The 60,505-nt window shown below is 53.5% G+C and overlaps 4 non-coding genes across 4 annotated transcripts; all 4 read right to left on the bottom strand.

The window, feature by feature from the left end:
- Positions 1–17,939: 17,939 nt before the first annotated feature.
- TRNAQ-CUG (transfer RNA glutamine (anticodon CUG)) lies at positions 17,940–18,011 on the bottom strand. The gene has a single exon. It is a non-coding gene; the product is annotated as a tRNA-Gln (tRNA).
- Positions 18,012–22,652: 4,641 nt separating this feature from the next.
- TRNAS-AGA (transfer RNA serine (anticodon AGA)) lies at positions 22,653–22,734 on the bottom strand. Its single transcript has one exon. It is a non-coding gene; the product is annotated as a tRNA-Ser (tRNA).
- An 18,591-nt stretch (positions 22,735–41,325) lies between these two features.
- Positions 41,326–41,397, bottom strand: TRNAQ-CUG (transfer RNA glutamine (anticodon CUG)). Its single transcript has one exon. It is a non-coding gene; the product is annotated as a tRNA-Gln (tRNA).
- Positions 41,398–46,039: 4,642 nt separating this feature from the next.
- TRNAS-AGA (transfer RNA serine (anticodon AGA)) lies at positions 46,040–46,121 on the bottom strand. Its single transcript has one exon. It is a non-coding gene; the product is annotated as a tRNA-Ser (tRNA).
- Between the last annotated feature and the right edge of the window lie 14,384 nt (positions 46,122–60,505).

Raw genomic sequence — 60,505 nt, 5'->3', positions numbered from 1 at the left:
GCTTCTGTCCTCTGCCAGGGGTTCCTCAGGGCAGGCAGTGAAAAGTCACTGCTTCCTGACCATACATGCAAGACGTGCTGAGTACACTGGCAGAAGAAACGAGATCAGCTCTTGAATGCTTTCAGTGGTGGGACTCCAGGCTGACCCCAAGAGGGATCACAGGGCCATGGTGACAAGGTTAGGGACTCACGCTCTGTATCTGTGAGGATTTTTGCTCTTACTTTTGCCTGCTTACTTATTTTTAGTACTTCGGTAACAGTTCAGGGAGATGTATCCACAACTGGCAGTAAGATGGGCACAGAACACAGTGCTCTTGCTTGCAGAGCGGGTGGCTACCTGAAGGAGGAGGAGGAAGACAAACCAGCACGAGTCTCCAGCTATGCTGCACAAAGTCTTTAATGAGAAGGAACAAATGCAGTGGCACAGAACAGAGACCAAGAAAGACGGCGACAGGGTACAGGGAGGCACAGAGAACGGCCCATTACCCTAGGAGGACAATCTCCACTCAAAGCACTGGCCTTTCCCCATTCTGCTGTACCTGGTGGCAATCCCAGCCCACCGAGAGCAGCCCCTAACTCCAGCACCCTCCCCCCGTCAGCAGGAGGTTCAGCAAAGCAGAAGAGAACGAGCCCTTTCTCGAGGAGCTCAGAGCAAAGCAGAGCCAGGGGAGGCACGGCGAGGCCTGCCGTGCAGCGAGGAGCAGCGGGCACAGGTCCCTCCTGTCGGGTGGGATGAGGACACCCATGCCGTCTGCAAGCCGGAGCTACGCTCCTGCTGCTGCAGAGTCCTCATCTTCCCTCCCGCTCCACAGGGGATGATCCGGCAGGTTCAGCAGTTCAGACCGCAGCGGGGGGGAGGCAGACAGAGCCCAGACCCCCCCAGACCCAGGGAGCCTCCAGAAGAGATGGGGACCCCCCCGGCGCTGAGGGAGCTCCCAACAGCAGCTGACAGAGAGGATCCCACGGCTGTGCTCTGAGGGAAAGAGGTGAGGATGGGGCCCGGCAGGGTCACCACCACCGGCGAGGCCTCGATGAAGACATTCGAGTCAGCGCAGCGGGCGACACAGGGCTCACTGCAGCTGCTTGCAAGTGGGGTTGGGCCACAGGAGCCGCAGGGGCGTGGGGGACAGGGCCTGAAGCAAGACATCTCTCGGAGAGGGAGGCAAAGCTGAAACACAGAGCAGAGGGGAAAAAGGAACCCCGTTATCAGCCAGTCTATCATTTCTGCAGCTCTCTCTGCAGGTACACCTTCCTGCCCTCCATCTCCCTTTCTAGCTCCATGTCCAGAAAGGGCCTCCAGATGAGCTTGCCAGCACACACAGGGCGTGACAGCTCACTTCCAAGGTTACATTTGAAGGCCTGGGAGCACCGATGTGCCTTACTGGTTGCTGATTCCACCAGGACCTCCTCCTGCATTTCCTGGTGCAGTAGCATGAGTGAAGGTGGATGCGGTTATCCCAGCACAAACAGGCTGGAGTGAACAGGCGTCTCAGAAATCCCCTCTGAAAAACACACACTGTGCCTACAGTTCCCACGGCCCTCATCGTGCCTTCCAAGCTGCACAGCACAGGAAGGCTGTCCCACTTGTGGGAAAGGACCAGCACAGTGGGTTTCAAGCCCCTGTGGAAAGAGTGATCACAGCCCACCCCCAGCGCAAGCACTGCTGCATTGAAGAAGGCACTGGATGCACTTGGCCATTTGGTTAGAGTCCATCTGCTAAAGGCGCAAATTCTGTTGGGCACACCTCCCTGCATCTGTGCCCCATTGATCCCCTTCTGCTCTTCCCACCTATCCCCGGCCACCACCATCGAAAGGGAAAGAGGTGAGAGCCTTTAAGAATTCCATTCCATGGCCAAACTGGGCAGCTCAAGTATTGACCTGAGTAGCCACCATGACAGCAGTTCAGCCCATAGAGAGAGAGATGGAGCAGTCTCAGGCTTACCTTGTTCCTCAAGGAAAGGGAGGCGAGAGAGGAGGATGCAGAGCCTGGAGCTGCGCAGGCTTTTATGGGGTGTCCCAGAGCCCTGCGGTGCCACACACATTCCTTGCTCATGAAGCATCTGAACTCCTCGTAGCTCTCGCTTGCTGAGGCTCAGTGGTGACTAAGCCCTTCCCTCTTTCATCTGACATGTTGTACTTGCGCTTCATACAACTGAACTTCGAAGTGATGAATGTGTGCCCCAGCCTTCTAATGCCAATTAATTCCAAGGTATCAGGGTTGTGTGCAGGGTTGCGTAATATGGAATCCCAGAATCCCAGAATGCCAGAACGGTAGGGGTTGGAAGGGACCTCTGGAGATCACCTAGTCCACCCCCCCCTGCTAAAGTACTTTCGCCTGGAGGACATTGCACACGACTGCATCTGAGTGAGTTTGAATATCTCGAGGGAAGGAGACTCCACAGCCTCCCTGGGCAGCCTGTTCCAGTGCTCTGCCACCCTCAGAGCAAAGAAGTTCTTCCTCATGTTCAGGCAGAACTTCCTGTGGTCCAGTTTGTGCCCGTTGTCCCTTGTCCTGTCACTGGGCACCACTGGAAAAAGCCTGGCCCTATCCTCTCGACACCCACACTTTAGATATTTTTAAGTGCTGATAAGGTCCCCTCTCAGTCTTCTCTTCTCCAGGCTGAACAGCCGCACGTCTCACAGAAGAGATACTCCAGTCCCCTCATCATCTTAGCAGCCTGTTGCTGGACCCTGTCCAGTTGTTCCCTGGCCCTCCTTAACCTGGGGACCCGGAACAGGACACAGTACTCCAGATGTGGCCTCATTAGGGCAGAGTCGAGGGGAAGGAGAACCTCTCTCGACCTGCTCACCACTCTTCTTAGTGCAGCCCAGGCTACCACAAGGGCACATTGCTGGCTCCTGATTAACTTGCTGTCCACCAGAACTCCCAGGTCCTTCTCCAGCACCTTGACCTGTACTGGTGCATGGGGTTATTCCTCCCCAGGTGCAGGACCCTGCACTTGCCCTTATTGAACCTCACTAGGTTCCTCTCTGCCCAGCTCTCCAGCCTGTCCTGATCTCGCTGAATGGCAGCACAGCCTTTGGGTGTTATCAGCCACTCCTCCCACTTCAGTATCGTCAGCAAACTTGCTGAGGGTACACCCTGTCCCTTCATCCCGGTCGTTGATGAATATATTGAATAAGACTGGACCCAGTACAGATTGCCTTTCTCACAGTGCCTTCTTGAAGGTGAATACGGCCACCAGTCACAGAGAACTTCAGCTGCGAGGGACACTTCAAATCGACTCTCAGGAGCTTTTAGTGCAGACACTCTGGATGAACTTGAGAGACATTTCTCCCCACGGGCCATCCTAGACACACAGAAAGCTGTAGGTACGTTCAGGCAGAAGGCCGGGACTGCAGTATCCCACACGGGAGAAGGGACGCACGTCTCCAGGCAAAAGTCAACATCAAGGGAAGACCACGGTGTGCTGCAGGGAAGAATCCTGAGGGCAGGAGTGATGGCCATGAGGACCTTGCTCTGGTTAGTCAGTCTCTACCGCGGCCTGTTTTTGTGATCAAAGAGATTCCTGTGTTCTGATGGCTGCTAGGTTGGGCAATGACTTGGAAGGCAGCTATGGCATGAGATTCCACAGAAGTACCGGTTGTTTTGGGAACAGTGTTAAAATGTGTGGAAATGATCTTGAGGAAAGCAGCACTTTGGGAGGAGTGAGCCTAAGAGCTCTGTTATCCCTGGCACGCCTGAGGCCAGGGCAGAGTATTCAGGGAAGTCCACAGCAGGGTGACTCCTGTTTGCCTGGAGTTCAGGGTTTTTCCCAACTCTTCCACATCACGATGACTCCCAGGTGTTCTGGGAGACTGATCCGATGGCCCTTTGTAGTCTGAAATGTGTGGAATGGGCCACCTCAGCCCTGACCCAGGAAAAAGAGCCGTGAGGTTTTGGCTCCCTGCCCTCTGCCTCTCCTCAAAAGCAGCCCATCCAGGCCTCTGGCCTCGGGGGATGCCCTTGCTGATGAAAACAGCTCCATTTGGGTGTGGGTCTCTTTCAGGGAAGAACACAGGCCTCTCTTTGACCGCAAAACCAGTCCGTGCTAGAGCCTGATGAGCATAAACAAGGTCTTCACGGCCCTCACTCCTGACCCGCAAGGGGCTTCCCTGTAGCCCACAAGGGTCTTTCTTTGCCGTTGAGCTTTGGCTAATCCCTGGAGAGGTGCATCTCTTCTTCCATGTGGGATTGTGCAGTCTTGACCTTCTGCCTGAACTTACCCACAGTCTTTTCTGTGTCTACGTTGACCCATTGGAGAAGAGTCTCTCAGGGTTAGCCTTAATGCCTGCACTTAGAGCACTTGAGAGCTGACTTGAGGTGGACTTCATGGCTCAATTTCACCATGGCTTGTGGCCATGCTCAAAATGAAGAGGGCAATGTGACAAAGACAATACATGTGACGCAAACCCCCTTCAGATCTCCCTGCACACTACCTGAGACTTTGGAGATAATTGGCCCCATGAACCTGGGACATAGAAACATTGTTTTGATTTTAGGAAGCACCACGCTCACAGGCTCTGATCCTGATCCTGATCCTCAACTATTCACACACCTGCTCGCAAATGGGTGCAGTGAACTGCAAGCAGTCCAGGAAACTACTGGAAACCATTGAGGACAGCTCCTAGTATAGGGGAGGGAGAGCCCAACCAGAGGAGAGGCACTGCTGGACTTTTTTTTTACTAGGGCGGGAGAACTTACCAGAGAGGTGAAGGCCTGTGGTAGCCTGGGCTGCAGCAATCATGCCCTGATGGAATTCTCAATCTTGAGGGGTGCAGGATGCGTAAAAATTAAAGGCAGGACCCTAAACCTCAGGAAGGTAAACCTGTGGCTGTTCAGGGTGCTAGTGCATGGGATCCCTTGGGAAACTGCCCTCAGAGATAAAGGAGCGAACTAGAGCTGGGAGACATTGAAAGACTTTTTTTCTTTTCCATTTCTTTTTAGGGCTGTGGAAAATAACAAGAAGGGTTTCTTCAGGTATGTAGGACAGCAAAAGAAAAGAAAAGCAACTGCATTCCCCCAATGAGCGAAATGGGAGACCTTGCTACAACCAACATGGAGAAAGCAGAGGTACTCCATAAATTTTTTGCCTCAAACCTCACTGGCAAGCGCGCTAGCCGTGCTGCCCAATCCACAGAATCCAAAGGCAGGCCCTGGAAGAATGAAGTACCACGCACCATAGGAGAAGATCAGGTCTGAGACCATCTAAGGAATCTGAATGTGCACAGGTCCATGGACCTGATGAGATGCATCCGCAGGACCTGAGGGAACTGGCAGAAGAAGTTGCTAAGCCACTATGCATCAAATTAGAAAAGTTGTGGCAACTGGTGAAATTCCCGGGGACCGGAAGAGGGCAAAAATACCCCCCATGTTTGAAAAGTGAGAAAAGGAAGACCAGGGGAACCACAGGTCCAATCAGTCTCAACTCTGTGCGCAGCAAGGTCACGGAGCAGAACCTTCTGGAAACTATGCTAAGGCACAGGGAAAACCACGAGGTGAATGTTAACAGCCAACATAGGGTGAATTGTGCCTGGCAAACTTAGTGGCCTCCTACAACACAGTTTTGACAGGTGGACCGCTTGGTGAATGAGGAGTTGGCTGGATGTTCATACTGAAAGAGTTGTGGTTAACAGCTCAATGTTCATGCGGGCGACTGTGATGAGTAGCATTCCTTGGGGTCTGTATTGGGACCAGTATTATTTGACCTCTTTGTTGGGGACTTGGGGAGTGGGATTGAGTGCACGCTCATCAATTTGGCAGGTGACACCAAGGTGAGTGGTGCGGCTGACACGCTGGAGGGAAGGGATGCAATCCAGGGGGATCTTGACAGGCTGGAGGGGTGGGCCCTTGCCAACCTGATGAAGTTCAACAAGGCCAAGCACAAGGTCCTGCACCTGAGTCGGGGCAATCCCAAGCACAGATACAGGCTGGGCGATGAGTGGCTTGAGAGCAGCCCTATATAGAAGGACTTGGGAGTTCTGTTGGATGAAGAACTGACTATGAGCCTGCAATGTGCTCTCACAGCCCAGAAAGCAATCGCATCCTGGGCTGCATCAAAAGCGGCACGACAGCAGGTCAAGGGAGGTGATTCTCATCTAGTCTGATCTTGTGAGAGCCCACCTGGAGTACTGTGTTCAGCTCTTGAGTCCCAGCATAAGAATGACGAGGACCTGCTTGAGTGTGTCTAGAGGAGGGTGATTAGCAGTTTGTGCCTTCACAACTACCTGAGGAGCAGAGAGGCCAGACCATGGTCGATGCCTGGGAGCAGGGGCTGTGAGGTCAGTTCTATCAGAGCAGCTGATAGTTCAGCACTTGGCTCATGCTGTTGGTAAGAAGTAAGGTGCCAGCTGCAGGCACAATGCTGCTATAAGTTGTTTTGAGGAGCTCTCAGCAATCACCATTCATGCAGATTCATCCACACAGTCTTTTCCAACCAAAGATGGGATGGGACAACCAAAATTTGAAACTGACGCAGCTTGTCCTGACTGTTCATCGCCAGCTTTACTAGAGCCTTGGCTTTAAGACAAGCTACTGCCTGGGGATGCTGTTGGCTTTGCCCTGCACAAGAGTTGGTGCCAGGCATGCAGTCGGCTCCTTCGTACGGCGTGTGGCCTGATCACTACATTAGGGGAAGGGAGGGATGGGCCTTTGAGCAACCTGACCTAGTGGAAGGTGTCCATGCCCGTGACAGGGACGTGGGAACTGCATGATCTTTAAGGTCACTTCCAAACAAAACCATTCTGCGATTCAATATATGATCCTGGCTGGTAAAAAGTAGAACAAATACTTTTGGCTGAAAGAGGCAAGGGCTTCATTACTGGCGAGGCCTCGGCAAATGACAATTACTAGGTGTTCACATGCTTCATGATCAATGAATATTTGTGGCTTCGTGGTGCTCTGGGACACCCCATAAAAGCCTGCGCAGCTCCAGGCTCTGCATCCTCCTCTCTCGCCTCCCTTTCCTTGAGGAACCAGGTAAGCCTGAGACTGCACCATCTCTCTCTCTATGGGCTGAACTGCTGTCATGGTGGCTACTCAGGTCAATACTTGAGCTGCCCAGTTTGGCCATGGAATGGAATTCTTAAAGGCTCTCACCTCTTTCCCTTTCGATGGTGGTGGCCGGGGATAGGTGGGAAGAGCAGAAGGGGATCAATGGGGCACAGATGCAGGGAGGTGCGCCCAACAGAATTTGCGCCTTTAGCAGATGGACTCTAACCAAATGGCCAAGTGCATCCAGTGCCTTCTTCAATGCAGCAGTGCTTGCGCTGGGGGTGGGCTGTGATCACTCTTTCCACAGGGGCTTGAAACCCACTGTGCTGGTCCTTTCCCACAAGTGGGACAGCCTTCCTGTGCTGTGCAGCTTGGAAGGCACGATGAGGGCCGTGGGAGCTGTAGGCACAGTGTGTGTTTTTCAGAGGGGATTTCTGAGACGCCTGTTCACTCCAGCCTGTTTGTGCTGGGATAACCGCATCCACCTTCACTCATGCTACTGCACCAGGAAATGCAGGAGGAGGTCCTGGTGGAATCAGCAACCAGTAAGGCACATCGGTGCTCCCAGGCCTTCAAATGTAACCTTGGAAGTGAGCTGTCACGCCCTGTGTGTGCTGGCAAGCTCATCTGGAGGCCCTTTCTGGACATGGAGCTAGAAAGGGAGATGGAGGGCAGGAAGGTGTACCTGCAGAGAGAGCTGCAGAAATGATAGACTGGCTGATAACGGGGTTCCTTTTTCCCCTCTGCTCTGTGTTTCAGCTTTGCCTCCTTCTCCGAGAGATGTCTTGCTTCAGGCCCTGTCCCCCACGCCCCTGCGGCTCCTGTGGCCCAACCCCACTTGCAAGCAGCTGCAGTGAGCCCTGTGTCGCCCGCTGCGCTGACTCGAATGTCTTCATCGAGGCCTCGCCGGTGGTGGTGACCCTGCCGGGCCCCATCCTCACCTCTTTCCCTCAGAGCACAGCCGTGGGATCCTCTCTGTCAGCTGCTGTTGGGAGCTCCCTCAGCGCCGGGGGGGTCCCCATCTCTTCTGGAGGCTCCCTGGGTCTGGGGGGGTCTGGGCTCTGTCTGCCTCCCCCCCGCTGCGGTCTGAACTGCTGAACCTGCCGGATCATCCCCTGTGGAGCGGGAGGGAAGATGAGGACTCTGCAGCAGCAGGAGCGTAGCTCCGGCTTGCAGACGGCATGGGTGTCCTCATCCCACCCGGCAGGAGGGACCTGTGCCCGCTGCTCCTCGCTGCACGGCAGGCCTCGCCGTGCCTCCCCTGGCTCTGCTTTGCTCTGAGCTCCTCGAGAAAGGGCTCGTTCTCTTCTGCTTTGCTGAACCTCCTGCTGACGGGGGGAGGGTGCTGGAGTTAGGGGCTGCTCTCGGTGGGCTGGGATTGCCACCACGTACAGCAGAATGGGGAAAGGCCAGTGCTTTGAGTGGAGATTGTCCTCCTAGGGTAATGGGCCGTTCTCTGTGCCTCCCTGTACCCTGTCGCCGTCTTTCTTGGTCTCTGTTCTGTGCCACTGCATTTGTTCCTTCTCATTAAAGACTTTGTGCAGCATAGCTGGAGACTCGTGCTGGTTTGTCTTCCTCCTCCTCCTTCAGGTAGCCACCCGCTCTGCAAGCAAGAGCACTGTGTTCTGTGCCCATCTTACTGCCAGTTGTGGATACATCTCCCTGAACTGTTACCGAAGTACTAAAAATAAGTAAGCAGGCAAAAGTAAGAGCGAAAACTTCACAGATACAGAGCGTGAGTCTCTAACCTTGTCACCATGGCCCTGTGATCCCTCTTGGGGTCAGCCTGGAGTCCCACCACTGAAAGCATTCAAGAGCTGATCTCGTTTCTTCTGCCAGTGTACTCAGCACGTCTTGCATGTATGGTCAGGAAGCAGTGACTTTTCACTGCCTGCCCTGAGGAACCCCTGGCAGAGGACAGAAGCAGGCTTATGAACGGGGCTGAGATGACAACACGGCCTGAGGCGGCAGGAAAAAATGGACACATGTGCTCAGCTGCATTGTGCAGGGTGCCTTCAGAAACTGGCAAGGACAAGTTGCCTTTCTGGGCCTGAATCTCAGCCAGAGTCCTGGCATTTGGAGGTCAGGTTTCTGCCTCCTTTCCTTTTGGTGGTGCAGCTTGCTGCTCACAGGTGTTTTGGAGGCAAAAAGCGCCTAAGCTGCTCAGCAGTAAAGCAAGGCCTCCTGCATGCAAGCATGCAGCCAAGCACAAAGGAATATCCAGTGCTGCTGTTTAGTCTCCCGGACGAGGCTTTTCCTCTGCTCAACGCTACACCACCAAAACCTCTCCGCAGTCATTGCTCCTCCTGATGCATGTACTTTGGGGCAGGTGCACGGCTTCCCCTGACTGAATGCTGTTGCTTCTGCTTTCTCTCTTGGACTAATCTGTTCCCAGCAGCCAGTGGAAAGCCTTCTGCTTTCCTCTTCAGAAGACCTTGATGTCTGCATGCTACGTGCCCTTACAGGAACTCCCCCAGTGTCATCATGTGGCTGATTCCCACTTCTGCACAGCTAGGGGCTCTGCCAGCCCTGCCAAAGGGACACTGAGGTGCTTAAGGACTTGGCTCATCTGTCATACAAGGACAGGCTGGGCGAGCTGGGCTTGGTTAGCCTGGGGAAGGGAAGACTGAGGTGGCACCTTATCGGCGTCTCCCAACATGTCAGGTAGGAAGGCGGAGAGGTGGGATAAAGAAGTGAGAGCCATCCTCTTGCCAGTGGTGCTCAGCGGGAGGGCAAGAAACAATGGAAATAACAGAAATGTCACCCACAGTAACCACGCGTTACTGCGGGGGGGGTGTCAAAGACCAGTGTCCCAATTGGTCAGACCTGAATGTTACCACAGACCTTTCAGCTAACGTCTCAGTCCTCTCAAGAGTTGTTCACAAACTTCACTAACATGAAGGCAAGGTAGGGTTAGGGTGGGCACTGCAATAGGGAACTCAGCATGTGCAATCATGATCCCCCTCTTCGTAACTCCACCTACTTGTTACACTGCTGATGACAGAGTGGAGTCTGTAGATACTGTGGCAACACCAACCCCACATACAACCCCACTGCCCAGATCAGCTTTTGACTGTCAGCACAACGAAGAACGTTGCTTTCTTCTTTAAGCAACGTAATGAGAGACTTGAGTGGCTTCCCCCACTTCTAGTAGAGTGTCTAGTTGAGAGAGGCTCCTTGTGTTTCCCTTGGCCCACAGGCCATAAGATGCAAGAGCTATGAGGGTGTTTTACTCCTTAGTTACCAGGAACGTTGTTACATCCTGTTCCAGTAAACTTCAGGATGCCTCTGCGTTGCTGGAGCCTGGACGTGTAGGTCAACACCTCCAGGGTGACTTCGGATCAGACAGGCCTTTGAGCCATCACATCAAGAACAGGCCTCCTCCCACCGCACACTCAAATTGCACACCTGGCATCAATGTGTCCCTTGACGGCCACCCAGGCATTATTGCTCTCCATTTGTTCCCTGCCACAGCAGCATGCTTTTCCTACCTGTTGCAGGTAGCAGCAAGAGCAGTTCCAGGAGAAAAATGCCTCTCTCCTGGCTCCTGTACCAACACTGCAGTGAGAAGCCCAGTGTAAAATCCTCCAACAGGCAGAGCAAACTAGTCTCATTTGGTCTCAAGGGTGCAGGGAGGCGAGGGGACTGGCTTGGAACCCAGGGCAAAGCTTGGCTTTTTGTGAGCAGGAGAAGCCTGCCTGCAGAAGATGCAAGGCACCCACCCTGGAGCCAGGCTGAAGTTATGTTTGTCTGCATTGCCCAGGAACCGAAGCCGTGTCAGCTGCTTGCAAGGCAGTTGTGCTCACCACTACACTGCCAATGCACCTGTGGGCAGTGCTGCCTCCCGCTCCTCCAGAGAGGAGCCTGCACTGCTCCATGTCTCTGCACACCTGTGGCCGTGCCTCTCCCGCACCCTCAGACCCTTCTCTCTGTCACTATAACCTTCTTTCTCCTTTGCTGCCTTAGGAGACCTCAGGAGCCAGCACTCCCAAAGCGACCCTCAGCAAGGCAGACGGGTGGGTGTGGAGGAGCAGGCAGTCCTGGTCTGTTTGCTGCCACACCCATTAGTAGGTACAGCCAGGAGCAAGGCTGAGCGTGTATTCCTAGTTGGCACAGTATTGGTTTTATCGTGGCTAGGTGTTGGTAGTGGAGAAGAGAGAGGTTGCTGTAGGGTGGCCTCTCTGAGAAGAGGTAAGAGACTGTCCTGAGCTGGACACAGTTCTGTCTGCCTCTACAACACTGAGCCGTCAGGCAAGTTTGTGACTTGGGGAGCAGCCGTGCTGGAGTTCCAGGATAAGTTGCTCTTTCCATACCAGAGCAATATCTTTAAATTGAAATTGGCCTCTTCCAGAAGTTCTCCTTGTCTGAGTGCTTCTGTGAGCTGGAGGCAGGAAGATGGCATGGGTATCTGCACAGGAGCTCCCTGCTGCCTGACTACCTGATGGGGCAGAAGCCAGAAGATCACTTGGGTGTTTACCTCTCACTTCTTATTTGGGGTAAAAATTCTCCCTCTACTACTGACTACAATTGCCACAAGTGATTAATGATGTGGAGGTGACAGATTGCTGCTGAGGGATTTGCTGTGGGAAATAGGGGTATGACCCACTTGGGGCCAGCTAGCATGGAGATTCACCAAAGCAATCATCATCCACCAAAACCAGTAGCTACACAAAGCCGATTTTAGCCAAGGAACAGAGAATGTGTCACAAAAATTTGCAACTGGCCCGTGCTGAGCAAGGAGAGAGGCTAGGATGCAGAGTATAGAATTACAATAGTAAATATGTATCCATGTGCATGAGATGTCCCAGCAAAATCAGTGGCACTTTAAACACAGCTTTACATGGGATGCTTACACCCTTCAAACATTCAGGTACAACAAACATGACTGACTAGTTGCGAAGACCCACATTACTCACAAGATGCAACAAGGCTAATGCCAGCTGTCCTATTGGCAAAAGAAGTGAAAGAAGGCACAGTGCAGCCTTGGAAGAACTGCCAAGAGACAGTGACTTCTCCAAAAGTGACAGTATTCAGAAGTCAATGGAACGAGGCCTGGAGCCTGCTCAGGTAACTGGGAAGTTTGGTTGGCTCAGAGCAGGAGGTCAGTCCAGAGGACCTCCAGAAGTCCCTTCCAACCTGCGTTATTCTGTGGTGCACTGAGTCTCATAGGCCCTTGCACAGACAACAAAAGACAAATGCTATGGAAGGCAGCAGGAGCATAGCATTGAAGAGAAACACCAGTTAATCTAAAAGTAGTGCTAAAATGTGTGGAAACAGCCTGGAGGAAAGCAGGATTTTTCAAAGGAATAAGCCTAAGAGCTCTGTTATCCCTGGCATGCCTGAGGCCAGGGCAGAGTGTCCACTGAAGTCCACAGCAGGGTGACTCCTGTTTGCCTGGAGTTCAGGGTTTTTCCCAACTCTTCCACATCACGATGACTCCCAGGTGCTCTGGGAGACTGATCCGATGGCCCTTTGTAGCCTGAAATGCATGGAATGGGCCACTTCAGTCCCGAGACAGGAAAAAGAGCCATGAGCTTCTGGCTCCCTGCCCTGCACCTCGCCACAAAAGCAAGCCACCCAGGCCTTTGACCTCTGGGATGTCCTGCTGATCAAAATAGGTCAATTTGGGTGTGGGTTTCTTTCAGAGAAGAACACAGGCATCTCTGATCATCCTGCTGTACCTGGATTTGCCCTTTTCCAAGAGGTTCTCCACTTCCCAAGCTGAAACCAGACCTCTAGTTGAAGAAGCATGAGGGCCTGTTCACATCGTCAAGAGACATGGCAATGGAGATCCCACGGGTATGTCACTTGAAAGAGACTTTCTTGACCCTCTGGTCTACTCTTCATTCTTATGAATCTATCTTCATTCCCTGGGCTCGTGGGCAGAAAAAACCAGGCTGTGGCAGAGCTTGATGAGCTTAAGCAAGGTTCCCACGGCCCTCCAGCCCACAACGGTCCTTCCTTGCCATTGAGCCTTGGCACATCACTGGAAATGTGAGCCTCTTACCTCTCTGTCTCCTGTGTGCCTACACCGACTCACAAGGAGAGCTGTCTCTCACTGTTAGGCCCAGATCCTGAACTGAAAGCACTTGTGAGCTGGCTTGAGTTGTCCTTCATGACACTCATGCCGGGGCAGAGTGTCCACTGAAGTCCACAGAAGGGTGACTCTTGTTTGCCTGGAGTTCAGGGGTTTTCCCAACTCTTCCACATCACGATGACTCCCAGGTGTTCTGGGAGACTGATCCGATGGCCCTTTGTAGTCTGAAATGTGTGGAATGGGCCACCTCAGCCCTGACCCAGGAAAAAGAGCCGTGAGGTTTTGGCTCCCTGCCCTCTGCCTCTCCTCAAAAGCAGCCCATCCAGGCCTCTGGCCTCGGGGGATGCCCTTGCTGATGAAAACAGCTCCATTTGGGTGTGGGTCTCTTTCAGGGAAGAACACAGGCATGTCTTTGAGCACAAACCAGTCTGTGCTAGAGCCTGATGAGCATAAACAAGGTCTTCACGGCCCTCACTCCTGACCCGCAAGGGGCTTCCCTGTAGCCCACAAGGGTCTTTCTTTGCCGTTGAGCTTTGGCTAATCCCTGGAGCGGTGCATTTCTTCTTCCATGTGGGATTGTGCAGTCTTGACCTTCTGCCTGAACCTACCCACAGTCTTTTCTGTGTTTACGTTGACCCATTGGAGAAGAGTCTCTCAGGGTTAGCCTTAATGCCTGCACTTAGAGCACTTGAGAGCTGACTTGAGGTGGCCTTCATGGCTCAATTTCACCACGGCTTGTGGCCATGCTCAAAACGAAGAAGGCAATGTGACAAAGGCAATACATGTGACGCAAACCCCCTTCAGATCTCCCTGCACACTACCCTGAGACTTTGCAGATAACTGGCCTCGTGAACCTGGGACATAGGTATATTGTTCCGATATTAGCAGGCACCATGCTCACAGGCTCTGATCCTGATCCTCAACTATTCAGACATCTGCTCGCAAATGGGCGCCGTGAACTGCAAGCAGTCCAGGAAACTACTGGAAACCATTGAGGACAGCTCCTAGTATAGGGGAGGGAGAGCCCAACCAGAGGAGAGGCACTGCTGGACTTTTTTTTTACTAGGGCGGAAGAACTTACCAGAGAGGTGAAGGCCTGTGGTAGCCTGGGCTACAGCAATCATGCCCTGATGGAATTCTCAATCTTGAGGGGTGCAGGATGCGTAAAATTAAAGGCAGGACCCTAAACCTCAGGAAGGTAAACCTGTGGCTGTTCAGGGTGCTAGTGCATGGGATCCCTTGGGAAACTGCCCTCAGAGATAAAGGAGCGAACTAGAGCTGGGAGACATTGAAAGACTTTTTTCTTTTCTATTTCTTTTTAGGGCTGTGGAAAAATAACAAGAAGGGTTTCTTCAGGTATGTGGGACAACAAAGGGAAATGAAAGATACTGTACTCCCCCAATGAGCGAAATGGGAGACCTTGCTACAAACAACATGGAGAAAGCAGAGGTACTCCATAAATTTTTTGCCTTAAACTTCACTGGCAAGCGCACTAGCCATGCTGCCCAATCCACAGAATCCAAAGGCAGGCCCTGGAAGAATGAAGTACCACGCACCATAGGAGAAGATCAGGTCTGAGACCATCTAAGGAATCTGAATGTGCACAGGTCCATGGACCTGATGAGATGCATCCACAGGACCTGAGGGAACTGGCAGAAGAAGTTGCTAAGCCACTATGCATCAAATTAGAAAAGTTGTGGCAACTGGTGAAATTCCCGGGGACTGGAAGAGGGCAAACATACTCCCCATTTTTGAAAAGTGAAAAAGGGAAGATCTGGGGAACCACAGGTCCAATCAGTCTCAACTCTGTGTGCAGCAAGGTCACGGAGCAGAACCTTCTGGAAACTATGCTAAGGCACAGGGAAAACCAAGAGTTTATCAGTGAGAGCTAACATGGCTTCACCAAGCGCAAATGGTTCCTGACAAACTTAGTGGCCTTCTACAGCATGGTTAGAGAGTTAATATATAAGGGAAGACCAACTGATGTCATCTATCTGGACCTGTGTGAAGCGTTCAACACTGTACCACATGATCAGGAGGCTGGAGCACCTTCCCTATGAGAAGAGGCAGAGTGAGTTGGTGTTGTTGAGCCTGGAGAAGAGAAAACTCCTAGCAGCCTCCCAGTACTTAAAAAAGGCCTACAGGAAAGGTGGGGAGGAGCTTTTTATCAGGAACAGTAGTCATAGGACAAGGGGTAAAGAAAGAGTGTAGGCTGAGTGTGGACTTTACAAAGAAATTCTTCACTGTGAGGCTGATGAGGCACTGCAACAGGTTTCCAGAGAAGTTCTGGATGTCCCCTCCCTGGAAGTGTTCAAGGCCAGGTTGGATGCAGTTTTGAGCCACCTGATCCTGTCCAAGGTGTCCCTGCCCATGACACGAGGGCTGGAACTGCATGATCTTTAAGGTCACTTCCAAACAAAAACATTCTGTGATTCAATCTATGATCCTAGGTGGTATGAATGGGAATAAAATATTTTAGATGAAAGAGGCAAGGGCTTAATCATCAGTGAGGCCTTGGCAAGCAGCAGCTTCTAGCTGTTCAGATGCTTCATGAGCAAAGAATGTGTGTGGCCCCATGGGGCTCTAGGACATCCCATAAAAGACTGTGCTGCTCCAAGCTCTGCATCCTCCACTCTTGCCTCCCTTTCCTTGAGGAACCAGGTAAGCCTGAGTCTGATTTATGGGCTGAACTGCTGTCATGGTGAATACTCAGGTTAATACTTAGGCTGCCACAGCTTGTACCTGCAATGGAAATGTTCAAGGGCTCACACCTCTTTCCCTTTCGATGGTGGTGGCCGGGGATAGGTGGGAAGAGCAGAAGGGGATCGATGGGGCACAGATGCAGGGAGGTGCGCCCAACAGAATTTGCGCCTTTAGCAGATGGACTCTAACCAAATGGCCAAGTGCATCCAGTGCCTTCTTCAATGCAGCAGTGCTTGCGCTGGGGGTGGGCTGTGATCACTCTTTCCACAGGGGCTTGAAACCCACTGTGCTGGCTCCTTTCCCACAAGTGGGACAGCCTTCCTGTGCTGTGCAGCTTGGAAGGCACGATGAGGGCCGTGGGAGCTGTAGGCACAGTGTGTGTTTTTTCAGAGGGGATTTCTGAGACACCTGTTCACTCCAGCCTGTTTGTGCTGGGATAACCGCATCCACCTTCACTCATGCTGCTGCACCAGGAAATGCAGGAGGAGGTCCTGGTGGAATCAGCAACCAGTAAGGCACATCGGTGCTCCCAGGCCTTCAAATGTAACCTTGGAAGTGAGCTGTCACGCCCTGTGTGTGCTGGCAAGCTCATCTGGAGGCCCTTTCTGGACATGGAGCTAGAAAGGGAGATGGAGGGCAGGAAGGTGTACCTGCAGAGAGCGCTGCAGAAATGATAGACTGGCTGATAACGGGGTTCCTTTTTCCCCTCTGCTCTGTGTTTCAGCTTTGCCTCCCTCTCCGAGAGATGTCTTGCTTCAGGCCCTGTCCCCCACGCCCCTGCGGCTCCTGTGGCCCAACCCCACTTGCAAGCAGCTGCAGTGAGCCCTGTGTCGCCCGCTGCGCTGACTCGAATGTCTTCATCGAGGCCTCGCCGGTGGTGGTGACCCTGCCGGGCCCCATCCTCACCTCTTTCCCTCAGAGCACAGCCGTGGGATCCTCTCTGTCAGCTGCTGTTGGGAGCTCCCTCAGCGCCGGGGGGGTCCCCATCTCTTCTGGAGGCTCCCTTGGTCTGGGGGGGTCTGGGCTCTGTCTGCCTCCCCCCCGCTGCGGTCTGAACTGCTGAACCTGCCGGATCATCCCCTGTGGAGCGGGAGGGAAGATGAGGACTCTGCAGCAGCAGGAGCGTAGCTCCGGCTTGCAGACGGCATGGGTGTCCTCATCCCACCCGGCAGGAGGGACCTGTGCCCGCTGCTCCTCGCTGCACGGCAGGCCTCGCCGTGCCTCCCCTGGCTCTGCTTTGCTCTGAGCTCCTCGAGAAAGGGCTCGTTCTCTTCTGCTTTGCTGAACCTCCTGCTGACGGGGGGAGGGTGCTGGAGTTAGGGGCTGCTCTCGGTGGGCTGGGATTGCCACCAGGTACAGCAGAATGGGGAAAGGCCAGTGCTTTGAGTGGAGATTGTCCTCCTAGGGTAATGGGCCGTTCTCTGTGCCTCCCTGTACCCTGTCGCCGTCTTTCTTGGTCTCTGTTCTGTGCCACTGCACTTGCTCCTTCTCATTAAAGACTTTGTGCAGCATAGCTGGAGACTCGTGCTGGTTTGTCCTCCTCCTTCTCCCTCGATTAGCCACCCACCCTGCAAGGAAGAAGGACAACCTGCCCTCTCCCACAGTAGCAACTATTTTGCCAAGCTTGGATCATGCAAGTTGTGGGTGGCACTCCCCGAGATGATACCAGAGCAACAAAAATAAGCCAGGCGGCGAGCGAGAGACAGAAAAGCCTGAGAGACATAGAGAAAGCAAGAGGCAATGGACAGGGCTGGAAGTACAATAATACCACACACAGTAAAACTATGAGGTTGCTGAAATGGGCTACTGTGCTCAGGGAGTTTTGAACATCTCCATCTTTGGAGGTGTCGAACATCGACGCAAACAGCACCATGAAAAAAGTCCTCTACTTGGTCCTGCTTTGAGCTGGGTTCGCACTGCATCATCTCCACCTCATCTGTTGTGTGATTCTCTGAGGCCCTGCTGGATGCCCTCATCCAGGAGCAGCCCTCAAGCACAATGACACCGAGAGTGGATGGGGGTGCGTTGTCAGCAAAGCAGCAGAGGTTTGGTGAGCACAGGGCAGGAGAAGGGGCACTGCTGTCGGTGGTAGGGCTGGGAGCACAGGAAAGGAGGGAGGATCAGGGGTCTTTAAAGAATTGATCCAAGAGGAAGGCTGTGAAGGTGAAAGCATGGTGAGGAAAGCCCGGAGGGAGCCAAAAGGCTAAGGTCCCACTGAGATTTGAACTCAGATCACTGGATTCAGAGTCCAGAGTGCTCACCATTACACCATGGGACCTCCTGGACATGAGCTTTCTTTCCCCTCTGGCCACCCCATCTGAGCCATGTGCTCCTGGCTCAGCCCAGCAGTCTCTCTGTCTCCCTCGCCCGCTCCAAGTACAGCGCTCTTCCTCTGCAACCAGCCAGTCTCTGCTCGCACAACCCTTCAGGGGAGATGCACAGCGCTCTCGGCAAGCCTGGCATGCCCTGTCTGACTACACCCGGACTGACTGCCTCGGAGCATCCTGATTTTGCATAAATATACCTGCCTATCAAGTTTCCACACAAACCTCTTCAACATTGCACCTCACTAAGTACATTCACGGCCAGACAGCGCTGCTTCCATGTTTGCACGTGCGGTCTCTGCTGATGCCTCCCTTCACCCCCGTGTCGGACAGCCTGTCAATCTGCCTCTGTGTGTTCTTGACTCTCCTCTTTCTCGCCTTGTAGCTCATACTAAGCAGCCAGGTATCCCTATTCTCCATTGCAGTCCTAGCAAAGCTCCTCACCTTGCCGAACGAGGCGACCGAGAGAGGGCAGGGGACGAGGTTGAACTGAGGGAAGAGATGGCAGGAGGACCCAAAGCAGCTTGTTTTGGGTTGCACAACATGGACTGTGTTCCTCTGCTCGCACAGTCCTGGATGGCCTCCAGTCTGGGTCTTTCTCTCCCGGACACGCTGTTCCCCCCCTACCCCAAAGAGGCCTGCCATCAGTGGGAATGATATTTTCTCCCCTGAGGCTGCTCCAGACTCAGGTACATATTACTGTGAGCCTGAGGCAACCACCTCCTGGTACCTCTGGACTGCCTGAAGCACTGGGCTGGCATCCGATACTGCTGAACCCAGGAGACAGGCCATGCCAAAGCCTAAGCTATCAAATGGCAGGTTACATTCAGAGAGGGCATGAGAAACAGCCAGTCACCGGAGAAGGGTTAAATCTGTACAGAGTCACTACTCTGAAAGCATGCCCCGGAGAAGCAGCATCACTGAGGGCTTTCCTCATCCACCCCTGGGACCTGCAGGACCGAGAAGGGTGGGAGGAGTATCCGGGAGGAGCAAGAGCAGGGCCTCTTGCAAAGAGGTGGAGGGACCCCTTTCCCATGCAGGTGCCGTGCCACTGCCGGAGGAGGGATGTCCCTTCTGGGGCTGAGACAGCCTTTCTCCAAGCAAGGGAAGGTGTTCCTGGGGCTCTGCTAGGCCCACTCAGCACTTGGGGAGAAAGGATTCTGGGCCAATGGGTTGTGTGGGCCCGTGCAGGCAGCTTTCTTGCTCAGGCCTTTGTGCCCTTGGTGTCCTTCCTGGCAGCTCTGCCTGCTGGGGCTTCCAGAGTCCCCACTCTGTTTGCTTCCCCAAGGTCATGTTGTCTGCTCCTACCACTGTAGACTCCGCTGCTGCTCCTCCCTGGGGTACGCTGCGCAAAGGACACATTGCGCCCCCCTTACAGGCTTCAGTGGGCAGCCCGAGATCTCCCAGAGCTCCGCAGCCCCTCGGAGCTGCAGCTCAGGCCAGGCTGGCTCACAGAGGATGCCAGGCCACTCCTGGCTCCTGCACTACTGAAAACTTTTGGGTACCGTGCAGACCTTGGAGAGCCAGAGAGCCACCTTCACACAGCAGAGGACCCCTCGCCTTCTCTTCTTCAGGCTGAACAAACCCAGCGCCTTCAGCATCTCCCTCAATCACAACATTATCCGGCATGGTCGGATTCCACCTTAGGCATGTCTCCTCTTCCTCCTCCAGTGTGCACAGGAAGATCTCTTCTGTGGCTCATGCTGCTTGAGGGCAGGCCTTCTGAGAAATGCTACCAGTGCTTGTGCAACCCGTGGTGGGATTGTGTGAGGATTGACTCTGACCCGTCAGCAGTGCTGAAGGGAAATGCCCCAGAGCTTGCCATGTCCCTCTTGGCCTCTTACTGCTGGGCCTTTACTCCCAGGTGCCCCTATTCCCACGGGTGCTCTCCATGCTTGCTGGTGAGGAACTTCATGGAAGGAGCTTGACTACAGGGCACCTCAGGACGACACTAGTCCAAACGCCGGCTCAAAGCAGGGCTAGCTCCAAAGGTAGAGCAGGCTGCTCAGTGCCTGAGCCCCATTGAAACCTGAGCGTGATACCCAGGCAGGGAGAATCCCAAAGTTCTCTGAGCGCCTGCTCCGGTGCTTCAGCACTCCCTGCGAGTGTCTGAAGGATCCAGGGCAGTGCCCTGCAGCCTGCTGTTTCCAGGTGGGCAAAGCACTGTGGGGCCGGGTGAAAGAAAAGCTTGTCTGCGTGGGCCAGGAACCAAACCTGGGTCAACTGCCTGGAAGGCAGCTATGCTCACCACTCTACCACCAACGCACCTCAGGCCTTCATCCCTCCGGCTCCTCCTCTTCCGAGCCTGGGCGGCCTCCTCCTGCCAGGCCCCTGCGCACACACACGACCTCAAGGTGCTTGCCTGTGAGTGCTTTCTCTCTGGGTAACACGGCAGCTAGGGAATCCCGACATGCACTACTCACCGCCTAGGCGAGATCAGCACTGGCGACTGCCCACGCTTGCAGCACCACACGGGACAAACCGGGACTGAACTCCGTGCAGCGACACTGCACACACCGATCCTACAGACCAGGCTTCGGCAGACCTGCTGCTCTGCATGTGGGACGGAAGGTATCCTTGTCCAGCACTGATCTCCCGTCCTAAGCAGCCAGAGGGAAAGAAAACGGTCGGGCCTCTCTCTTGTTCATGCTGCTCGGAGTGCGCGGGCTGCTTCTGGGGGTGCTGCTAATGGAAACGCTCCCCGTCTGTGTTCGTAGCTGTGCCAGCTACGCATGGACCCCGCACTCGTGTGTGCGTTTCTGTGCATGTAGCTGTGGTGGTTTAAGCACCGAGCCAAACACTCACCCAGCTGCTCACTCCGTTCCCCACCTTCAGTGGGGTGCAGGGCACAGAAAACTGGATGAGAAAGTTCATGGGTCAAGACAAACGCAAGGACATGGCTCAGCAAAACCGTTGTGGACCAGGGAGTGACTGGATATAAAAGTGACGGACTTTGCACCGAGAAGAGTTTGGACGTAAAGAGATTTATCCTACAGCGGTATCCACTATGGAATGAAGACTGACACCCAGTGCAAGCCATAGTCCTGTGGATGGCCCATTGCCCGCAGAGCCAGACGTGGCCTCACAGCCAACATCCAAGCGAACCTGTGGCTACTGGCCCCTCAGTTACTCAGGTAGTAGGGAGCTCACCTGCAGATACCCGTGCTGTGTTCCTGCTGCCAACTCCCGAAGCACTGGGACAGGGAGGACTTCTGGAAGAGGCCGTCCTGGATTGTCTTTGAGGGGTCATTGCAATCGAAAGGTCATGGCCTGGCAAGGGAAGGAGCAAGGCATCCTGGAGCTCCATCACGGGTGCTCTCCATGCCACAAACTTCACCTTGGCTCAGAGTTGTGGAGGCAGCTGGAACCAGCCATATCTGGCACAGGGCTGCCTCTTATCTCTTCTCACAGAGACCACCCAGCATGGAGGACCCCGGTATAGAGGCAAACAAGGTTTATGGATGTTTACAATACAGTTGTGCTGAACAATCAAATTACTGCTGTTAAGGGCTGGGCTGATCAGTTCGTTATTCGCACAGAAATCAATATGTGCTTTATCCCAGCAGCTGCTGTGGATGTACGATCACTGGGATGTTAGTCTCCATTGCTCTAAAGCAATGTCAAGTGGAATTGGAGAGGTTTTATACTAGATTCCGGTCGATTGCTATGCTGTCCATGGCCATATACCTGGGGTTTTTATGAACGGCACTTCTCCTAATGTTTTCTCATCAGTATGGGGTGTTCTCAGCCAGTGAGAGCTGCTTTAGGTTGGGTCTTCATGTCACACTGAGCCTGGAGTAAAAGCTCCTTGTCCTAGGCAGTGTTTGTTCCTCTCAGCCAGGTGCATAGCAGCTAGTGCCTTGCCTTTCAGAGCGGCTGTTTGGGTCTTGCCCTGCCTATGCTGTGCTGTGCTCCCCCACAGCTCCCAGCTGGTCCTCCCTCCTGGCGCAGCCCTGTCCTTGCTGCTCTCTGACAGCTGAGGGCTGCCTCTGCCGCCGTGCAGGGTGCCAGGGAGTCAGGGAAACCGCAAGCCCTCCTCTCTGTGCCTTGAGCGGTGCCTGTCCTGCCCAAGACTGCTGGGAGTGGTGGTGGTTCCCAGTCACCCCAGGGTAGGGCTAACCGTTCCAGACTGTGTGCTGTCCAGTCATAAATGCTGCAAGGTATCCCAGGAAGGCTCTGGGGTCTTTTGTGCTGGCAAGGTCTGAGATCCATAAGGTGCCTTCCCTTCATCTTTAGCACTGAGAGAGAGCCATGCTGTGCAGGCTGTCTTTGGAGATGAGCTGCTGAAGTTTCTGTGCTGTGCTGCTTGGGATGTTAGGTGAGATCAGGCTCTTAAGTTCTGCTCAAGAAGCAACAACATTGGACCTCTTCTCATGGCTCATACTCCGTTCTGGTCCCTTCTCTTTCCCCAGCTTGCCTATCTTGTCAAGGGGATGGAGATTGCCCATTCATCGAGGAATTTCTGGGACAGCTTGTGGGGGAGGACAAGTGCTGTGGGCAAGGGGGTTTTACAGTCTCCCTGGGCAGCAGGTACAGTATGGAGGAGCCAAGTCCCACGCAGTTAATTGCAGGCAGCCCAAAAGCAGACTGCACCCCGTAGTTGGCAGGATTCGAACCTGCGCGGGGAAACCCCAATGGATTTCTAGTCCATCGCCTTCACCACTCGGCCACAACTACCTGCTCCAGCCCTCCCTGCCCTGCTCATCCCATGCTGGGAGAACTGACACACGGCTCCCTGGCACTTTCAGGGCCACGCTCCACTCAAAGCCCTGCACTTGGGTGCTGCGCTCAGCGTGCCACGTACCGGGCTCCCAGAGGCCTTGAGAGGCGGAACCCCAGGGGCTACAGCTGCAGCTCCCAGTGCCTTCTCCTCAGACGTCTTGTGGGGTGGGATATTACACCCCGCTTTGCTTCTCAGATTTACCTGAGGAGGACTGCTGTGAGCACTAGGGTGGGCACACTGCTGCCGGGGAGAAGGTGACCTCCTGGCAGCACCTCCAGCCTCTTGGGGATGGAGACTAAACAGCAGCACTGGATATTCCTTTGTGCTTGGCTGCATACTTGCATACAGGAGGCCTTGCTTTACTGCTGAGCAGCTTAGGCGCTTTTTGCCTCCAAAACACCTGTGAGCAGCAAGCTGCACCACCAAAAGGAAAGGAGGCAGAAACCTGACCTCCAAATGCCAGGACTCTGGCTGAGATTCAGGCCCAGAAAGGCAACTTGTCCTTGCCAGTTTCTGAAGGCACCCTGCACAATGCAGCTGAGCACATGTGTCCATTTTTTCCTGCCGCCTCAGGCCGTGTTGTCATCTCAGCCCCGTTCATAAGCCTGCTTCTGTCCTCTGCCAGGGGTTCCTCAGGGCAGGCAGTGAAAAGTCACTGCTTCCTGACCATACATGCAAGACGTGCTGAGTACACTGGCAGAAGAAACGAGATCAGCTCTTGAATGCTTTCAGTGGTGGGACTCCAGGCTGACCCCAAGAGGGATCACAGGGCCATGGTGACAAGGTTAGGGACTCACGCTCTGTATCTGTGAGGATTTTTGCTCTTACTTTTGCCTGCTTACTTATTTTTAGTACTTCGGTAACAGTTCAGGGAGATGTATCCACAACTGGCAGTAAGATGGGCACAGAACACAGTGCTCTTGCTTGCAGAGCGGGTGGCTACCTGAAGGAGGAGGAGGACAAACCAGCACGAGTCTCCAGCTATGCTGCACAAAGTCTTTAATGTGAAGGAACAAATGCAGTGGCACAGAACAGAGACCAAGAAAGACGGCGACAGGGTACAGGGAGGCACAGAGAACGGCCCATTACCCTAGGAGGACAATCTCCACTCAAAGCACTGGCCTTTCCCCATTCTGCTGTACCTGGTGGCAATCCCAGCCCACCGAGAGCAGCCCCTAACTCCAGCACCCTCCCCCCGTCAGCAGGAGGTTCAGCAAAGCAGAAGAGAACGAGCCCTTTCTCGAGGAGCTCAGAGCAAAGCAGAGCCAGGGGAGGCACGGCGAGGCCTGCCGTGCAGCGAGGAGCAGCGGGCACAGGTCCCTCCTGCCGGGTGGGATGAGGACACCCATGCCGTCTGCAAGCCGGAGCTACGCTCCTGCTGCTGCAGAGTCCTCATCTTCCCTCCCGCTCCACAGGGGATGATCCGGCAGGTTCAGCAGTTCAGACCGCAGCGGGGGGGAGGCAGACAGAGCCCAGACCCCCCCAGACCCAGGGAGCCTCCAGAAGAGATGGGGACCCCCCCGGCGCTGAGGGAGCTCCCAACAGCAGCTGACAGAGAGGATCCCACGGCTGTGCTCTGAGGGAAAGAGGTGAGGATGGGGCCCGGCAGGGTCACCACCACCGGCGAGGCCTCGATGAAGACATTCGAGTCAGCGCAGCGGGCGACACAGGGCTCACTGCAGCTGCTTGCAAGTGGGGTTGGGCCACAGGAGCCGCAGGGGCGTGGGGGACAGGGCCTGAAGCAAGACATCTCTCGGAGAGGGAGGCAAAGCTGAAACACAGAGCAGAGGGGAAAAAGGAACCCCGTTATCAGCCAGTCTATCATTTCTGCAGCGCTCTCTGCAGGTACACCTTCCTGCCCTCCATCTCCCTTTCTAGCTCCATGTCCAGAAAGGGCCTCCAGATGAGCTTGCCAGCACACACAGGGCGTGACAGCTCACTTCCAAGGTTACATTTGAAGGCCTGGGAGCACCGATGTGCCTTACTGGTTGCTGATTCCACCAGGACCTCCTCCTGCATTTCCTGGTGCAGTAGCATGAGTGAAGGTGGATGCGGTTATCCCAGCACAAACAGGCTGGAGTGAACAGGTGTCTCAGAAATCCCCTCTGAAAAAACACACACTGTGCCTACAGCTCCCACGGCCCTCATCGTGCCTTCCAAGCTGCACAGCACAGGAAGGCTGTCCCACTTGTGGGAAAGGAGCCAGCACAGTGGGTTTCAAGCCCCTGTGGAAAGAGTGATCACAGCCCACCCCCAGCGCAAGCACTGCTGCATTGAAGAAGGCACTGGATGCACTTGGCCATTTGGTTAGAGTCCATCTGCTAAAGGCGCAAATTCTGTTGGGCGCACCTCCCTGCATCTGTGCCCCATCGATCCCCTTCTGCTCTTCCCACCTATCCCCGGCCACCACCATCGAAAGGGAAAGAGGTGAGAGCCTTTAAGAATTCCATTCCATGGCCAAACTGGGCAGCTCAAGTATTGACCTGAGTAGCCACCATGACAGCAGTTCAGCCCATAGAGAGAGAGATGGAGCAGTCTCAGGCTTACCTGGTTCCTCAAGGAAAGGGAGGCGAGAGAGGAGGATGCAGAGCCTGGAGCTGCGCAGGCTTTTATGGGGTGTCCCAGAGCCCTGCGGTGCCACACACATTCCTTGCTCATGAAGCATCTGAACTCCTCGTAGCTCTCGCTTGCTGAGGCTCAGTGGTGACTAAGCCCTTCCCTCTTTCATCTGACATGTTGTACTTGCGCTTCATACAACTGAACTTCGAAGTGATGAATGTGTGCCCCAGCCTTCTAATGCCAATTAATTCCAAGGTATCAAGGTTGTATGCAGGGTTGCGTAATATGGAGTCCCAGAATCCCAGAATGCCAGAACGGTAGGGGTTGGAAGGGACCTCTGGAGATCACCTAGTGCACCCCCCCTGCTAAAGTACTTTCGCCTGGAGGACATTGCACACGACTGCATCTGAGTGAGTTTGAATATCTCGAGGGAAGGAGACTCCACAGCCTCCCTGGGCAGCCTGTTCCAGTGCTCTGCCACCCTCAGAGCAAAGAAGTTTTGCCTCCTGTTCAGGCGGAACTTCCAGCGGTCCAGTTTGTGCCCGTTGTCCCTTGTCCTGTCAGTGGGCACCACTGGAAAAAGACTGGCCCCATCCTCTCGACACCCACACTTTAGATATTTTTAAGTGCTGATAAGGTCCCCTCTCAGTCTTCTCTTCTCCAGGCTGAACAGCCGCAGGTCTCACAGAAGAGATACTCCGGTCCCCTCATCATCTTAGCAGCCTGTTGCTGGACTCTGTCCTGTTTTTCCTTGGCCCTCCTTAACCTGGGGACCCGGAACAGGACACAGTACTCCAGATGTGGCCTCATCAGGGCAGAGTCGAGGGGAAGGAGAACCTCTCTCGACCTGCTCACCACTCTTCTTAGTGCAGCCCAGGCTACCACAAGGGCACATTGCTGGCTCCTGATTAACTTGCTGTCCACCAGAACTCCCAGGTCCTTCTCCAGCACCTTGACCTGTACTGGTGCATGGGGTTATTCCTCCCCAAGTGCAGGACCCTGCACTTGCCCTTATTGAACCTCACTAGGTTCCTCTCTGCCCAGCTCTCCAGCCTGTCCTGATCTCGCTGAATGGCAGCACAGCCTTTGGGTGTTATCAGCCACTCCTCCCACTTCAGTATCGTCAGCAAACTTGCTGAGGGTACACCCTGTCCCTTCATCCCGGTCGTTGATGAATATATTGAATAAGACTGGACCCAGTACAGATTGCCTTTCTCACAGTGCCTTCTTGAAGGTGAATACGGCCACCAGTCACAGAGAACTTCAGCTGCGAGGGACACTTCAAATCGACTCTCAGGAGCTTTTAGTGCAGACACTCTGGATGAACTTGAGAGACATTTCTCCCCACGGGCCATCCTAGACACACAGAAAGCTGTAGGTACGTTCAGGCAGAAGGCCGGGACTGCAGTATCCCACACGGGAGAAGGGACGCACGTCTCCAGGCAAAAGTCAACATCAAGGGAAGACCACGGTGTGCTGCAGGGAAGAATCCTGAGGGCAGGAGTGATGGCCATGAGGACCTTGCTCTGGTTACTCAGTCTCTACCGCGGCCTGTTTTTGTGATCAAAGAGATGCCTGTGTTCTGATGGCTGCTAGGTTGGGCAATGACTTGGAAGGCAGCTATGGCATGAGATTCCACAGAAGTACCGGTTGTTTTGGGAACAGTGTTAAAATGTGTGGAAATGATCTTGAGGAAAGCAGCACTTTGGGAGGAGTGAGCCTAAGAGCTCTGTTATCCCTGGCACGCCTGAGGCCAGGGCAGAGTATTCAGGGAAGTCCACAGCAGGGTGACTCCTGTTTGCCTGGAGTTCAGGGTTTTTCCCAACTCTTCCACATCACGATGACTCCCAGGTGTTCTGGGAGACTGATCCGATGGCCCTTTGTAGTCTGAAATGTGTGGAATGGGCCACCTCAGCCCTGACCCAGGAAAAAGAGCCGTGAGGTTTTGGCTCCCTGCCCTCTGCCTCTCCTCAAAAGCAGCCCATCCAGGCCTCTGGCCTCGGGGGATGCCCTTGCTGATGAAAACAGCTCCATTTGGGTGTGGGTCTCTTTCAGGGAAGAACACAGGCATCTCTTTGACCGCAAAACCAGTCCGTGCTAGAGCCTGATGAGCATAAACAAGGTCTTCACGGCCCTCACTCCTGACCCGCAAGGGGCTTCCCTGTAGCCCACAAGGGTCTTTCTTTGCCGTTGAGCTTTGGCTAATCCCTGGAGAGGTGCATCTCTTCTTCCATGTGGGATTGTGCAGTCTTGACCTTCTGCCTGAACTTACCCACAGTCTTTTCTGTGTCTACGTTGACCCATTGGAGAAGAGTCTCTCAGGGTTAGCCTTAATGCCTGCACTTAGAGCACTTGAGAGCTGACTTGAGGTGGACTTCATGGCTCAATTTCACCATGGCTTGTGGCCATGCTCAAAATGAAGAGGGCAATGTGACAAAGACAATACATGTGACGCAAACCCCCTTCAGATCTCCCTGCACACTACCTGAGACTTTGGAGATAATTGGCCCCATGAACCTGGGACATAGAAACATTGTTTTGATTTTAGGAAGCACCACGCTCACAGGCTCTGATCCTGATCCTGATCCTCAACTATTCACACACCTGCTCGCAAATGGGTGCAGTGAACTGCAAGCAGTCCAGGAAACTACTGGAAACCATTGAGGACAGCTCCTAGTATAGGGGAGGGAGAGCCCAACCAGAGGAGAGGCACTGCTGGACTTTTTTTTTAATAGGGCGGGAGAACTTACCAGAGAGGTGAAGGCCTGTGGTAGCCTGGGCTGCAGCAATCATGCCCTGATGGAATTCTCAATCTTGAGGGGTGCAGGATGCGTAAAAATTAAAGGCAGGACCCTAAACCTCAGGAAGGTAAACCTATGGCTGTTCAGGGTCCTAGTGCATGGGATCCCTTGGGAAACTGCCCTCAGAGATAAAGGAGCGAACTAGAGCTGGGAGACATTGAAAGACTTTTTTTCTTTTCCATTTCTTTTTAGGGCTGTGGAAAATAACAAGAAGGGTTTCTTCAGGTATGTAGGACAGCAAAAGAAAAGAAAAGCAACTGTATTCCCCCAATGAGCGAAATGGGAGACCTTGCTACAACCAACATGGAGAAAGCAGAGGTACTCCATAAATTTTTTGCCTCAAACCTCACTGGCAAGCGCGCTAGCCGTGCTGCCCAATCCACAGAATCCAAAGGCAGGCCCTGGAAGAATGAAGTACCACGCACCATAGGAGAAGATCAGGTCTGAGACCATCTAAGGAATCTGAATGTGCACAGGTCCATGGACCTGATGAGATGCATCCGCAGGACCTGAGGGAACTGGCAGAAGAAGTTGCTAAGCCACTATGCATCAAATTAGAAAAGTTGTGGCAACTGGTGAAATTCCCGGGGACCGGAAGAGGGCAAAAATACCCCCCATGTTTGAAAAGTGAGAAAAGGAAGACCAGGGGAACCACAGGTCCAATCAGTCTCAACTCTGTGCGCAGCAAGGTCACGGAGCAGAACCTTCTGGAAACTATGCTAAGGCACAGGGAAAACCACGAGGTGAATGTTAACAGCCAACATAGGGTGAATTGTGCCTGGCAAACTTAGTGGCCTCCTACAACACAGATTTGACAGGTGGACCGCTTGGTGAATGAGGAGTTGGCTGGATGTTCATACTGAAAGAGTTGTGGTTAACAGCTCAATGTTCATGCGGGCGACTGTGATGAGTAGCATTCCTTGGGGTCTGTATTGGGACCAGTATTATTTGACCTCTTTGTTGGGGACTTGGGGAGTGGGATTGAGTGCACGCTCATCAATTTGGCAGGTGACACCAAGGTGAGTGGTGCGGCTGACACGCTGGAGGGAAGGGATGCAATCCAGGGGGATCTTGACAGGCTGGAGGGGTGGGCCCTTGCCAACCTGATGAAGTTCAACAAGGCCAAGCACAAGGTCCTGCACCTGAGTCGGGGCAATCCCAAGCACAGATACAGGCTGGGCGATGAGTGGCTTGAGAGCAGCCCTATATAGAAGGACTTGGGAGTTCTGTTGGATGAAGAACTGACTATGAGCCTGCAATGTGCTCTCACAGCCCAGAAAGCAATCGCATCCTGGGCTGCATCAAAAGCGGCACGACAGCAGGTCAAGGGAGGTGATTCTCATCTAGTCTGATCTTGTGAGAGCCCACCTGGAGTACTGTGTTCAGCTCTTGGGTCCCAGCATAAGAATGACGAGGACCTGCTTGAGTGTGTCTAGAGGAGGGTGATTAGCAGTTTGTGCCTTCACAACTACCTGAGGAGCAGAGAGGCCAGACCATGGTCGATGCCTGGGAGCAGGGGCTGTGAGGTCAGTTCTATCAGAGCAGCTGATAGTTCAGCACTTGGCTCATGCTGTTGGTAAGAAGTAAGGTGCCAGCTGCAGGCACAATGCTGCTATAAGTTGTTTTGAGGAGCTCTCAGCAATCACCATTCATGCAGATTCATCCACACAGTCTTTTCCAACCAAAGATGGGATGGGACAACCAAAATTTGAAACTGACGCAGCTTGTCCTGACTGTTCATCGCCAGCTTTACTAGAGCCTTGGCTTTAAGACAAGCTACTGCCTGGGGATGCTGTTGGCTTTGCCCTGCACAAGAGTTGGTGCCAGGCATGCAGTCGGCTCCTTCGTACGGCGTGTGGCCTGATCACTACATTAGGGGAAGGGAGGGATGGGCCTTTGAGCAACCTGACCTAGTGGAAGGTGTCCATGCCCGTGACAGGGACGTGGGAACTGCATGATCTTTAAGGTCACTTCCAAACAAAACCATTCTGCGATTCAATATATGATCCTGGCTGGTAAAAAGTAGAACAAATACTTTTGGCTGAAAGAGGCAAGGGCTTCATTACTGGCGAGGCCTCGGCAAATGACAATTACTAGGTGTTCACATGCTTCATGATCAATGAATATTTGTGGCTTCGTGGTGCTCTGGGACACCCCATAAAAGCCTGCGCAGCTCCAGGCTCTGCATCCTCCTCTCTCGCCTCCCTTTCCTTGAGGAACCAGGTAAGCCTGAGACTGCACCATCTCTCTCTCTATGGGCTGAACTGCTGTCATGGTGGCTACTCAGGTCAATACTTGAGCTGCCCAGTTTGGCCATGGAATGGAATTCTTAAAGGCTCTCACCTCTTTCCCTTTCGATGGTGGTGGCCGGGGATAGGTGGGAAGAGCAGAAGGGGATCAATGGGGCACAGATGCAGGGAGGTGCGCCCAACAGAATTTGCGCCTTTAGCAGATGGACTCTAACCAAATGGCCAAGTGCATCCAGTGCCTTCTTCAATGCAGCAGTGCTTGCGCTGGGGGTGGGCTGTGATCACTCTTTCCACAGGGGCTTGAAACCCACTGTGCTGGTCCTTTCCCACAAGTGGGACAGCCTTCCTGTGCTGTGCAGCTTGGAAGGCACGATGAGGGCCGTGGGAGCTGTAGGCACAGTGTGTGTTTTTCAGAGGGGATTTCTGAGACGCCTGTTCACTCCAGCCTGTTTGTGCTGGGATAACCGCATCCACCTTCACTCATGCTACTGCACCAGGAAATGCAGGAGGAGGTCCTGGTGGAATCAGCAACCAGTAAGGCACATCGGTGCTCCCAGGCCTTCAAATGTAACCTTGGAAGTGAGCTGTCACGCCCTGTGTGTGCTGGCAAGCTCATCTGGAGGCCCTTTCTGGACATGGAGCTAGAAAGGGAGATGGAGGGCAGGAAGGTGTACCTGCAGAGAGAGCTGCAGAAATGATAGACTGGCTGATAACGGGGTTCCTTTTTCCCCTCTGCTCTGTGTTTCAGCTTTGCCTCCCTCTCCGAGAGATGTCTTGCTTCAGGCCCTGTCCCCCACGCCCCTGCGGCTCCTGTGGCCCAACCCCACTTGCAAGCAGCTGCAGTGAGCCCTGTGTCGCCCGCTGCGCTGACTCGAATGTCTTCATCGAGGCCTCGCCGGTGGTGGTGACCCTGCCGGGCCCCATCCTCACCTCTTTCCCTCAGAGCACAGCCGTGGGATCCTCTCTGTCAGCTGCTGTTGGGAGCTCCCTCAGCGCCGGGGGGGTCCCCATCTCTTCTGGAGGCTCCCTGGGTCTGGGGGGGTCTGGGCTCTGTCTGCCTCCCCCCCGCTGCGGTCTGAACTGCTGAACCTGCCGGATCATCCCCTGTGGAGCGGGAGGGAAGATGAGGACTCTGCAGCAGCAGGAGCGTAGCTCCGGCTTGCAGACGGCATGGGTGTCCTCATCCCACCCGGCAGGAGGGACCTGTGCCCGCTGCTCCTCGCTGCACGGCAGGCCTCGCCGTGCCTCCCCTGGCTCTGCTTTGCTCTGAGCTCCTCGAGAAAGGGCTCGTTCTCTTCTGCTTTGCTGAACCTCCTGCTGACGGGGGGAGGGTGCTGGAGTTAGGGGCTGCTCTCGGTGGGCTGGGATTGCCACCACGTACAGCAGAATGGGGAAAGGCCAGTGCTTTGAGTGGAGATTGTCCTCCTAGGGTAATGGGCCGTTCTCTGTGCCTCCCTGTACCCTGTCGCCGTCTTTCTTGGTCTCTGTTCTGTGCCACTGCATTTGTTCCTTCTCATTAAAGACTTTGTGCAGCATAGCTGGAGACTCGTGCTGGTTTGTCTTCCTCCTCCTCCTTCAGGTAGCCACCCGCTCTGCAAGCAAGAGCACTGTGTTCTGTGCCCATCTTACTGCCAGTTGTGGATACATCTCCCTGAACTGTTACCGAAGTACTAAAAATAAGTAAGCAGGCAAAAGTAAGAGCGAAAACTTCACAGATACAGAGCGTGAGTCTCTAACCTTGTCACCATGGCCCTGTGATCCCTCTTGGGGTCAGCCTGGAGTCCCACCACTGAAAGCATTCAAGAGCTGATCTCGTTTCTTCTGCCAGTGTACTCAGCACGTCTTGCATGTATGGTCAGGAAGCAGTGACTTTTCACTGCCTGCCCTGAGGAACCCCTGGCAGAGGACAGAAGCAGGCTTATGAACGGGGCTGAGATGACAACACGGCCTGAGGCGGCAGGAAAAAATGGACACATGTGCTCAGCTGCATTGTGCAGGGTGCCTTCAGAAACTGGCAAGGACAAGTTGCCTTTCTGGGCCTGAATCTCAGCCAGAGTCCTGGCATTTGGAGGTCAGGTTTCTGCCTCCTTTCCTTTTGGTGGTGCAGCTTGCTGCTCACAGGTGTTTTGGAGGCAAAAAGCGCCTAAGCTGCTCAGCAGTAAAGCAAGGCCTCCTGCATGCAAGCATGCAGCCAAGCACAAAGGAATATCCAGTGCTGCTGTTTAGTCTCCCGGACGAGGCTTTTCCTCTGCTCAACGCTACACCACCAAAACCTCTCCGCAGTCATTGCTCCTCCTGATGCATGTACTTTGGGGCAGGTGCACGGCTTCCCCTGACTGAATGCTGTTGCTTCTGCTTTCTCTCTTGGACTAATCTGTTCCCAGCAGCCAGTGGAAAGCCTTCTGCTTTCCTCTTCAGAAGACCTTGATGTCTGCATGCTACGTGCCCTTACAGGAACTCCCCCAGTGTCATCATGTGGCTGATTCCCACTTCTGCACAGCTAGGGGCTCTGCCAGCCCTGCCAAAGGGACACTGAGGTGCTTAAGGACTTGGCTCATCTGTCATACAAGGACAGGCTGGGCGAGCTGGGCTTGGTTAGCCTGGGGAAGGGAAGACTGAGGTGGCACCTTATCGGCGTCTCCCAACATGTCAGGTAGGAAGGCGGAGAGGTGGGATAAAGAAGTGAGAGCCATCCTCTTGCCAGTGGTGCTCAGCGGGAGGGCAAGAAACAATGGAAATAACAGAAATGTCACCCACAGTAACCACGCGTTACTGCGGGGGGGGTGTCAAAGACCAGTGTCCCAATTGGTCAGACCTGAATGTTACCACAGACCTTTCAGCTAACGTCTCAGTCCTCTCAAGAGTTGTTCACAAACTTCACTAACATGAAGGCAAGGTAGGGTTAGGGTGGGCACTGCAATAGGGAACTCAGCATGTGCAATCATGATCCCCCTCTTCGTAACTCCACCTACTTGTTACACTGCTGATGACAGAGTGGAGTCTGTAGATACTGTGGCAACACCAACCCCACATACAACCCCACTGCCCAGATCAGCTTTTGACTGTCAGCACAACGAAGAACGTTGCTTTCTTCTTTAAGCAACGTAATGAGAGACTTGAGTGGCTTCCCCCACTTCTAGTAGAGTGTCTAGTTGAGAGAGGCTCCTTGTGTTTCCCTTGGCCCACAGGCCATAAGATGCAAGAGCTATGAGGGTGTTTTACTCCTTAGTTACCAGGAACGTTGTTACATCCTGTTCCAGTAAACTTCAGGATGCCTCTGCGTTGCTGGACCCTGGACGTGTAGGTCAACACCTCCAGGGTGACTTCGGATCAGACAGGCCTTTGAGCCATCACATCAAGAACAGGCCTCCTCCCACCGCACACTCAAATTGCACACCTGGCATCAATGTGTCCCTTGACGGCCACCCAGGCATTATTGCTCTCCATTTGTTCCCTGCCACAGCAGCATGCTTTTCCTACCTGTTGCAGGTAGCAGCAAGAGCAGTTCCAGGAGAAAAATGCCTCTCTCCTGGCTCCTGTACCAACACTGCAGTGAGAAGCCCAGTGTAAAATCCTCCAACAGGCAGAGCAAACTAGTCTCATTTGGTCTCAAGGGTGCAGGGAGGCGAGGGGACTGGCTTGGAACCCAGGGCAAAGCTTGGCTTTTTGTGAGCAGGAGAAGCCTGCCTGCAGAAGATGCAAGGCACCCACCCTGGAGCCAGGCTGAAGTTATGTTTGTCTGCATTGCCCAGGAACCGAAGCCGTGTCAGCTGCTTGCAAGGCAGTTGTGCTCACCACTACACTGCCAATGCACCTGTGGGCAGTGCTGCCTCCCGCTCCTCCAGAGAGGAGCCTGCACTGCTCCATGTCTCTGCACACCTGTGGCCGTGCCTCTCCCGCACCCTCAGACCCTTCTCTCTGTCACTATAACCTTCTTTCTCCTTTGCTGCCTTAGGAGACCTCAGGAGCCAGCACTCCCAAAGCGACCCTCAGCAAGGCAGACGGGTGGGTGTGGAGGAGCAGGCAGTCCTGGTCTGTTTGCTGCCACACCCATTAGTAGGTACAGCCAGGAGCAAGGCTGAGCGTGTATTCCTAGTTGGCACAGTATTGGTTTTATCGTGGCTAGGTGTTGGTAGTGGAGAAGAGAGAGGTTGCTGTAGGGTGGCCTCTCTGAGAAGAGGTAAGAGACTGTCCTGAGCTGGACACAGTTCTGTCTGCCTCTACAACACTGAGCCGTCAGGCAAGTTTGTGACTTGGGGAGCAGCCGTGCTGGAGTTCCAGGATAAGTTGCTCTTTCCATACCAGAGCAATATCTTTAAATTGAAATTGGCCTCTTCCAGAAGTTCTCCTTGTCTGAGTGCTTCTGTGAGCTGGAGGCAGGAAGATGGCATGGGTATCTGCACAGGAGCTCCCTGCTGCCTGACTACCTGATGGGGCAGAAGCCAGAAGATCACTTGGGTGTTTACCTCTCACTTCTTATTTGGGGTAAAAATTCTCCCTCTACTACTGACTACAATTGCCACAAGTGATTAATGATGTGGAGGTGACAGATTGCTGCTGAGGGATTTGCTGTGGGAAATAGGGGTATGACCCACTTGGGGCCAGCTAGCATGGAGATTCACCAAAGCAATCATCATCCACCAAAACCAGTAGCTACACAAAGCCGATTTTAGCCAAGGAACAGAGAATGTGTCACAAAAATTTGCAACTGGCCCGTGCTGAGCAAGGAGAGAGGCTAGGATGCAGAGTATAGAATTACAATAGTAAATATGTATCCATGTGCATGAGATGTCCCAGCAAAATCAGTGGCACTTTAAACACAGCTTTACATGGGATGCTTACACCCTTCAAACATTCAGGTACAACAAACATGACTGACTAGTTGCGAAGACCCACATTACTCACAAGATGCAACAAGGCTAATGCCAGCTGTCCTATTGGCAAAAGAAGTGAAAGAAGGCACAGTGCAGCCTTGGAAGAACTGCCAAGAGACAGTGACTTCTCCAAAAGTGACAGTATTCAGAAGTCAATGGAACGAGGCCTGGAGCCTGCTCAGGTAACTGGGAAGTTTGGTTGGCTCAGAGCAGGAGGTCAGTCCAGAGGACCTCCAGAAGTCCCTTCCAACCTGCGTTATTCTGTGGTGCACTGAGTCTCATAGGCCCTTGCACAGACAACAAAAGACAAATGCTATGGAAGGCAGCAGGAGCATAGCATTGAAGAGAAACACCAGTTAATCTAAAAGTAGTGCTAAAATGTGTGGAAACAGCCTGGAGGAAAGCAGGATTTTTCAAAGGAATAAGCCTAAGAGCTCTGTTATCCCTGGCATGCCTGAGGCCAGGGCAGAGTGTCCACTGAAGTCCACAGCAGGGTGACTCCTGTTTGCCTGGAGTTCAGGGTTTTTCCCAACTCTTCCACATCACGATGACTCCCAGGTGCTCTGGGAGACTGATCCGATGGCCCTTTGTAGCCTGAAATGCATGGAATGGGCCACTTCAGTCCCGAGACAGGAAAAAGAGCCATGAGCTTCTGGCTCCCTGCCCTGCACCTCGCCACAAAAGCAAGCCACCCAGGCCTTTGACCTCTGGGATGTCCTGCTGATCAAAATAGGTCAATTTGGGTGTGGGTTTCTTTCAGAGAAGAACACAGGCATCTCTGATCATCCTGCTGTACCTGGATTTGCCCTTTTCCAAGAGGTTCTCCACTTCCCAAGCTGAAACCAGACCTCTAGTTGAAGAAGCATGAGGGCCTGTTCACATCGTCAAGAGACATGGCAATGGAGATCCCACGGGTATGTCACTTGAAAGAGACTTTCTTGACCCTCTGGTCTACTCTTCATTCTTATGAATCTATCTTCATTCCCTGGGCTCGTGGGCAGAAAAAACCAGGCTGTGGCAGAGCTTGATGAGCTTAAGCAAGGTTCCCACGGCCCTCCAGCCCACAACGGTCCTTCCTTGCCATTGAGCCTTGGCACATCACTGGAAATGTGAGCCTCTTACCTCTCTGTCTCCTGTGTGCCTACACCGACTCACAAGGAGAGCTGTCTCTCACTGTTAGGCCCAGATCCTGAACTGAAAGCACTTGTGAGCTGGCTTGAGTTGTCCTTCATGACACTCATGCCGGGGCAGAGTGTCCACTGAAGTCCACAGAAGGGTGACTCTTGTTTGCCTGGAGTTCAGGGGTTTTCCCAACTCTTCCACATCACGATGACTCCCAGGTGTTCTGGGAGACTGATCCGATGGCCCTTTGTAGTCTGAAATGTGTGGAATGGGCCACCTCAGCCCTGACCCAGGAAAAAGAGCCGTGAGGTTTTGGCTCCCTGCCCTCTGCCTCTCCTCAAAAGCAGCCCATCCAGGCCTCTGGCCTCGGGGGATGCCCTTGCTGATGAAAACAGCTCCATTTGGGTGTGGGTCTCTTTCAGGGAAGAACACAGGCATGTCTTTGAGCACAAACCAGTCTGTGCTAGAGCCTGATGAGCATAAACAAGGTCTTCACGGCCCTCACTCCTGACCCGCAAGGGGCTTCCCTGTAGCCCACAAGGGTCTTTCTTTGCCGTTGAGCTTTGGCTAATCCCTGGAGCGGTGCATTTCTTCTTCCATGTGGGATTGTGCAGTCTTGACCTTCTGCCTGAACCTACCCACAGTCTTTTCTGTGTTTACGTTGACCCATTGGAGAAGAGTCTCTCAGGGTTAGCCTTAATGCCTGCACTTAGAGCAGTTGAGAGCTGACTTGAGGTGGCCTTCATGGCTCAATTTCACCACGGCTTGTGGCCATGCTCAAAACGAGGAAGGCAATGTGACAAAGGCAATACATGTGACGCAAACCCCCTTCAGATCTCCCTGCACACTACCCTGAGACTTTGCAGATAACTGGCCTCGTGAACCTGGGACATAGGTATATTGTTCCGATATTAGCAGGCACCATGCTCACAGGCTCTGATCCTGATCCTCAACTATTCAGACATCTGCTCGCAAATGGGTGCCGTGAACTGCAAGCAGTCCAGGAAACTACTGGAAACCATTGAGGACAGCTCCTAGTATAGGGGAGGGAGAGCCCAACCAGAGGAGAGGCACTGCTGGACTTTTTTTTTACTAGGGCGGAAGAACTTACCAGAGAGGTGAAGGCCTGTGGTAGCCTGGGCTACAGCAATCATGCCCTGATGGAATTCTCAATCTTGAGGGGTGCAGGATGCGTAAAATTAAAGGCAGGACCCTAAACCTCAGGAAGGTAAACCTGTGGCTGTTCAGGGTGCTAGTGCATGGGATCCCTTGGGAAACTGCCCTCAGAGATAAAGGAGCGAACTAGAGCTGGGAGACATTGAAAGACTTTTTTCTTTTCTATTTCTTTTTAGGGCTGTGGAAAAATAACAAGAAGGGTTTCTTCAGGTATGTGGGACAACAAAGGGAAATGAAAGATACTGTACTCCCCCAATGAGCGAAATGGGAGACCTTGCTACAAACAACATGGAGAAAGCAGAGGTACTCCATAAATTTTTTGCCTTAAACTTCACTGGCAAGCGCACTAGCCATGCTGCCCAATCCACAGAATCCAAAGGCAGGCCCTGGAAGAATGAAGTACCACGCACCATAGGAGAAGATCAGGTCTGAGACCATCTAAGGAATCTGAATGTTCACAGGTCCATGGACCTGATGAGATGCATCCACAGGACCTGAGGGAACTGGCAGAAGAAGTTGCTAAGCCACTATGCATCAAATTAGAAAAGTTGTGGCAACTGGTGAAATTCCCGGGGACCGGAAGAGGGCAAACATACTCCCCATTTTTGAAAAGTGAAAAAGGGAAGATCTGGGGAACCACAGGTCCAATCAGTCTCAACTCTGTGTGCAGCAAGGTCATGGAGCAGAACCTTCTGGAAACTATGCTAAGGCACAGGGAAAACCAAGAGTTTATCAGTGAGAGCTAACATGGCTTCACCAAGCGCAAATGGTTCCTGACAAACTTAGTGGCCTTCTACAGCATGGTTAGAGAGTTAATATATAAGGGAAGACCAACTGATGTCATCTATCTGGACCTGTGTGAAGCGTTCAACACTGTACCACATGATCAGGAGGCTGGAGCACCTTCCCTATGAGAAGAGGCAGAGTGAGTTGGTGTTGTTGAGCCTGGAGAAGAGAAAACTCCTAGCAGCCTCCCAGTACTTAAAAAAGGCCTACAGGAAAGGTGGGGAGGAGCTTTTTATCAGGAACAGTAGTCATAGGACAAGGGGTAAAGAAAGAGTGTAGGCTGAGTGTAGACTTTACAAAGAAATTCTTCACTGTGAGGCTGATGAGGCACTGCAACAGGTTTCCAGAGAAGTTCTGGATGTCCCCTCCCTGGAAGTGTTCAAGGCCAGGTTGGATGCAGTTTTGAGCCACCTGATCCTGTCCAAGGTGTCCCTGCCCATGACACGAGGGCTGGAACTGCATGATCTTTAAGGTCACTTCCAAACAAAAACATTCTGTGATTCAATCTATGATCCTAGGTGGTATGAATGGGAATAAAATATTTTAGATGAAAGAGGCAAGGGCTTAATCATCAGTGAGGCCTTGGCAAGCAGCAGCTTCTAGCTGTTCAGATGCTTCATGAGCAAAGAATGTGTGTGGCCCCATGGGGCTCTAGGACATCCCATAAAAGACTGTGCTGCTCCAAGCTCTGCATCCTCCACTCTTGCCTCCCTTTCCTTGAGGAACCAGGTAAGCCTGAGTCTGATTTATGGGCTGAACTGCTGTCATGGTGAATACTCAGGTTAATACTTAGGCTGCCACAGCTTGTACCTGCAATGGAAATGTTCAAGGGCTCACACCTCTTTCCCTTTCGATGGTGGTGGCCGGGGATAGGTGGGAAGAGCAGAAGGGGATCGATGGGGCACAGATGCAGGGAGGTGCGCCCAACAGAATTTGCGCCTTTAGCAGATGGACTCTAACCAAATGGCCAAGTGCATCCAGTGCCTTCTTCAATGCAGCAGTGCTTGCGCTGGGGGTGGGCTGTGATCACTCTTTCCACAGGGGCTTGAAACCCACTGTGCTGGCTCCTTTCCCACAAGTGGGACAGCCTTCCTGTGCTGTGCAGCTTGGAAGGCACGATGAGGGCCGTGGGAGCTGTAGGCACAGTGTGTGTTTTTTCAGAGGGGATTTCTGAGACACCTGTTCACTCCAGCCTGTTTGTGCTGGGATAACCGCATCCACCTTCACTCATGCTGCTGCACCAGGAAATGCAGGAGGAGGTCCTGGTGGAATCAGCAACCAGTAAGGCACATCGGTGCTCCCAGGCCTTCAAATGTAACCTTGGAAGTGAGCTGTCACGCCCTGTGTGTGCTGGCAAGCTCATCTGGAGGCCCTTTCTGGACATGGAGCTAGAAAGGGAGATGGAGGGCAGGAAGGTGTACCTGCAGAGAGCGCTGCAGAAATGATAGACTGGCTGATAACGGGGTTCCTTTTTCCCCTCTGCTCTGTGTTTCAGCTTTGCCTCCCTCTCCGAGAGATGTCTTGCTTCAGGCCCTGTCCCCCACGCCCCTGCGGCTCCTGTGGCCCAACCCCACTTGCAAGCAGCTGCAGTGAGCCCTGTGTCGCCCGCTGCGCTGACTCGACGGTGGCCATCCAGGCCTCGCCGGTGGTGGTGACCCTGCCGGGCCCCATCCTCACCTCTTTCCCTCAGAGCACAGCCGTGGGATCCTCTCTGTCAGCTGCTGTTGGGAGCTCCCTCAGCGCCGGGGGGGTCCCCATCTCTTCTGGAGGCTCCCTGGGTCTGGGGGGGTCTGGGCTCTGTCTGCCTCCCCCCCGCTGCGGTCTGAACTGCTGAACCTGCCGGATCATCCCCTGTGGAGCGGGAGGGAAGATGAGGACTCTGCAGCAGCAGGAGCGTAGCTCCGGCTTGCAGACGGCATGGGTGTCCTCATCCCACCCGGCAGGAGGGACCTGTGCCCGCTGCTCCTCGCTGCACGGCAGGCCTCGCCGTGCCTCCCCTGGCTCTGCTTTGCTCTGAGCTCCTCGAGAAAGGGCTCGTTCTCTTCTGCTTTGCTGAACCTCCTGCTGACGGGGGGAGGGTGCTGGAGTTAGGGGCTGCTCTCGGTGGGCTGGGATTGCCACCAGGTACAGCAGAATGGGGAAAGGCCAGTGCTTTGAGTGGAGATTGTCCTCCTAGGGTAATGGGCCGTTCTCTGTGCCTCCCTGTACCCTGTCGCCGTCTTTCTTGGTCTCTGTTCTGTGCCACTGCACTTGCTCCTTCTCATTAAAGACTTTGTGCAGCATAGCTGGAGACTCGTGCTGGTTTGTCCTCCTCCTTCTCCCTCGATTAGCCACCCACCCTGCAAGGAAGAAGGACAACCTGCCCTCTCCCACAGTAGCAACTATTTTGCCAAGCTTGGATCATGCAAGTTGTGGGTGGCACTCCCCGAGATGATACCAGAGCAACAAAAATAAGCCAGGCGGCGAGCGAGAGACAGAAAAGCCTGAGAGACATAGAGAAAGCAAGAGGCAATGGACAGGGCTGGAAGTACAATAATACCACACACAGTAAAACTATGAGGTTGCTGAAATGGGCTACTGATGCTCAGGGAGTTTTGAACATCTCCATCTTTGGAGGTGTCGAACATCGACGCAAACAGCACCATGAAAAAAGTCCTCTACTTGGTCCTGCTTTGAGCTGGGTTCGCACTGCATCATCTCCACCTCATCTGTTGTGTGATTCTCTGAGGCCCTGCTGGATGCCCTCATCCAGGAGCAGCCCTCAAGCACAATGACACCGAGAGTGGATGGGGGTGCGTTGTCAGCAAAGCAGCAGAGGTTTGGTGAGCACAGGGCAGGAGAAGGGGCACTGCTGTCGGTGGTAGGGCTGGGAGCACAGGAAAGGAGGGAGGATCAGGGGTCTTTAAAGAATTGATCCAAGAGGAAGGCTGTGAAGGTGAAAGCATGGTGAGGAAAGCCCGGAGGGAGCCAAAAGGCTAAGGTCCCACTGAGATTTGAACTCAGATCACTGGATTCAGAGTCCAGAGTGCTCACCATTACACCATGGGACCTCCTGGACATGAGCTTTCTTTCCCCTCTGGCCACCCCATCTGAGCCATGTGCTCCTGGCTCAGCCCAGCAGTCTCTCTGTCTCCCTCGCCCACTCCAAGTACAGCGCTCTTCCTCTGCAACCAGCCAGTCTCTGCTCGCACAACCCTTCAGGGGAGATGCACAGCGCTCTCGGCAAGCCTGGCATGCCCTGTCTGACTACACCCGGACTGACTGCCTCGGAGCATCCTGATTTTGCATAAATATACCTGCCTATCAAGTTTCCACACAAACCTCTTCAACATTGCACCTCACTAAGTACATTCACGGCCAGACAGCGCTGCTTCCATGTTTGCACGTGCGGTCTCTGCTGATGCCTCCCTTCACCCCCGTGTCGGACAGCCTGTCAATCTGCCTCTGTGTGTTCTTGACTCTCCTCTTTCTCGCCTTGTAGCTCATACTAAGCAGCCAGGTATCCCTATTCTCCATTGCAGTCCTAGCAAAGCTCCTCACCTTGCCGAACGAGGCGACCGAGAGAGGGCAGGGGACGAGGTTGAACTGAGGGAAGAGATGGCAGGAGGACCCAAAGCAGCTTGTTTTGGGTTGCACAACATGGACTGTGTTCCTCTGCTCGCACAGTCCTGGATGGCCTCCAGTCTGGGTCTTTCTCTCCCGGACACGCTGTTCCCCCCCTACCCCAAAGAGGCCTGCCATCAGTGGGAATGATATTTTCTCCCCTGAGGCTGCTCCAGACTCAGGTACATATTACTGTGAGCCTGAGGCAACCACCTCCTGGTACCTCTGGACTGCCTGAAGCACTGGGCTGGCATCCGATACTGCTGAACCCAGGAGACAGGCCATGCCAAAGCCTAAGCTATCAAATGGCAGGTTACATTCAGAGAGGGCATGAGAAACAGCCAGTCACCGGAGAAGGGTTAAATCTGTACAGAGTCACTACTCTGAAAGCATGCCCCGGAGAAGCAGCATCACTGAGGGCTTTCCTCATCCACCCCTGGGACCTGCAGGACCGAGAAGGGTGGGAGGAGTATCCGGGAGGAGCAAGAGCAGGGCCTCTTGCAAAGAGGTGGAGGGACCCCTTTCCCATGCAGGTGCCGTGCCACTGCCGGAGGAGGGATGTCCCTTCTGGGGCTGAGACAGCCTTTCTCCAAGCAAGGGAAGGTGTTCCTGGGGCTCTGCTAGGCCCACTCAGCACTTGGGGAGAAAGGATTCTGGGCCAATGGGTTGTGTGGGCCCGTGCAGGCAGCTTTCTTGCTCAGGCCTTTGTGCCCTTGGTGTCCTTCCTGGCAGCTCTGCCTGCTGGGGCTTCCAGAGTCCCCACTCTGTTTGCTTCCCCAAGGTCATGTTGTCTGCTCCTACCACTGTAGACTCCGCTGCTGCTCCTCCCTGGGGTACGCTGCGCAAAGGACACATTGCGCCCCCCCTTACAGGCTTCAGTGGGCAGCCCGAGATCTCCCAGAGCTCCGCAGCCCCTCGGAGCTGCAGCTCAGGCCAGGCTGGCTCACAGAGGATGCCAGGCCACTCCTGGCTCCTGCACTACTGAAAACTTTTGGGTACAGTGCAGACCTTGGAGAGCCAGAGAGCCACCTTCACACAGCAGAGGACCCCTCGCCTTCTCTTCTTCAGGCTGAACAAACCCAGCGCCTTCAGCATCTCCCTCAATCACAACATTATCCGGCATGGTCGGATTCCACCTTAGGCATGTCTCCTCTTCCTCCTCCAGTGTGCACAGGAAGATCTCTTCTGTGGCTCATGCTGCTTGAGGGCAGGCCTTCCGAGAAATGCTACCAGTGCTTGTGCAACCCGTGGTGGGATTGTGTGAGGATTGACTCTGACCCGTCAGCAGTGCTGAAGGGAAATGCCCCAGAGCTTGCCATGTCCCTCTTGGCCTCTTACTGCTGGGCCTTTACTCCCAGGTGCCCCTCTTCCCACGGGTGCTCTCCATGCTTGCTGGTGAGGAACTTCATGGAAGGAGCTTGACTACAGGGCACCTCAGGACGACACTAGTCCAAACGCCGGCTCAAAGCAGGGCTAGCTCCAAAGGTAGAGCAGGCTGCTCAGTGCCTGAGCCCCATTGAAACCTGAGCGTGATACCCAGGCAGGGAGAATCCCAAAGTTCTCTGAGCGCCTGCTCCGGTGCTTCAGCACTCCCTGCGAGTGTCTGAAGGATCCAAGGCAGTGCCCTGCAGCCTGCTGTTTCCAGGTGGGCAAAGCACTGTGGGGCCGGGTGAAAGAAAAGCTTGTCTGCGTGGGCCAGGAACCAAACCTGGGTCAACTGCCTGGAAGGCAGCTATGCTCACCACTCTACCACCAACGCACCTCAGGCCTTCATCCCTCCGGCTCCTCCTCTTCCGAGCCTGGGCGGCCTCCTCCTGCCAGGCCCCTGCGCACACACACGACCTCAAGGTGCTTGCCTGTGAGTGCTTTCTCTCTGGGTAACACGGCAGCTAGGGAATCCCGACATGCACTACTCACCGCCTAGGCGAGATCAGCACTGGCGACTGCCCACGCTTGCAGCACCACACGGGACAAACCGGGACTGAACTCCGTGCAGCGACACTGCACACACCGATCCTACAGACCAGGCTTCGGCAGACCTGCTGCTCTGCATGTGGGACGGAAGGTATCCTTGTCCAGCACTGATCTCCCGTCCTAAGCAGCCAGAGGGAAAGAAAACGGTCGGGCCTCTCTCTTGTTCATGCTGCTCGGAGTGCGCGGGCTGCTTCTGGGGGTGCTGCTAATGGAAACGCTCCCCGTCTGTGTTCGTAGCTGTGCCAGCTACGCATGGACCCCGCACTCGTGTGTGCGTTTCTGTGCATGTAGCTGTGGTGGTTTAAGCACCGAGCCAAACACTCACCCAGCTGCTCACTCCGTTCCCCACCTTCAGTGGGGTGCAGGGCACAGAAAACTGGATGAGAAAGTTCATGGGTCAAGACAAACGCAAGGACATGGCTCAGCAAAACCGTTGTGGACCAGGGAGTGACTGGATATAAAAGGGACGGACTTTGCACCGAGAAGAGTTTGGACGTAAAGAGATTTATCCTACAGCGGTATCCACTATGGAATGAAGACTGACACCCAGTGCAAGCCATAGTCCTGTGGATGGCCCATTGCCCGCAGAGCCAGACGTGGCCTCACAGTCAACATCCAAGCGAACCTGTGGCTACTGGCCCCTCAGTTACTCAGGTAGTAGGGAGCTCACCTGCAGATACCCGTGCTGTGTTCCTGCTGCCAACTCCCGAAGCACTGGGACAGGGAGGACTTCTGGAAGAGGCCGCCCTGGATTGTCTTTGAGGGGTCATTGCAATCGAAAGGTCATGGCCTGGCAAGGGAAGGAGCAAGGCATCCTGGAGCTCCATCACGGGTGCTCTCCATGCCACAAACTTCACCTTGGCTCAGAGTTGTGGAGGCAGCTGGAACCAGCCATATCTGGCACAGGGCTGCCTCTTATCTCTTCTCACAGAGACCACCCAGCATGGAGGACCCCGGTATAGAGGCAAACAAGGTTTATGGATGTTTACAATACAGTTGTGCTGAACAATCAAATTACTGCTGTTAAGGGCTGGGCTGATCAGTTCGTTATTCGCACAGAAATCAATATGTGCTTTATCCCAGCAGCTGCTGTGGATGTACGATCACTGGGATGTTAGTCTCCATTGCTCTAAAGCAATGTCAAGTGGAATTGGAGAGGTTTTATACTAGATTCCGGTCGATTGCTATGCTGTCCATGGTCATATACCTGGGGTTTTTATGAACGGCACTTCTCCTAATGTTTTCTCATCAGTATGGGGTGTTCTCAGCCAGTGAGAGCTGCTTTAGGTTGGGTCTTCATGTCACACTGAGCCTGGAGTAAAAGCTCCTTGTCCTAGGCAGTGTTTGTTCCTCTCAGCCAGGTGCATAGCAGCTAGTGCCTTGCCTTTCAGAGCGGCTGTTTGGGTCTTGCCCTGCCTATGCTGTGCTGTGCTCCCCCACAGCTCCCAGCTGGTCCTCCCTCCTGGCGCAGCCCTGTCCTTGCTGCTCTCTGACAGCTGAGGGCTGCCTCTGCCGCCGTGCAGGGTGCCAGGGAGTCAGGGAAACCGCAAGCCCTCCTCTCTGTGCCTTGAGCGGTGCCTGTCCTGCCCAAGACTGCTGGGAGTGGTGGTGGTTCCCAGTCACCCCAGGGTAGGGCTAACCGTTCCAGACTGTGTGCTGTCCAGTCATAAATGCTGCAAGGCATCCCAGGAAGGCTCTGGGGTCTTTTGTGCTGGCAAGGTCTGAGATCCATAAGGTGCCTTCCCTTCATCTTTAGCACTGAGAGAGAGCCATGCTGTGCAGGCTGTCTTTGGAGATGAGCTGCTGAAGTTTCTGTGCTGTGCTGCTTGAGATGTTAGGTGAGATCAGGCTCTTAAGTTCTGCTCAAGAAGCAACAACATTGGACCTCTTCTCATGGCTCATACTCCGTTCTGGTCCCTTCTCTTTCCCCAGCTTGCCTATCTTGTCAAGGGGATGGAGATTGCCCATTCATCGAGGAATTTCTGGGACAGCTTGTGGGGGAGGACAAGTGCTGTGGGCAAGGGGGTTTTACAGTCTCCCTGGGCAGCAGGTACAGTATGGAGGAGCCAAGTCCCACGCAGTTAATTGCAGGCAGCCCAAAAGCAGACTGCACCCCGTAGTTGGCAGGATTCGAACCTGCGCGGGGAAACCCCAATGGATTTCTAGTCCATCGCCTTCACCACTCGGCCACAACTACCTGCTCCAGCCCTCCCTGCCCTGCTCATCCCATGCTGGGAGAACTGACACACGGCTCCCTGGCACTTTCAGGGCCACGCTCCACTCAAAGCCCTGCACTTGGGTGCTGCGCTCAGCGTGCCACGTACCGGGCTCCCAGAGGCCTTGAGAGGCGGAACCCCAGGGGCTACAGCTGCAGCTCCCAGTGCCTTCTCCTCAGACGTCTTGTGGGGTGGGATATTACACCCCGCTTTGCTTCTCAGATTTACCTGAGGAGGACTGCTGTGAGCACTAGGGTGGGCACACTGCTGCCGGGGAGAAGGTGACCTCCTGGCAGCACCTCCAGCCTCTTGGGGATGGAGACTAAACAGCAGCACTGGATATTCCTTTGTGCTTGGCTGCATGCTTGCATGCAGGAGGCCTTGCTTTACTGCTGAGCAGCTTAGGCGCTTTTTGCCTCCAAAACACCTGTGAGCAGCAAGCTGCACCACCAAAAGGAAAGGAGGCAGAAACCTGACCTCCAAATGCCAGGACTCTGGCTGAGATTCAGGCCCAGAAAGGCAACTTGTCCTTGCCAGTTTCTGAAGGCACCCTGCACAATGCAGCTGAGCACATGTGTCCATTTTTTCCTGCCGCCTCAGGCCGTGTTGTCATCTCAGCCCCGTTCATAAGCCTGCTTCTGTCCTCTGCCAGGGGTTCCTCAGGGCAGGCAGTGAAAAGTCACTGCTTCCTGACCATACATGCAAGACGTGCTGAGTACACTGGCAGAAGAAACGAGATCAGCTCTTGAATGCTTTCAGTGGTGGGACTCCAGGCTGACCCCAAGAGGGATCACAGGGCCATGGTGACAAGGTTAGGGACTCACGCTCTGTATCTGTGAGGATTTTTGCTCTTACTTTTGCCTGCTTACTTATTTTTAGTACTTCGGTAACAGTTCAGGGAGATGTATCCACAACTGGCAGTAAGATGGGCACAGAACACAGTGCTCTTGCTTGCAGAGCGGGTGGCTACCTGAAGGAGGAGGAGGACAAACCAGCACGAGTCTCCAGCTATGCTGCACAAAGTCTTTAATGAGAAGGAACAAATGCAGTGGCACAGAACAGAGACCAAGAAAGACGGCGACAGGGTACAGGGAGGCACAGAGAACGGCCCATTACCCTAGGAGGACAATCTCCACTCAAAGCACTGGCCTTTCCCCATTCTGCTGTACGTGGTGGCAATCCCAGCCCACCGAGAGCAGCCCCTAACTCCAGCACCCTCCCCCCGTCAGCAGGAGGTTCAGCAAAGCAGAAGAGAACGAGCCCTTTCTCGAGGAGCTCAGAGCAAAGCAGAGCCAGGGGAGGCACGGCGAGGCCTGCCGTGCAGCGAGGAGCAGCGGGCACAGGTCCCTCCTGCCGGGTGGGATGAGGACACCCATGCCGTCTGCAAGCCGGAGCTACGCTCCTGCTGCTGCAGAGTCCTCATCTTCCCTCCCGCTCCACAGGGGATGATCCGGCAGGTTCAGCAGTTCAGACCGCAGCGGGGGGGAGGCAGACAGAGCCCAGACCCCCCCAGACCCAGGGAGCCTCCAGAAGAGATGGGGACCCCCCCGGCGCTGAGGGAGCTCCCAACAGCAGCTGACAGAGAGGATCCCACGGCTGTGCTCTGAGGGAAAGAGGTGAGGATGGGGCCCGGCAGGGTCACCACCACCGGCGAGGCCTCGATGAAGACATTCGAGTCAGCGCAGCGGGCGACACAGGGCTCACTGCAGCTGCTTGCAAGTGGGGTTGGGCCACAGGAGCCGCAGGGGCGTGGGGGACAGGGCCTGAAGCAAGACATCTCTCGGAGAGGGAGGCAAAGCTGAAACACAGAGCAGAGGGGGAAAAAGGAACCCCGTTATCAGCCAGTCTATCATTTCTGCAGCTCTCTCTGCAGGTACACCTTCCTGCCCTCCATCTCCCTTTCTAGCTCCATGTCCAGAAAGGGCCTCCAGATGAGCTTGCCAGCACACACAGGGCGTGACAGCTCACTTCCAAGGTTACATTTGAAGGCCTGGGAGCACCGATGTGCCTTACTGGTTGCTGATTCCACCAGGACCTCCTCCTGCATTTCCTGGTGCAGTAGCATGAGTGAAGGTGGATGCGGTTATCCCAGCACAAACAGGCTGGAGTGAACAGGTGTCTCAGAAATCCCCTCTGAAAAACACACACTGTGCCTACAGCTCCCACGGCCCTCATCGTGCCTTCCAAGCTGCACAGCACAGGAAGGCTGTCCCACTTGTGGGAAAGGAGCCAGCACAGTGGGTTTCAAGCCCCTGTGGAAAGAGTGATCACAGCCCACCCCCAGCGCAAGCACTGCTGCATTGAAGAAGGCACTGGATGCACTTGGCCATTTGGTTAGAGTCCATCTGCTAAAGGCGCAAATTCTGTTGGGCACACCTCCCTGCATCTGTGCCCCATCGATCCCCTTCTGCTCTTCCCACCTATCCCCGGCCACCACCATCGAAAGGGAAAGAGGTGTGAGCCCTTGAACATTTCCATTGCAGGTACAAGCTGTGGCAGCCTAAGTATTAACCTGAGTATTCACCATGACAGCAGTTCAGCCCATAAATCAGACTCAGGCTTACCTGGTTCCTCAAGGAAAGGGAGGCAAGAGTGGAGGATGCAGAGCTTGGAGCAGCACAGTCTTTTATGGGATGTCCTAGAGCCCCATGGGGCCACACACATTCTTTGCTCATGAAGCATCTGAACAGCTAGAAGCTGCTGCTTGCCAAGGCCTCACTGATGATTAAGCCCTTGCCTCTTTCATCTAAAATATTTTATTCCCATTCATACCACCTAGGATCATAGATTGAATCACAGAATGTTTTTGTTTGGAAGTGACCTTAAAGATCATGCAGTTCCAGCCCTCGTGTCATGGGCAGGGACACCTTGGACAGGATCAGGTGGCTCAAAACTGCATCCAACCTGGCCTTGAACACTTCCAGGGAGGGGACATCCAGAACTTCTCTGGAAACCTGTTGCAGTGCCTCATCAGCCTCACAGTGAAGAATTTCTTTGTAAAGTCTACACTCAGCCTACACTCTTTCTTTACCCCTTGTCCTATGACTACTGTTCCTGATAAAAAGCTCCTCCCCACCTTTCCTGTAGGCCTTTTTTAAGTACTGGGAGGCTGCTAGGAGTTTTCTCTTCTCCAGGCTCAACAACACCAACTCACTCTGCCTCTTCTCATAGGGAAGGTGCTCCAGCCTCCTGATCATGTGGTACAGTGTTGAACGCTTCACACAGGTCCAGATAGATGACATCAGTTGGTCTTCCCTTATATATTAACTCTCTAACCATGCTGTAGAAGGCCACTAAGTTTGTCAGGAACCATTTGCGCTTGGTGAAGCCATGTTAGCTCTCACTGATAAACTCTTGGTTTTCCCTGTGCCTTAGCATAGTTTCCAGAAGGTTCTGCTCCGTGACCTTGCTGCACACAGAGTTGAGACTGATTGGACCTGTGGTTCCCCAGATCTTCCCTTTTTCACTTTTCAAAAATGGGGAGTATGTTTGCCCTCTTCCAGTCCCCGGGAATTTCACCAGTTGCCACAACTTTTCTAATTTGATGCATAGTGGCTTAGCAACTTCTTCTGCCAGTTCCCTCAGGTCCTGTGGATGCATCTCATCAGGTCCATGGACCTGTGCACATTCAGATTCCTTAGATGGTCTCAGACCTGATCTTCTCCTATGGTGCGTGGTACTTCATTCTTCCAGGGCCTGCCTTTGGATTCTGTGGATTGGGCAGCATGGCTAGTGCGCTTGCCAGTGAAGTTTAAGGCAAAAAATTTATGGAGTGCCTCTGCTTTCTCCATGTTGTTTGTAGCAAGGTCTCCCATTTCGCTCATTGGGGGAGTACAGTATCTTTCATTTCCCTTTGTTGTCCCACATACCTGAAGAAACCCTTCTTGTTATTTTTCCACAGCCCTAAAAAGAAATAGAAAAGAAAAAAGTCTTTCAATGTCTCCCAGCTCTAGTTCGCTCCTTTATCTCTGAGGGCAGTTTCCCAAGGGATCCCATGCACTAGCACCCTGAACAGCCACAGGTTTACCTTCCTGAGGTTTAGGGTCCTGCCTTTAATTTTACGCATCCTGCACCCCTCAAGATTGAGAATTCCATCAGGGCATGATTGCTGTAGCCCAGGCTACCACAGGCCTTCACCTCTCTGGTAAGTTCTTCCGCCCTAGTAAAAAAAAAGTCCAGCAGTGCCTCTCCTCTGGTTGGGCTCTCCCTCCCCTATACTAGGAGCTGTCCTCAATGGTTTCCAGTAGTTTCCTGGACTGCTTGCAGTTCACGGCGCCCATTTGCGAGCAGATGTCTGAATAGTTGAGGATCAGGATCAGAGCCTGTGAGCATGGTGCCTGCTAATATCGGAACAATATACCTATGTCCCAGGTTCACGAGGCCAGTTATCTGCAAAGTCTCAGGGTAGTGTGCAGGGAGATCTGAAGGGGGTTTGCGTCACATGTATTGCCTTTGTCACATTGCCTTCTTCGTTTTGAGCATGGCCACAAGCCGTGGTGAAATTGAGCCATGAAGGCCACCTCAAGTCAGCTCTCAAGTGCTCTAAGTGCAGGCATTAAGGCTAACCCTGAGAGACTCTTCTCCAATGGGTCAACGTAAACACAGAAAAGACTGTGGGTAGGTTCAGGCAGAAGGTCAAGACTGCACAATCCCACATGGAAGAAGAAATGCACCTCTCCAGGGATTAGCCAAAGCTCAACGGCAAAGAAAGACCCTTGTGGGCTACAGGGAAGCCCCTTGCGGGTCAGGAGTGAGGGCCGTGAAGACCTTGTTTATGCTCATCAGGCTCTAGCACGGACTGGTTTTGCGGTCAAAGAGATGCCTGTGTTCTTCCCTGAAAGAGACCCACACCCAAATGGAGCTGTTTTCATCAGCAAGGGCATCCCCCGAGGCCAGAGGCCTGGATGGGCTGCTTTTGAGGAGAGGCAGAGGGCAGGGAGCCAAAACCTCACGGCTCTTTTTCCTGGGTCAGGGCTGAGGTGGCCCATTCCACACATTTCAGACTACAAAGGGCCATCGGATCAGTCTCCCAGAACACCTGGGAGTCATCGTGATGTGGAAGAGTTGGGAAAACCCCTGAACTCCAGGCAAACAAGAGTCACCCTTCTGTGGACTTCAGTGGACACTCTGCCCCGGCATGAGTGTCATGAAGGACAACTCAAGCCAGCTCACAAGTGCTTTCAGTTCAGGATCTGGGCCTAACAGTGAGAGACAGCTCTCCTTGTGAGTCGGTGTAGGCACACAGGAGACAGAGAGGTAAGAGGCTCACATTTCCAGTGATGTGCCAAGGCTCAATGGCAAGGAAGGACCGTTGTGGGCTGGAGGGCCGTGGGAACCTTGCTTAAGCTCATCAAGCTCTGCCACAGCCTGGTTTTTTCTGCCCACGAGCCCAGGGAATGAAGATAGATTCATAAGAATGAAGAGTAGACCAGAGGGTCAAGAAAGTCTCTTTCAAGTGACATACCCGTGGGATCTCCATTGCCATGTCTCTTGACGATGTGAACAGGCCCTCATGCTTCTTCAACTAGAGGTCTGGTTTCAGCTTGGGAAGTGGAGAACCTCTTGGAAAAGGGCAAATCCAGGTACAGCAGGATGATCAGAGATGCCTGTGTTCTTCTCTGAAAGAAACCCACACCCAAATTGACCTATTTTGATCAGCAGGACATCCCAGAGGTCAAAGGCCTGGGTGGCTTGCTTTTGTGGCGAGGTGCAGGGCAGGGAGCCAGAAGCTCATGGCTCTTTTTCCTGTCTCGGGACTGAAGTGGCCCATTCCATGCATTTCAGGCTACAAAGGGCCATCGGATCAGTCTCCCAGAGCACCTGGGAGTCATCGTGATGTGGAAGAGTTGGGAAAAACCCTGAACTCCAGGCAAACAGGAGTCACCCTGCTGTGGACTTCAGTGGACACTCTGCCCTGGCCTCAGGCATGCCAGGGATAACAGAGCTCTTAGGCTTATTCCTTTGAAAAATCCTGCTTTCCTCCAGGCTGTTTCCACACATTTTAGCACTACTTTTAGATTAACTGGTGTTTCTCTTCAATGCTATGCTCCTGCTGCCTTCCATAGCATTTGTCTTTTGTTGTCTGTGCAAGGGCCTATGAGACTCAGTGCACCACAGAATAACGCAGGTTGGAAGGGACTTCTGGAGGTCCTCTGGACTGACCTCCTGCTCTGAGCCAACCAAACTTCCCAGTTACCTGAGCAGGCTCCAGGCCTCGTTCCATTGACTTCTGAATACTGTCACTTTTGGAGAAGTCACTGTCTCTTGGCAGTTCTTCCAAGGCTGCACTGTGCCTTCTTTCACTTCTTTTGCCAATAGGACAGCTGGCATTAGCCTTGTTGCATCTTGTGAGTAATGTGGGTCTTCGCAACTAGTCAGTCATGTTTGTTGTACCTGAATGTTTGAAGGGTGTAAGCATCCCATGTAAAGCTGTGTTTAAAGTGCCACTGATTTTGCTGGGACATCTCATGCACATGGATACATATTTACTATTGTAATTCTATACTCTGCATCCTAGCCTCTCTCCTTGCTCAGCACGGACCAGTTGCAAATTTTTGTGACACATTCTCTGTTCCTTGGCTAAAATCGGCTTTGTGTAGCTACTGGTTTTGGTGGATGATGATTGCTTTGGTGAATCTCCATGCTAGCTGGCCCCAAGTGGGTCATACCCCTATTTCCCACAGCAAATCCCTCAGCAGCAATCTGTCACCTCCACATCATTAATCACTTGTGGCAATTGTAGTCAGTAGTAGAGGGAGAATTTTTACCCCAAATAAGAAGTGAGAGGTAAACACCCAAGTGATCTTCTGGCTTCTGCCCCATCAGGTAGTCAGGCAGCAGGGAGCTCCTGTGCAGATACCCATGCCATCTTCCTGCCTCCAGCTCACAGAAGCACTCAGACAAGGAGAACTTCTGGAAGAGGCCAATTTCAATTTAAAGATATTGCTCTGGTATGGAAAGAGCAACTTATCCTGGAACTCCAGCACGGCTGCTCCCCAAGTCACAAACTTGCCTGACGGCTCAGTGTTGTAGAGGCAGACAGAACTGTGTCCAGCTCAGGACAGTCTCTTACCTCTTCTCAGAGAGGCCACCCTACAGCAACCTCTCTCTTCTCCACTACCAACACCTAGCCACGATAAAACCAATACTGTGCCAACTAGGAATACACGCTCAGCCTTGCTCCTGGCTGTACCTACTAATGGGTGTGGCAGCAAACAGACCAGGACTGCCTGCTCCTCCACACCCACCCGTCTGCCTTGCTGAGGGTCGCTTTGGGAGTGCTGGCTCCTGAGGTCTCCTAAGGCAGCAAAGGAGAAAGAAGGTTATAGTGACAGAGAGAAGGGTCTGAGGGTGCGGGAGAGGCACGGCCACAGGTGTGCAGAGACATGGAGCAGTGCAGGCTCCTCTCTGGAGGAGCGGGAGGCAGCACTGCCCACAGGTGCATTGGCAGTGTAGTGGTGAGCACAACTGCCTTGCAAGCAGCTGACACGGCTTCGGTTCCTGGGCAATGCAGACAAACATAACTTCAGCCTGGCTCCAGGGTGGGTGCCTTGCATCTTCTGCAGGCAGGCTTCTCCTGCTCACAAAAAGCCAAGCTTTGCCCTGGGTTCCAAGCCAGTCCCCTCGCCTCCCTGCACCCTTGAGACCAAATGAGACTAGTTTGCTTTGCCTGTTGGAGGATTTTACACTGGGCTTCTCACTGCAGTGTTGGTACAGGAGCCAGGAGAGAGGCATTTTTCTCCTGGAACTGCTCTTGCTGCTACCTGCAACAGGTAGGAAAAGCATGCTGCTGTGGCAGGGAACAAATGGAGAGCAATAATGCCTGGGTGGCCGTCAAGGGACACATTGATGCCAGGTGTGCAATTTGAGTGTGCGGTGGGAGGAGGCCTGTTCTTGATGTGATGGCTCAAAGGCCTGTCTGATCCGAAGTCACCCTGGAGGTGTTGACCTACACGTCCAGGCTCCAGCAACGCAGAGGCATCCTGAAGTTTACTGGAACAGGATGTAACAACGTTCCTGGTAACTAAGGAGTAAAACACCCTCATAGCTCTTGCATCTTATGGCCTGTGGGCCAAGGGAAACACAAGGAGCCTCTCTCAACTAGACACTCTACTAGAAGTGGGGGAAGCCACTCAAGTCTCTCATTACGTTGCTTAAAGAAGAAAGCAACGTTCTTTGTTGTGCTGACAGTCAAAAGCTGATCTGGGCAGTGGGGTTGTATGTGGGGTTGGTGTTGCCACAGTATCTACAGACTCCACTCTGTCATCAGCAGTGTAACAAGTAGGTGGAGTTACGAAGAGGGGGATCATGATTGCACATGCTGAGTTCCCTATTGCAGTGCCCACCCTAACCCTACCTTGCCTTCATGTTAGTGAAGTTTGTGAACAACTCTTGAGAGGACTGAGACGTTAGCTGAAAGGTCTGTGGTAACATTCAGGTCTGACCAATTGGGACACTGGTCTTTGACACCCCCCCCCCGCAGTAACGCGTGGTTACTGTGGGTGACATTTCTGTTATTTCCATTGTTTCTTGCCCTCCCGCTGAGCACCACTGGCAAGAGGATGGCTCTCACTTCTTTATCCCACCTCTCCGCCTTCCTACCTGACATGTTGGGAGACGCCGATAAGGTGCCACCTCAGTCTTCCCTTCCCCAGGCTAACCAAGCCCAGCTCGCCCAGCCTGTCCTTGTATGACAGATGAGCCAAGTCCTTAAGCACCTCAGTGTCCCTTTGGCAGGGCTGGCAGAGCCCCTAGCTGTGCAGAAGTGGGAATCAGCCACATGATGACACTGGGGGAGTTCCTGTAAGGGCACGTAGCATGCAGACATCAAGGTCTTCTGAAGAGGAAAGCAGAAGGCTTTCCACTGGCTGCTGGGAACAGATTAGTCCAAGAGAGAAAGCAGAAGCAACAGCATTCAGTCAGGGGAAGCCGTGCACCTGCCCCAAAGTACATGCATCAGGAGGAGCAATGACTGCGGAGAGGTTTTGGTGGTGTAGCGTTGAGCAGAGGAAAAGCCTCGTCCGGGAGACTAAACAGCAGCACTGGATATTCCTTTGTGCTTGGCTGCATGCTTGCATGCAGGAGGCCTTGCTTTACTGCTGAGCAGCTTAGGCGCTTTTTGCCTCCAAAACACCTGTGAGCAGCAAGCTGCACCACCAAAAGGAAAGGAGGCAGAAACCTGACCTCCAAATGCCAGGACTCTGGCTGAGATTCAGGCCCAGAAAGGCAACTTGTCCTTGCCAGTTTCTGAAGGCACCCTGCACAATGCAGCTGAGCACATGTGTCCATTTTTTCCTGCCGCCTCAGGCCGTGTTGTCATCTCAGCCCCGTTCATAAGCCTGCTTCTGTCCTCTGCCAGGGGTTCCTCAGGGCAGGCAGTGAAAAGTCACTGCTTCCTGACCATACATGCAAGACGTGCTGAGTACACTGGCAGAAGAAACGAGATCAGCTCTTGAATGCTTTCAGTGGTGGGACTCCAGGCTGACCCCAAGAGGGATCACAGGGCCATGGTGACAAGGTTAGAGACTCACGCTCTGTATCTGTGAAGTTTTCGCTCTTACTTTTGCCTGCTTACTTATTTTTAGTACTCCGGTAACAGTTCAGGGAGATGTATCCACAACTGGCAGTAAGATGGGCACAGAACACAGTGCTCTTGCTTGCAGAGCGGGTGGCTACCTGAAGGAGGAGGAGGAAGACAAACCAGCACGAGTCTCCAGCTATGCTGCACAAAGTCTTTAATGAGAAGGAGCAAGTGCAGTGGCACAGAACAGAGACCAAGAAAGACGGCGACAGGGTACAGGGAGGCACAGAGAACGGCCCATTACCCTAGGAGGACAATCTCCACTCAAAGCACTGGCCTTTCCCCATTCTGCTGTACCTGGTGGCAATCCCAGCCCACCGAGAGCAGCCCCTAACTCCAGCACCCTCCCCCCGTCAGCAGGAGGTTCAGCAAAGCAGAAGAGAACGAGCCCTTTCTCGAGGAGCTCAGAGCAAAGCAGAGCCAGGGGAGGCACGGCGAGGCCTGCCGTGCAGCGAGGAGCAGCGGGCACAGGTCCCTCCTGCCGGGTGGGATGAGGACACCCATGCCGTCTGCAAGCCGGAGCTACGCTCCTGCTGCTGCAGAGTCCTCATCTTCCCTCCCGCTCCACAGGGGATGATCCGGCAGGTTCAGCAGTTCAGACCGCAGCGGGGGGGAGGCAGACAGAGCCCAGACCCCCCCAGACCAAGGGAGCCTCCAGAAGAGATGGGGACCCCCCCGGCGCTGAGGGAGCTCCCAACAGCAGCTGACAGAGAGGATCCCACGGCTGTGCTCTGAGGGAAAGAGGTGAGGATGGGGCCCGGCAGGGTCACCACCACCGGCGAGGCCTCGATGAAGACATTCGAGTCAGCGCAGCGGGCGACACAGGGCTCACTGCAGCTGCTTGCAAGTGGGGTTGGGCCACAGGAGCCGCAGGGGCGTGGGGGACAGGGCCTGAAGCAAGACATCTCTCGGAGAGGGAGGCAAAGCTGAAACACAGAGCAGAGGGGAAAAAGGAACCCCGTTATCAGCCAGTCTATCATTTCTGCAGCGCTCTCTGCAGGTACACCTTCCTGCCCTCCATCTCCCTTTCTAGCTCCATGTCCAGAAAGGGCCTCCAGATGAGCTTGCCAGCACACACAGGGCGTGACAGCTCACTTCCAAGGTTACATTTGAAGGCCTGGGAGCACCGATGTGCCTTACTGGTTGCTGATTCCACCAGGACCTCCTCCTGCATTTCCTGGTGCAGCAGCATGAGTGAAGGTGGATGCGGTTATCCCAGCACAAACAGGCTGGAGTGAACAGGTGTCTCAGAAATCCCCTCTGAAAAAACACACACTGTGCCTACAGCTCCCACGGCCCTCATCGTGCCTTCCAAGCTGCACAGCACAGGAAGGCTGTCCCACTTGTGGGAAAGGAGCCAGCACAGTGGGTTTCAAGCCCCTGTGGAAAGAGTGATCACAGCCCACCCCCAGCGCAAGCACTGCTGCATTGAAGAAGGCACTGGATGCACTTGGCCATTTGGTTAGAGTCCATCTGCTAAAGGCGCAAATTCTGTTGGGCGCACCTCCCTGCATCTGTGCCCCATCGATCCCCTTCTGCTCTTCCCACCTATCCCCGGCCACCACCATCGAAAGGGAAAGAGGTGTGAGCCCTTGAACATTTCCATTGCAGGTACAAGCTGTGGCAGCCTAAGTATTAACCTGAGTATTCACCATGACAGCAGTTCAGCCCATAAATCAGACTCAGGCTTACCTGGTTCCTCAAGGAAAGGGAGGCAAGAGTGGAGGATGCAGAGCTTGGAGCAGCACAGTCTTTTATGGGATGTCCTAGAGCCCCATGGGGCCACACACATTCTTTGCTCATGAAGCATCTGAACAGCTAGAAGCTGCTGCTTGCCAAGGCCTCACTGATGATTAAGCCCTTGCCTCTTTCATCTAAAATATTTTATTCCCATTCATACCACCTAGGATCATAGATTGAATCACAGAATGTTTTTGTTTGGAAGTGACCTTAAAGATCATGCAGTTCCAGCCCTCGTGTCATGGGCAGGGACACCTTGGACAGGATCAGGTGGCTCAAAACTGCATCCAACCTGGCCTTGAACACTTCCAGGGAGGGGACATCCAGAACTTCTCTGGAAACCTGTTGCAGTGCCTCATCAGCCTCACAGTGAAGAATTTCTTTGTAAAGTCTACACTCAGCCTACACTCTTTCTTTACCCCTTGTCCTATGACTACTGTTCCTGATAAAAAGCTCCTCCCCACCTTTCCTGTAGGCCTTTTTTAAGTACTGGGAGGCTGCTAGGAGTTTTCTCTTCTCCAGGCTCAACAACACCAACTCACTCTGCCTCTTCTCATAGGGAAGGTGCTCCAGCCTCCTGATCATGTGGTACAGTGTTGAACGCTTCACACAGGTCCAGATAGATGACATCAGTTGGTCTTCCCTTATATATTAACTCTCTAACCATGCTGTAGAAGGCCACTAAGTTTGTCAGGAACCATTTGCGCTTGGTGAAGCCATGTTAGCTCTCACTGATAAACTCTTGGTTTTCCCTGTGCCTTAGCATAGTTTCCAGAAGGTTCTGCTCCGTGACCTTGCTGCACACAGAGTTGAGACTGATTGGACCTGTGGTTCCCCAGATCTTCCCTTTTTCACTTTTCAAAAATGGGGAGTATGTTTGCCCTCTTCCAGTCCCCGGGAATTTCACCAGTTGCCACAACTTTTCTAATTTGATGCATAGTGGCTTAGCAACTTCTTCTGCCAGTTCCCTCAGGTCCTGTGGATGCATCTCATCAGGTCCATGGACCTGTGCACATTCAGATTCCTTAGATGGTCTCAGACCTGATCTTCTCCTATGGTGCGTGGTACTTCATTCTTCCAGGGCCTGCCTTTGGATTCTGTGGATTGGGCAGCATGGCTAGTGCGCTTGCCAGTGAAGTTTAAGGCAAAAAATTTATGGAGTGCCTCTGCTTTCTCCATGTTGTTTGTAGCAAGGTCTCCCATTTCGCTCATTGGGGGAGTACAGTATCTTTCATTTCCCTTTGTTGTCCCACATACCTGAAGAAACCCTTCTTGTTATTTTTCCACAGCCCTAAAAAGAAATAGAAAAGAAAAAAGTCTTTCAATGTCTCCCAGCTCTAGTTCGCTCCTTTATCTCTGAGGGCAGTTTCCCAAGGGATCCCATGCACTAGCACCCTGAACAGCCACAGGTTTACCTTCCTGAGGTTTAGGGTCCTGCCTTTAATTTTACGCATCCTGCACCCCTCAAGATTGAGAATTCCATCAGGGCATGATTGCTGTAGCCCAGGCTACCACAGGCCTTCACCTCTCTGGTAAGTTCTTCCGCCCTAGTAAAAAAAAAGTCCAGCAGTGCCTCTCCTCTGGTTGGGCTCTCCCTCCCCTATACTAGGAGCTGTCCTCAATGGTTTCCAGTAGTTTCCTGGACTGCTTGCAGTTCACGGCGCCCATTTGCGAGCAGATGTCTGAATAGTTGAGGATCAGGATCAGAGCCTGTGAGCATGGTGCCTGCTAATATCGGAACAATATACCTATGTCCCAGGTTCACGAGGCCAGTTATCTGCAAAGTCTCAGGGTAGTGTGCAGGGAGATCTGAAGGGGGTTTGCGTCACATGTATTGCCTTTGTCACATTGCCTTCTTCGTTTTGAGCATGGCCACAAGCCGTGGTGAAATTGAGCCATGAAGGCCACCTCAAGTCAGCTCTCAAGTGCTCTAAGTGCAGGCATTAAGGCTAACCCTGAGAGACTCTTCTCCAATGGGTCAACGTAAACACAGAAAAGACTGTGGGTAGGTTCAGGCAGAAGGTCAAGACTGCACAATCCCACATGGAAGAAGAAATGCACCTCTCCAGGGATTAGCCAAAGCTCAACGGCAAAGAAAGACCCTTGTGGGCTACAGGGAAGCCCCTTGCGGGTCAGGAGTGAGGGCCGTGAAGACCTTGTTTATGCTCATCAGGCTCTAGCACAGACTGGTTTGTGCTCAAAGACATGCCTGTGTTCTTCCCTGAAAGAGACCCACACCCAAATGGAGCTGTTTTCATCAGCAAGGGCATCCCCCGAGGCCAGAGGCCTGGATGGGCTGCTTTTGAGGAGAGGCAGAGGGCAGGGAGCCAAAACCTCACGGCTCTTTTTCCTGGGTCAGGGCTGAGGTGGCCCATTCCACACATTTCAGACTACAAAGGGCCATCGGATCAGTCTCCCAGAACACCTGGGAGTCATCGTGATGTGGAAGAGTTGGGAAAACCCCTGAACTCCAGGCAAACAAGAGTCACCCTTCTGTGGACTTCAGTGGACACTCTGCCCCGGCATGAGTGTCATGAAGGACAACTCAAGCCAGCTCACAAGTGCTTTCAGTTCAGGATCTGGGCCTAACAGTGAGAGACAGCTCTCCTTGTGAGTCGGTGTAGGCACACAGGAGACAGAGAGGTAAGAGGCTCACATTTCCAGTGATGTGCCAAGGCTCAATGGCAAGGAAGGACCGTTGTGGGCTGGAGGGCCGTGGGAACCTTGCTTAAGCTCATCAAGCTCTGCCACAGCCTGGTTTTTTCTGCCCACGAGCCCAGGGAATGAAGATAGATTCATAAGAATGAAGAGTAGACCAGAGGGTCAAGAAAGTCTCTTTCAAGTGACATACCCGTGGGATCTCCATTGCCATGTCTCTTGACGATGTGAACAGGCCCTCATGCTTCTTCAACTAGAGGTCTGGTTTCAGCTTGGGAAGTGGAGAACCTCTTGGAAAAGGGCAAATCCAGGTACAGCAGGATGATCAGAGATGCCTGTGTTCTTCTCTGAAAGAAACCCACACCCAAATTGACCTATTTTGATCAG

This window comes from Leptosomus discolor, chromosome 11 (genome assembly GCF_034619465.1).
Source record: "Leptosomus discolor isolate bLepDis1 chromosome 11, bLepDis1.hap2, whole genome shotgun sequence".
Lineage (NCBI taxonomy): Eukaryota > Metazoa > Chordata > Aves > Leptosomiformes > Leptosomidae > Leptosomus > Leptosomus discolor.
The sequence above is the reverse complement of the archived record's forward strand: the minus strand, read 5'-3'. Positions and strand labels throughout refer to the sequence as shown.